General features: G+C 35.5%; 4 protein-coding genes and 1 long non-coding RNA gene across 5 annotated transcripts; 3 read left to right on the forward strand and 2 right to left on the reverse strand.

Moving 5' to 3' along the window:
* Positions 1-1711: 1711 nt before the first annotated feature.
* On the reverse strand, positions 1712-3093 carry LOC111213831 (peroxidase 65-like). The gene has a single exon (XM_048749273.1). It carries the CDS (start codon positions 2921-2923, stop codon positions 1928-1930), a length of 996 nt encoding a protein of 331 aa, XP_048605230.1. The 5' UTR covers positions 2924-3093; the 3' UTR covers positions 1712-1927.
* Positions 3094-13901: 10808 nt separating this feature from the next.
* Positions 13902-21405, forward strand: LOC106378491 (regulator of nonsense transcripts 1 homolog). Its single transcript, XM_048746367.1, has 29 exons — positions 13902-14663; positions 14786-15037; positions 15128-15298; positions 15447-15497; positions 15585-15677; positions 15750-15845; positions 15959-16009; positions 16093-16211; positions 16312-16420; positions 16588-16710; positions 16786-16857; positions 17036-17107; positions 17202-17268; positions 17413-17555; positions 17625-17696; positions 17771-17899; positions 17999-18154; positions 18234-18347; positions 18431-18529; positions 18614-18691; positions 18773-18907; positions 19066-19140; positions 19220-19313; positions 19462-19757; positions 19873-19917; positions 20010-20081; positions 20333-20455; positions 20540-20656; positions 20890-21405. The coding sequence occupies exons 1-29, from the start codon at positions 14166-14168 to the stop codon at positions 21016-21018; spliced, it is 3651 nt and encodes a 1216-aa protein (XP_048602324.1). The 5' UTR covers positions 13902-14165; the 3' UTR covers positions 21019-21405.
* Positions 21406-23115: 1710 nt separating this feature from the next.
* Positions 23116-24831, forward strand: LOC106381886 (ATP synthase subunit delta', mitochondrial-like). The gene is made up of 2 exons (XM_013821828.3): positions 23116-23495; positions 24335-24831. Exons 1-2 carry the CDS (start codon positions 23238-23240, stop codon positions 24677-24679), a joined length of 603 nt encoding a protein of 200 aa, XP_013677282.1. The 5' UTR covers positions 23116-23237; the 3' UTR covers positions 24680-24831.
* An 8821-nt stretch (positions 24832-33652) lies between these two features.
* LOC106379701 lies at positions 33653-34349 on the reverse strand. The gene is made up of 3 exons (XR_001276147.3): positions 34190-34349; positions 34026-34078; positions 33653-33946 (listed from the first exon to the last, which is right to left on the reverse strand). It is a non-coding gene; the product is annotated as an uncharacterized LOC106379701 (long non-coding RNA).
* Positions 34350-68690: 34341 nt separating this feature from the next.
* Positions 68691-70207, forward strand: LOC106381885 (BOI-related E3 ubiquitin-protein ligase 1). The gene is made up of 4 exons (XM_013821827.3): positions 68691-68982; positions 69059-69126; positions 69203-69474; positions 69573-70207. The coding sequence occupies exons 1-4, from the start codon at positions 68933-68935 to the stop codon at positions 70092-70094; spliced, it is 912 nt and encodes a 303-aa protein (XP_013677281.1). The 5' UTR covers positions 68691-68932; the 3' UTR covers positions 70095-70207.
* Positions 70208-71363: the final 1156 nt, after the last annotated feature.

The raw sequence follows: 71363 nt of genomic DNA on the forward strand, positions 1-71363 counted from the left end.
TCATCTTCTTCATATTTCTTTCACTTATTCTCTGTTATCACCTATCATCTCTTCGGTATCGACCGCCGATTGACTTTTCTGCTCTTGTAATGTGTGTTTCTGATTGGGGTCAAGCACACAAACTTACTTAGGGTCAAACCCTCGAACACTAAAGTCTTAGCTAAGTTTGTATTATTTGCTTTCTCTTATTTTTAAAATAGGTGATTTTCCGAGCACGTATATAAATATTTATAAAGTAAATATATTATAATAATTTATTTACATTATAATAATTTATTAATATTTTATTTTTAATTTATTCTATTATTTATATTGTAATCAATATACATGGTTTATTTTAAATAACATTATGTTATTTTAATTAGACGTATAATTGTGGATATATAATGTCTCGACTGTTTGATTATTATTTGGATATATTAGATAACATTTACTATTTCGATTCAACTAAGATATTTTTATTTCACATATTAAAATTTTGATTACTTTTGTTATTTTCATGTAGTTTGATTTTTGTCTTAGATTTGTATATATTTTAGTAAGATTATGTATAATTTAGTATATGTTGTTTTGAGAATCAAATAGTAAAAGTAAACTAAAGTGTTGATCGATTCAAAGTTTCATAAATAAAAAATGATACTTAATTATAATAGTTGGTTAATATATTTATAATATTATTTGAGAATTTCGTATTTATTTAGTAATATTTTGAGTCATCTATAATTTATATATAAAAATATTACTGTAAATGGAAATATATTATTTTTTATTTAATGTTTGACTTTGTATAAAAAATTGGATTGGTCTAGTTTCTCATTTCAGGATATATTGTGTTATATATATATTCCGTCAAATTCAGTATAACTATTTCTAATCTAATTCAACCAAATCATATTTATTGTGTTCATTGCATTAGTTTGGTTTTCATCTTAGATGTGTATATATATTTATGAATTGGCTATTTGTAAATAGCCCAAGGACTATGTTAGTTTTCTATGATTTAGTAGTTTGGTATATCTTAAATTTCAAAAATAAAATTATAAAAATAAAGAGATGATAGGTACCAAATTGCATAAAAACATAATTGATACATTCTAAAAAGGAAGATTAATTCTTTACTTTAATATCAAGATTATTTTTCTAGACTTTTTTTTATGAAATCACATTGAATATAAAAGATATTTTCTTTTTAAGTTTTATAAATATTTTCTTTATCATATATTTTATTTTAAAAATATAAAAGGGATCATAAAGAAAGAAAGATTATATTAAATTTTATTCATTAAAGATATCTTAGTTATGTTATTTAAATTATTTTGTAATAATTTGAAAATAGATTGATTTAAATAAAATGCTTAATAATTTTAAAATATATATTATGTTGTTTATGATTATTTTTTAAAAAGAAATATTAGTTCTTTACTTTAAAATCAAGATTAGTTTGTAAACTTTCCTTGTTATAAATTACACTATATATAAGAGATATTTTAGTTTTAAAATTTATTAAATTTCTTTATAATATAGGTTATTTTAAAAAAAGGAAACCTAAATAAAAGAGGAAAAATAAAATAAAATAAATATTAAATAATGATAATTAGATCTTTTGATTCATTAATGGTATCATAGTAATCAACCACCGTGGGAGTTGATGTGAGCGTGACACATAGGAAACTAACTTCTCAAATAATATTATAGAGATTTGAAAGAATAGTTTCAAAAAAAGACACAATACAGATCTTTTACTTGCACACTTCAAATATAACAATTTGCATTTTCATGAAAAATATAAACACCCAATCTTGAATTATGATTATAATACATATTTTAAACATAAATATATAAATGAAAGGTTTCTTCCCCTCAATTCCTCCTTTCTCCCCGCAAAAAAAAAAGAAGCAGAAATATAATTTTTGTGATTTTTTTTTTCTTATACGTTGAGATTGTTGAAGTGGTCGCACCTACGCCTCACTTCTCCTTCTCCATCTCCCTTAACGCCAACCGTGCCCATTTTCTCCATCGCACGAGCGAAATCTTCAAAGAATGCTTTCTCGTCAGTTGCGTAAAGCTCAACGAACGGTTTCGTGCTATTGTTTTTAATAAGGAGGTGGTCAGAAGCTAATAGCCCAAGTCCTCTTTTAAGGTTCTTAAAGTACATGTTGTCGAATTTTCCCGGAGTCATCACGTCATTAAACGCCGCGATTGTGTCGTCGACGGTGTGGTTTTTGCATAGTTCTTTAAGAGCGGTTGCAAATCGCGGGTTGATTTCTGGATCGGCTTTTGATCCGTAGAGGCGGTCACTAAATTCTTTGCAGTGAGAAAATCCGATTGTGTGAGCTCCACTTAATGCTACCATCTCACGTAGACTAAACCCATTTTTCTTGAACATCCCGTGGATGTCATGGACCGTCTGGTTAGGCATCGGGACGTTTCCTCGTACTTTATGGGCTTTGGATTCGAGTCCGTCTTTACGACCAAGCTTTACGTCGAAGTAAGGTCCTCCTACCATCGTGACAAGGTCACGCGTAGCCTGCGCTAAAATATCAGCGCATGATACCACACCGGGACAAGACAGCTCTAGAGCTGTTTTGATGCGATTAACAATGTCAAAAGCATCTCCTGGGAGGGAGTCGTTGAGATCATCGTCACGTTCCGCTTTGTTAAACGAGTTGGTCGCTATCAAAACAGACGCATCACAGCCTTCGAGGAAACAATCGTGAAAGAAGAGACGAAGTGTCCCGGCCGCAGTTGTCGGTTGTTGACCTTGCTTGGCTATAACGGCATCACGCACGATTTTGTTGAAATCGGGGCATGTCTTTTGGTAATAATCTGTTCTCAAGATAGCTACACCAGAAGATACGGCTGGTGCGACAAGGAAGAGAAAAAAGAGGAGAATGAAGGGTGTAAGACTACAAGAGAGACGCATATTTGACGTTGGCAACGAGAATAGGGAATCAAATTTGAGAGATTGGTCTACGAGGTAGACTTCTCTACGGTAGATCTTCGTCGAAGGCAATTAGAAACGTAGAGGAAGAAAAGGCTTTGCGAGCTATTTCATGGCTTAGTAAGTTACCAAGAAGAGGCTACGTAAATGGGTGGTTTTTATTTCCTTATACGTTGTTTTTAGTTTTTCTATTTTTGTAATTTATCTATTTTTTGTATGGTTTAAAGTTGCATTGAATATGGTTCTTGATTTGTTTTGGTATATATAACTGGCGTAAAAAAAAGGAATACATGAACGTTTTGGTTATTTGTTACTTACAAAATCTTGCAAGTTATTATAATTAGGGTGCAACTGGAATGCATTTTTTTGAAATAAAAACTTCCTGAATGCTTAATTCCTTTTCATTCCATAAAATATTCACCAGCTGCAATGAAAAGAAAGAATGGTTATTCCATCTCATTCCATATTATTCATTTCCATTCCAAAAAAAATATCAACATTCTTTTGAAAAACCATTCCACATCAAAATAGTTTTGGAACAAATGGAATATTAATTCCATTCCATTGAATTCCACTAATTATCATTCATGTAATTCCACTTATTCCTTTTATTAACATCCAGTTACAGCCTTAGTATAACATGACTGTCTCCAATCGTTTACTTTAATATTAGGTACATACAAATCTTGCAAGTTATTATAGTTACCAAACCGGTTCATGTACAAGGAATACATGAACTTGTTATAGTAAATTGATTATGTTGGATGAGTGTTGTATTAGCTTGGTGACATGTATTATTAAGGTTGAGTTACGATATGTTTTATAATTCGATGTAAATTTTAGTAGAAAATATGTAATAGAAACTATACATTTATGTGAAAAAATTGTAGTAAAAAATAAGAGTTATCATTTTACTCTTTATTAAAACTGACAACTGATCACTTTTTGATTTATAAGTTGTAGTATGTTCTTATAAAATACTTGAATATATAAACATAATAATAATATATTTATTAAAAACTATCAATCTATTAATTTTTAAAATACTTCTTAGTTGAATCAACAATACAATTGTTACATTTCTAATTTTACTACAATTTTGTAGTAGTACAATTGTATATAATAATTTTTCAGAAGTTTCAATTATTTTCTTATAAATAAATATAATCATTAGCTTACAGAATATAATTATTTTTCAAACAAAAAAATCTTGTTATATAGACTCAATTTATATCAAAACCTAGAGTTAAAATCTTCTATACGTGTAAAAAAATGTCAATATAGGTTTAATCTATTAGATATGCTAATGTTCTTTTAGCAGCTAGACATATTAATAAAAATTGGATATAAAAACTAATTATAAAACTGGTTAAAAAAAACTAATTATAAAATAATTTGATTTCTCAAATAAGTAACAGAACAAGAGTTATCCAGCTTAAAAAAAAACTTGCATGTCTCTTTCTCTAAAAAAAAAGTAGGGGAATTTGCCGAAATTAATTCACAATTTGATTTTAATCCCAAACCTATATCCAAACTTGAATCAAATGCAAAACTAACCTAAAAGTTTTGTGAAATTACAGCTCAGCCCCTTATGACCAAAAAAAAAAACAGAAGCTATTTTTACGTATATAGCCCCAGTAAGTCGTCTGAGATGTTGGAAGTAGTCTGGACGACTTACTTGTAAGTCGTCTAGTACCAGTTTATCTTAAAAATAGTTTAGAAATTTTGAAAAAAATATTTTGATGAGTGAAAAATAAAAAATATGTAATTATAAACAACTTTAAGTGATATAAATTAAGATATGATAAAATTGATTTGTTTTCAAGATAGATGAGTGGAAGTAGTGAATCATGATATTCTTTGGTTTAGGGATTTGGCAAAAATATGTTGTAGTATTGTATGTATTTTTAGGGTTAGATTTTGGAAAGCTGAAATGTTTTTTTTCAAATATATTAATTTTCACCTATATGTATTTATTTTTGTGCATAGTAAACACTTTTCAAGTTTGATTTGATTTTATGAAGTGTTTAATTAGATAATTAAGTTTAGAGGTCATGTTTAGGGTGTGGACGACTTATATTTCAGTCGTCTGGTGAATAATTTTACCCAGACGACTTATATTTTAGTCGTCCAAATATTCCCGCCTAAAATGTTTTAAAAAATAGTTTTCCCTCTTAAATAATTTAAACGAGACGACTTACTTGTAAGTCGTCTAGGAAGTCTTCTATTTTAGTTACCCGCTAAAAATATTTTAGTTTCCCGCTAAAAATATTAAAGTCTTCTGGGTGACTTACAAGTAAGTCGTCTGAATCAAAAATATTTAATCTAATTGGATTTTTTTGTCTCCCTATATAAAGAAAAATTACACATTCTCTTTCATTCTCTCAAATTCGTGCAACAAAAATGTAATGTTCATCATTCTAAAACTCTTCAACCTCTCTCTAATCTCTTTGAACTTATAAACACTAAGCTTTATATCAATTTATTGTTTTTTGTCTCATGTCTTTCTCAATAATTTATCTTGTTTTTAATCAGATGTTTCTCATCTTCCACTCATTTAAAGGTAGATCTATCAATTTTATATATGTATTTTTGTGTGTTCTATAATGGTAGATTTATCTAATCTTTCACTAATTTCTCTGTTTTAAGCCATTTGAACGTTTTTGGATATGCAGGTTTTTTAGATATGGATTTGGATATGTAGGTTTTTCAGATCTGGAAGACGTCTGGAACGACTTACCTGTTAGTCGTCTAAAATATAATGCGCTAGATGACTTCCAGGAAGTCTTCCAGACGACTTCCAGGAAGTCGTCTGACGGAGTCTTCTCTCATGTCTCTCCCTTTCATAACATATCTGAGCGTTTTGGTAAGTTTTTATGTCTGTTTTTTCTTCATTTGGTAACTTTATGTTGTATAAAGTTCTTACTTTTTTTTTCCAAACTAAAACTCTTCAAACCCACTCTAATCTCTTTGACTTGAAAACATCAAACTGTATATGAATTTTTCAGTTTTGTCTCATGTATTTCTCACTGATCTATCTTTTTTGCAGGTTTTTAATCAGATGGCTCTCATCTTCCACTCATTTAAAGGTAGATCTATTAATTTTAGATATGTATTTTTGTGTGTTCTATAAAGGTAGATTTATCTAATCTTTCACTCATTTTCTCTGTTTTTAAGCCATTTAAACATTTTTTGATATGCAGGTTTTTCAGATCTGGACTTGATATGCAGGTTTTTCAGATCTGGAAGACTTCTGGGATGACTTACCTGTTAGTCGTCTAAAATACAATGCGCTAGACGACTTCCAGGAGATCTTCCAGACGACTTCTAGGAAGTCTTCTTCTATATCAAGTGGAGTCCAAATTTGTCTTTGTAGATGAATGATCTATAATAGTTTTGTTTGTAGTCTGTTTTGTTATTTGCATGTCTACTCTTTTATTTGTGATTTATTTGTAAAATCAGTAATAATGTTTCCCAAGATGTAATATATGTGCTAACAATGTGTTTACACATTTACAAATCAATGAAATAATGTACTTCAATAGCCTTTTTCTTATCTTTGGATCTTTCATATGCAATAATAAACTCCAATGGCCTTCTTCTCATCTTAATAAACAAGAATGTTGGTAGCCTCATATTGATATAACATTTTAAGAAGCATTTTAACCATTCTTCCAACTCATAACAATAATCATCATTGGTGTCTATAACATAATACTTAAGAGATGGAAACAAACAATAGTAACTAGTCAAAGCATATCACATTTTTTACAAGTTTGTGCTGAAAAACTTAGTCAAATTTAGTAAAATTAGGTTACCCAAAACGTTTTAGTCCCATGTTTCACACTTGCTCTAACCTTCCATTGACAACCACTCACACGACATGTTGCCACAAAGAGAGTTTTCGTTGACTTGTATATTCCAACATCTATCTTTCAACAACCATTCTCCATACACTGCATGTAACTGACGCATCATCTGAAAAAGTCAAAATAAAACACATTAGCAAACATAGAACAAAGAAAACAAAAGTTTATTAAAGATCGACGCGGACGACTTCAATCTAATTCTTCCAGACGACTAAAATATAAGTCATCTGGTCAACGCAGAGGTTATTTTTACAATTGGCTTTGAAATCTGTTATCTGAGACGACTGAAAAATAAATCGTCTACTTTTGCTTGGCTAAAAAAACTCCAAAAAAGCTAGACGACTTACATGTCAGTCGTCATAGGTTAGTTTTGCATTTGACTGGATTATTTCAAAGTTTGACTATCCTGGACGACTTACATTTCAGTCGTCTGGTGAAAAATTGAAATCTCAATATTTTATTAAAACTCGACGACTTACAATTAAGTCGTCATAGGTTAGTTTTGTAATTGAAAAAAAACTTCAATATTTAATTATATATAGACGATTTACAATTCAGTCGTCCGTCCGACGACTTACATGTAAGTCGTCTATGATTTAAGAGGTTTGACCGGAATCTCGGAATAAAATTTTGGACGACTTACATGTAAGTCGTCGAGCGGACGACTGAATTGTAAGTTGGCTGGGTATAATTAAATATTGAAGTTTTTTTTCAATGGCAAAACTAACCTACGACGATTTACATGTAAGTCGTCAGGTTTTAATAAAATATTGATATTTCAATTTTTCACCAAACGACTGAAAATAGGTCGTCCAGGAAAGACGAAATTCCGACAAAATCCAGTCAAATGCAAAATTAATATATGACGACTCGTTTAGGTTCTTTGGAGATTTTTTTGTAACCAAACAAAAGCAGACGACTTAACTTTCAGTCGTCTCAGAAAATAGATTTCAAAGTCAATTGCAAAAATAACATCTGCATTGACCAGACGACTTACCTGTAGACAGATCTAATGACTTACCTGGAAGTCGTCTGGATGAACAGATATGAAAAAAATCGATTTCATACCTTAAATTGGTGTGATAACTTCGTTAGCACACATAAGGCTTCTCCAAGCACACAAAATCTCAAACGAAAGTGACCCACCCAGAATCGTTAGCTTCTATGACTTTATTAACCATAAAAAATGTAGAATCAAAATCTTGGGCTTTTTAGCTGGATGTGGAGAGAAAGTGAGAGGCATGTTGTGTTTAGTTCATAAGAATGGAGAAAGAAGAAGAGTAAATCGATTTTGGGAGCATTGAGAGCTTCAAATTGGTTGTTCATGGTGGTTGGGGTATTGATGACAATGACAATCTTGTAATTATTTGAAGATGATGAGGGTGAGAGAGTAAAAATGTCATTTTCGAAAGAAAAAAAAATTGATGGCATTTTCGTGAATTATATGAACTTGTGGGGGTGAATAGGGAAAAACTAATTTCCAAAAAAAAGAAGTTAGTTTTTTGTTTGACTTTGAGTTTTAGATCAATTTTGCAAAAAGCCCAAAAAGTAACCGCCCGAACAAGAGTTAGTGGACACAAATTTATCTTTTAACATTAAATTATTATTATATAATTAATTTTTATATCCAATTTTTATAAATGATACACTACGTTTGTCATTAGCTCTGACTGGTAACCATCAAAGGAACATTGAAAATAAATAAGAAAATAATGAACATAAATAATTTATTCTATATTTTTCTACAATAAAAAAATGTTATGAAAAAGAAACAGAAAAGAGAAACAATTATTTATGAATGATAAAAAATTTAGAAACATTTAGGAATACATTATTTCTTTTCATTTCTCGGTCACTATTTTAGTTTCTAATATAGTTTTAGCGTAAATTTTGTAAAAATAGGTCAAATCAATGGATCTATATAAGGTCAAACTCGTTTATTGTAACAGGGCATGTTAGATCATTATAATTTATAACTCACCATATTTTGATACACGTCGTTTTTTTAGAAATGTTCCTGGAGTAAAAAAAAACACGAGACTTTTTCTCTCTACTTGACTTGAAGAAACCCTAGCCGCCTCCACCTTCCGCTCCGGCTCGGTGCTCCTTGCCGGTGTCGGAGGCTCCGCCCCTCTCCCTTCTATTGTTTTCCATTTTGCTCTTCAACACCTCCATATCCCCATTCGATATGCTCTCTACTCTGTTTTCGCCGGGAAACCAAACGCCGGAGATATGCTCGCGAGGATCAATGGCCGACAGTTACTGACGGTTATGGAGAAGCGGCGAGGTGAAAGGAGTGGTGGATGTTCAAAGAGTCGGCTTTTAGGGCTGATAGCTTGTCGGATCTATTTTCCCCTTCAGATTTACGGCGGTGCTCTCATGGCGGCGGCGCGTGAATTGCTCAGGAGCTTCCTCCTTCTCAAACCCTCCAGATCCAAAAGCGATGAGGCGTTTTCTCGAAGGAGTGGAACTTAGGTCAGTGGTGTGTTGCTCCGACTGTAGTTTGGTAGGTGAATACTCTCTGGATCTTTGTTCGGGAAGGCCTCCGGTGGTCCTGCCTAAGGAGACGCGTGCAGGAGCTCTTGGTCGGCGCGTGTCAGTGAAGATCCCCTGAAGACAGTGCGTGCAGTTACAGTCGACTAAAGTTAGTGTCTGATTCGTCTATGGCTTGATTCTGTCAGGAGTTTGTTTCGCTCTCTCGAGCTCCTCCAGTCATGGTGTCCTCCATTTCACTCCTTGTCGTAAAACCAGGCATAGCAAACCGACAAGAGTGGGTTCCCTTTGTATCAACGTGTTTCAAGCTTGGATTCACCCTCGGGTGTTGGAGATAACAAGAGTTTTGTTTCTCAACATATGGAAGGTTTCCACATCTCAGGAAGTTGTCAGCCAGAGGAGTGGAGCTTTGGAAACCATATGGTAGAGTCTCAATATCCCGGAGCCGGTGTTGGCTTTAGAGCTAATTGGTGGTTGTGCTCTACACTCTTGTTTATTGGGGACCCGATTGAATTGTTGACACAGCACTCGCCAAAGTCCGGTTTTGGATCTGTTGCTCTCCTTTTGGGCCTCAGGTTCAGAGATGGCGAGTAACTTTTGAGGCAGCTTCCCTCGAGATGATGCACCTGGGTGTTGTTGCTGCTTGAGCCGTGCTCTCTAATCAAAAAATTTTGGTGCCCAAGAGCTAGGAGTTAATGATAGTCTCATTGGATGCTTGTCTTCGGGTTAAAATTCCACCTCTCGAAACCAGTGGTAATGAGCTTCAGATCTTTTTGCAAGACTTAAAGTTTGAGCCACTTGTGAATTTGATTGTCCTGTGTGAGCAAATGCACCAGTTTTGGTGTTATAGCGATTGGTCTTGCACTCCAATCTTATCTTTCTGGTGTAGCCCTGGATAGGACTGTATCTCCCTGGATCTCTTGTAGGAGGGGTAATACTCTGATAATCCTTGCAAACAGAGAATCAAAGACTCGATCTGTATCAAGGTGTGTGGGTAGATGATAGATGATGATGATGGACTCTGCTAAAGAGCTATGGATTGCTCAGAAGCTGTTTTGCTAGTCAAAGACACAGGATTACCCTGTATTGTCTAAGATGGTTTCACAAGGAATTCCTTCCTTAAAGTGAGATCAATGTTCCTTAAGCTGAACAGAGAAAGCAAGAGACAAAGCCAAGCAAAGCTGCTGGAAAATTCTTAGATTCAAAGTTGAAAAACAAAAGCGGCGTCCCCTTGTTTCTTAAAGAAATCGCAGACTCTAACCCTAGGAGTAAACCAGGATGGTTTAATTCTAATTCTAATCCTAATCCAATTGAAATTGGTTTATTTTAAAATCATAATTGTCTTTGGTTTAAATTAAATGAAAGCCCAATAACCTAAACCCATTACATTGCAATTAAATCAAACCAACAAACTGGTTCTTCTTTGGTTTATGATGGGCCACGACTTGAACTTGATTTTGAGTGTCTCCTAATGAGCTTTAGATCCTCCACGTCTTGTTAGGCCAGCTAGAAAGCAAGTGGATCAAGATTCTGGCTGCAACTCTCTTTTTGGACCGAAAAAAACTTATTTCGCCTAGATCCAAATATAGCCCAACCTAGAAACTTCCTAACATGTTTTCCTTGTTCTCCATACATATTTGGACGAGGTGAATGGTCTCCATAGCTCCTGTTAAGCTCAGTTGGTTGAATCCTCTTTGTTCAAGTCGTTTCAAGGCAGTACCAACAGTTCTTCTCTTCTCTCTATCCAGAACCTCATAGATCATGCCAATAAGAGTATGATACTGTCCATTAAACTGCACCATGATCAGTGGTATAGCTGACCCATACATTGGCTTCAATCCATTGATTCCAATCCTGATCAGGATCACACCATCCCCTCCTCCTTTAAAAGGATTTGTCCTCAAATCCAAGCTCTGTAGGATGATAGAATCTTGATAATTTAACTCCAAAGTTCCTGACCTGGCCATGAGATATATCATCACCTCTCTAGTCTCTCCAGGATGAAACACAAAGCTCTGCAGTCCTTCTTCATGTCTCAGCAACATCTTGGAACTTTCCTCACTGCATATGACTTCTAAGGCAGATGATTTCTCCACTTTGTTGAGTTTGCTGTTAAATGCTTCTCTCCAGGATGATCCTACCCACGTCCTTCTCATGAACATGAGACCATGTACTCTCAGTTTATAATCCTTCTGGTCAGGTGGTCGTGTGGTTTGGTCCCCATACTCATCCTCCAGTTCTGGCTTTTCTTTAACCACCACCAGTTCCTGTTTATCTCTTCTCAGCTTGTTCTGGTCAGTTATGAACCTGATAAAGAACGTGTTACCTCCTGACTCTCCTTCATTCTCTCTGCAAATAGTTTTTATCATACCATTCTCTCTCCCTTTAAAAAGATTTGACCACAAATCTTGCTTTTCAAGAGTGAATGAACCTTGCAAATTGAGCTTGTATGCAGTCGCTTTCTGATCCAGAATTTGTTTATTTCTTTTAACCATACACAAGCTTCCTCCTGGTTCAAAAACAACTTGTTGAAGGCCCTTAACAACTCTCAGATGTTCCACTAAGCTGAGCTGAAGACATACCAAAGGTCTGATTAGTAACTCACAAGCTAAAGACTTAAAGTTATCACCTTGCTCAACAGTAGGAAGCACCAATTCAAGAGCTTTAGATGACCCTCCAGGAACTTTTTCTTCTTGTTTTATTTGATCATGCACGTGGCCATACTCAGCTTCTGCAACTTCTGCCTCCTCCTCGAGTTTTAAACAAAGAGTTGTTGGTTCTGGTTCAGTTTTATGACTCTCCTCAATCTGTTTTATTGGAGAAGCTAATATAGAAGCTTGCAGCTTTTCCTCCTCTTGTTTCAATGATAAAACAGGAACCACAGATCTTCTCTCAGCCAGTTTTAATGGCAATTCAGACCAATAGGCAGGCTGATCTAAAGTAGTAAGCTTTGTTGCTGCTTCTGGTTTTAGTTTTGGAAGTTTCCACTGCGAGACAAACCTCTTCTTCATCAAGGTCTTCATCTCCACCCATGAAATAATTTGTGGTTTTTTTTCAAATCTCCTAGCCTGAGAAACTCTCTGCCACCATGAGAATGCACTTCCACAGAGTCCATTGACTGCTAGACATACCTTTTTCTTTTCAGTGTAGTATTGGAGTCTAAAGAGAAACTCCATCTTCTTTACCCAATCAAGGTATGCCTCTGTATCAATCTTTCCATAGAAGAATGGAATTGTAAGCTCTTGTTCATATCCAGACATAGAATACAGCTTGTTAACTGATAGGTTTCGTGCTCCCTTGTTAAAACTTCAAACCCTAACCCTCAAGAGGCTCTGATACCACTTGGTGTAGCCCTGGATAGGACTGTATCTCCCTGGATCTCTTGTAGGTGGGGTAATACTCTGATAATCCTTGCAAACAGAGAATCAAAGACTCGATCTGTATCAAGGTGTGTGGGTAGATGATAGATGATGATGATGGACTCTGCTAAAGAGCTATGGATTGCTCAGAAGCTGTTTTGCTAGTCAAAGACACAGGATTACCCTGTATTGTCTAAGATGGTTTCACAAGGAATTCCTTCCTTAAAGTGAGATCAATGTTCCTTAAGCTGAACAGAGAAAGCAAGAGACAAAGCCAAGCAAAGCTGCTGGAAAATTCTTAGATTCAAAGTTGAAAAACAAAAGCGGCGTCCCCTTGTTTCTTAAAGAAATCGCAGACTCTAACCCTAGGAGTAAACCAGGATGGTTTAATTCTAATTCTAATCCTAATCCAATTGAAATTGGTTTATTTTAAAATCATAATTGTCTTTGGTTTAAATTAAATGAAAGCCCAATAACCTAAACCCATTACATTGCAATTAAATCAAACCAACAAGCTGGTTCTTCTTTGGTTTATGATGGGCCACGACTTGAACTTGATTTGGAGTGTCTCCTAATGAGCTTTAGATCCTCCACGTCTTGTTAGGCCAGCTTGAAAGCAAGTGGATCAAGATTCTGGCTGCAACTCTCTTTTTGGACCGAAAAAGCCTTATTTCGCCTATATCCAAATATAGCCCAACCTAGAAACTTCCTGACATGTTTTCCTTGTTCTCCATACATATTTGGACGAGGTGAATGGTCTCCATAGCTCCTGTTAAGCTCAGTTGGTTGAATCCTCTTTGTTCAAGTCGTTTCAAGGCAGTACCAACAGTTCTTCTCTTCTCTCTATCCAGAACCTCATAGATCATGCCAATAAGAGTATGATACTGTCCATTAAACTGCACCATGATCAGTGGTATAGCTGACCCATACATTGGCTTCAATCCATTGATTCCAATCCTGATCAGGATCACACCACTTTCGATACCAACTTCTCCGGTCTTCATATAGTGCTCTTTGCTAGGATCTCTCAGAGGAATAGGATTGCTCATTATAGCTTTGTAATCTGGTCTATTAGTGGTAGAATTAGTTGATGTAAGGAATGGTTCATCTCAGGTCGTGGGATGAATTCATTTCGCTGTGGTGAAAAATACATCGACGTTTATGATTGGGTAGCGTAGGATCCTTTTAAATGTTAAAATCTTGTATTCAATCAATTGGTTAATGAAAGTTGAAGTTGAACCAGAAAAAAAAAATGTTGGTGGAGTTACAAGAGTAATACAACAAACCCAAGATCAGAAGTAAACGACGTGGGAAGGCCATTGGACAGGCCCATTAAGTTTAGAGGATGGAGCGTGTAGGAAACAAACAAATTTTCCACACGCGCGCCCCCTTTCTTCTTCGTTTATCACTAGCGCATAGCCCTAACCCTAGTACTTAAACCTAAAACCAATCGACCAAGAAATCGAAGAGCGAGACGATCGTAACCTAAGAAGCTTGATTCCCATGGATTCGCAACCGAGCGATCTCTTTGATACGGCATCTCAGCCCGATACGGCGGTGGACGCGTACACCTTCCTTGAATTCAATTCCCAAGGCGACTCGGAGTTCGATTTCCCAGAGTTCCGATCACCGAACGCATGGCCTACACCGTCTGATTCCATCTCCGTCGTGGAGCCTTCCGATCGCGGCGGCGGAGGAGTACCTGCCGCGGATCACCATTCCGAGGCCTCCTCGCCTTCTTCCCTGTCTGCCAAGGCCGGACGTGGTGGTAGCAGCAGTCAGGCGGATGCGTTGGCTGCGGGGATTGGAAATTTGAACTTCGAGGAGACTGGTGATGATGACGGTTTCGATTACGGAAAGAATGATTTCACGGAGCACGCTTGTAAGTATTGTGGTATCTCGAACCCGGCTTGCGTTGTTAGGTGTAATGTGGCCTCCTGTAGAAAGTGGTTCTGCAATTCAAGGGGAAACACCTCCGGCTCCCACATCGTCAATCATCTGGTTAGTATAATTATCTCTGAAAGTGTTGTACTTTCTTGTCTTGTGGTTATTATAATACATGTCTGGTTATTTTTACCTTTGAAGATTTCTAAATGGATTGCCTTCTGGCTGTTAATTTTAAGGTTCGAGCCAAACACAAGGAGGTTTGTCTCCATAGAGACAGTCCGTTGGGTGAAACAATTCTCGAATGCTACAACTGTGGATGTCGGAATGTCTTTCTTCTCGGTTTCATCTCAGCAACTACAGACAGTGTTGTCGTCCTTCTCTGTAGAGATCCTTGTTTGAATGTGAATGCTCTCAAGGATATGAACTGGGACCTAAGCCAGTGGTGTCCCTTGATTGACGATAGGTGTTTCCTCCCCTGGCTTGTTAAGGTTTGTTTCTGTCATTTTCTCTTTTATTTTATTTTATTTTAAAAAGATGTTCTGATGAAATTTATTGTTAATTTTTTTTTTTTATTGCAGGTTCCGTATGAGCAAGAGCAGCTGAGGGCACGACAAATTAGTGCACAGCAAATAAACAAAATAGAGGAATTATGGAAGACAAATCCGGATGCTACCCTTGAAGACCTTGAAAAACCTGGCGTAGACGATGAACCTCAGCCTGTTCAACCTAAGTATGAAGATGCTTATCAGGTATACGTTTTCTCAGCTTGTTATGAAATAAAAATAAGATATGCTGAAGAGAAACCCTTAATCAATTCTTCATGCCAGTTTATTGGACGAGGTCACTGTTAGTAGTATGATTGTGTATTTAATCTTTTTGGTGGTTTTCCTTCTGCAGTATCAAAACGTGTTTGCTCCTCTTATTAAACTCGAAGCAGATTATGACAAGGTGTGTATTTAGTTTCTGGTGGTTTATTTTCCATGTCCCTTCTATACTTGTAGTGTGTTGGTGCTTATCATTTTGATTGTAATGTAGATGATGAAAGAATCTCAGAGCAAGGAAAACCTCACAGTTCGGTGGGATATTGGTCTGAACAAGAAGCGTGTTGCCTACTTCGTCTTCCCAAAGGTGGTTGAGACCTAGTAGTCGTGTGATTATGACTGGATTAAAACATTGTCTGATTTTTAACATTTGGGACAGGAGGAAAATGAATTGCGATTGGTGCCGGGTGATGAACTACGTCTACGCTACTCAGGAGATGCTGCTCATCCAGCTTGGCAATCAGTTGGACATGTGGTATGACTCTTTCCTTGTGCTAATATCATTACAACAATCTATTCTGTTATCAGGATCGATCATGTAAGTGAGAGCGTTTAGGTCCTTACCGATATATCTTTAAATTTCTGTAGGTCAAGCTAACTGCCCAAGAGGAGGTTGCTCTTGAACTACGAGCTAATCAGGTGAGTTTAAAACATTTGTAAGCCTTGCTTTTGACATCCACTTGTAGAAATATGTTCAACGGTTCAATCTTACTTGTGTGTAGGGAGTTCCAATCGACGTGAACCATGGATTCTGTGTTGATTTTGTGTGGAAAAGTACAAGTTTTGATCGGATGCAGGGAGCAATGAAAAATTTTGCTGTAGATGAAACGAGTGTGAGTGGGTATGTCACTCAACTGAAAGCTTAGTTCCTTCTTGGCCTGTGCCCCTTTGGTACTGCACGTTGATTAACCACTGAATTACAACGTTTCTATTTTTTGAAGTTATATTTACCATCAGCTATTGGGACATGAAGTTGAGGCGCAGTTGGTCCGGAACCCACTTCCTCGACGTTTTGGGGTACCAGGTCTTCCAGAACTGAATGCATCTCAGGTAATTAATGGTTTTCAGCTTATTATGTTCACAAAGAATGCTTGTCGTAACTGCCTTCTAGGAACCTTCAGCATCGTTTTGATCTCATGTGCCTTGTTAACATAATGAGAAATTATATTATGAATATGCATAACAGATTTCTGACAGCTTATATCATCCTTGTTCAGATTAATGCGGTGAAGAGTGTCCTTCAGAAGCCCATCAGTTTGATCCAAGGTCCACCTGGCACAGGCAAAACTGTGACTTCTGCTGCAATTGTGTATCACATGGCAAAACAGGGCCAGGGACAGGTAAAGCTGATTATTGATCTTTCAGGATACTTTTTCTGAATTGACTACCAGAGATTTAAAATAATTGTCTGACAGGTTCTCGTTTGTGCCCCAAGTAATGTTGCGGTCGACCAGCTAGCAGAAAAAATTAGTGCTACTGGTTTAAAGGTAAACATTTGGACCCCCCTTACCTACTGTCTTGTGTTTAATTTTTATAAAAGGCTGGACACTCTTGTTTATTATTCATTTTGGGAAGTTACCACCATCCAATACTGTTGAAGATGCTGAAAATATTCTTGTCAAATTATATTGCTTCCTTTTTAACCTTTTCCTACTCTGATGTCAGGTTGTTCGACTTTGTGCAAAGTCAAGGGAAGCTGTAAGTTCGCCTGTTGAGCATTTGACCCTTCACTACCAGGTTAGTTCACATGGTGGCATACTTTAACTCCTTAATTCTGTCTGCCCCTTTATCTCTCTGTTTGAAGATTATTCATATAAATGGTTGCTTGCAGGTACGACATCTTGACACTTCTGAGAAGAGCGAGCTGCATAAGCTACAGCAATTGAAAGATGAACAAGGTCCTGGATTTTTAAGTTGTTATCTTTAATTGACATTTTATAATCTTCGTTTGCCTTTCTATTACCAGTTATCTGTAAGTAATTGATTTGTTGAAGTGAACTAACTTGTACCTATCTTTGCTTTTTCGTTTTTAATGTCACTAGGTGAGCTGTCAAGCAGTGATGAAAAGAAATACAAAAATTTGAAAAGAGCAACAGAACGCGAGATAACTCAGAGTGCTGATGTCATTTGCTCTACTTGTGTTGGTGCTGCGGATCTTCGGCTGTCAAATTTTAGATTTAGACAGGTTAAGATTAATTACAAAATTAATTATCTCTAGTTCTGTGGAAGCTAATATACCCTCCCTCTCTGATAGGTCCTTATTGATGAGTCTACTCAGTCTACAGAACCTGAGTGTCTTATTCCTTTGGTCCTCGGGGTAAAACAGGTATTAAGGTTCTCAAGGAGCTGACTTGTTGCTGTTTATTATTGTCGGTTGCTTACGGAATTTTTCTGCTCTAGGTTGTTCTTGTTGGTGATCATTGTCAGCTTGGCCCCGTAATTATGTGCAAGAAAGCAGCTCGTGCTGGCTTGGCACAGTCTCTCTTTGAACGCCTTGTGCTTCTTGGCATTAAACCAATTAGATTGCAGGTACTACTTTAGTTGCTTTGCTCTAACCTAGCAGATTTACCTCTCACAATTTCTATACGTCTCGCTGTCAATTAAATGTTGTCATATTCTTGATTTCAGGTTCAATATCGTATGCATCCAGCGTTGTCCGAGTTTCCATCCAATAGCTTCTATGAAGGAACACTACAGAATGGAGTCACGGTTAATGAAAGGCTAACAACAGGGATTGATTTCCCCTGGCCCGTACCTAATAGGCCCATGTTTTTCTATGTTCAGGTATCAATTTTTCACTTGGATTAGTTTAAAACCCATTCAAAGTAAACGTCTTCCATTTATCTTGTCTTTCAATTTACAGCTGGGGCAAGAGGAGATCAGTGCTAGTGGAACATCATACCTAAATAGAACCGAGGCTGCTAATGTGGAGAAACTTGTGACCGCTTTCTTAAAGAGTGGAGTTGTCCCCAGTCAGGTGAGTGTAGTAGGATTGTTTACCATGTCTAGTAAATTATTTTCCATGTGTTGACGTTTTCAAATTATGCTCGTTGTTACCAGATTGGAGTGATAACTCCGTACGAGGGACAGAGGGCATATATTGTTAATTACATGGCAAGAAATGGTTCTCTCCGACAGCAACTTTACAAGGAAATTGAGGTAAAATTGTTAAACTCTGTTTTAAAAAGGTTTATTTTGATCCTGTCACTTATTTAACAAGCTCTCGAATTTACACTTTTACAGGTTGCCAGTGTTGATTCTTTTCAAGGAAGAGAAAAAGATTACATCATATTGTCCTGTGTCAGAAGTAACGAGCATCAGGTTTGCGGGTGCTCTGTGGATCATTGCTTCTTACAAACATTGTAGGATTTGACTCGTAACTCCTGGTTTTATGGTTTCCAGGGCATTGGATTCCTTAATGATCCACGGAGGCTCAATGTTGCACTCACACGTGCTCGTTATGGAATTGTTATTCTTGGAAACCCGAAGGTTCTTAGTAAACAGCCTCTGTGGAATGGCTTGCTGACACATTACAAGGTACACCTATTTTTAAAGCAGAAGTGACGTCGTTTACCAGATCTTTGTCTTCAACTTCTGTTGCCACTCAGGAATCAGGAGTTGTTAATTGTGAACCTTTGGCATGTTATCCTTTTAGTCCAATTTGATCATTTTGTTTGTTTTCCTTATATGGGCAGGAACATGAGTGTTTAGTTGAGGGACCTCTTAATAATTTAAAGCAGAGCATGATACAATTCCAAAAACCAAGAAAGGTACCTAGACATCGATGCCCATCAACATAGATTACAAGGATAGAAGTATGAACGTTAATCATCTTTCCTACTTTTTTAGATGTATAATGATCGCAGACCATTTTATGGTGGTGGGGCTGGCATGATTGGAAATGATAATCCTAATGCTGACAGAAGAGGCAGCCGTGGAAGGGGTAAGTAAATGTCCAGTACCTTTTTGTATCTTCGGTGATTATATGTGTGTTTTTTTCATTCGATTGATTCAGCTGGTGGTTGTCATATGCCTTCTGGCCCCACCTAGTGTGGATCCCCATTTTAAAATCTTTTCTTCTATTGATTCAGCTGGTGGTTCTTATATGCCTTCTGGCCCACCTAGTGGTTCGAGATTACACCCAGCTGGCTACCCAATACCCAGGGTGCCATTTTCACCGTTTCCTGGTGGTCCTCCTTCTCAGCCATATGCTATTCCAACTCGTGGACCTGTTGGTACTGGTCGTGGAAGTTCAGTTGGGGGCCACCTTCCCCACCAACAAGCCACCCAGCATAATGTTGGAACTATTGGCCCTAATGTGAACTTCCCCCTTGATAGTCCAAATAGCCAGCCTTCACCTGGTGGTCCGCTATCCCAACCTGGATATGTAAGTATCGCCCTCATCTCTTTTAATTTTTTTCTTTCATCTAGTAGTTTCTGAAGCATTAGAGCTCGATTGTTTTTGGTTGACTTTAAATCATCATACGATGTTGCCTTTTCAGGGAAGCCAAGCATTCAGGGATGGTTTTATGGGCGGCATTTCTCAGGTTGTCTTCTCGTTTTATGTTACTTAGTGATCAGTGGCAGTGTTTTCTACTTTTTGTCTGTTATTTAATATCTTCTATGTCAATACCACCAGGATTTCTTAGGTGATGATTTCAAGAGCCAGGGATCTCATGTTCCTTACAACATGGGCGACTATTCTACACAGGTAGTTTCTCTTCTGCCTGCTTTAGTTATTAGACATGTAAATACTTTGGATATATGATAGTAGGACTACGATAAGATGTCTTTGGAAATGTAAAACCAAAATTCCGAGGTTGGGCCAGATATATATAACCATGTGTTGCAAAGTTGATAGTTCTTGAATTTCACATAGGAATTACTGACTGTTCATGTTTTTTGTATATGTTCTTCGTTTCTGAGCCATATTTGTATATAATTTCTTTGTATGCCTCACAGGGAGGATATGCGGTTGATTATGCCACACAAGGAGCCCATGGAGCTTTTCCTGGAAACTTTATGAACCAGAATTCTCAAGGGGGTTATTCTCGTTTCAGTGGGAGTAATGATTTCATGTCCCAGGTGTGTTTCACCTAGCCTTTCCTTTTAACACTTTTTTTTTCTTAATTCTTAGACCTTCGTCTGAGTCCTCTATTACCGACACAGGAGTATATGCCGCATGGAGCACAAGGTCTTTTCACCCAAGCTGGCTTTATCGACTCATCTCAGGATGATGGACAACAGAATCCTTTTGGTGTGAACAATCCTAATCTTCAGTCTCAGGTTTGTCCTTAATCCTAATCCTTGATAGTTCGTTTGCATTAACGTTTACAATTAACAAAAAAGGAGGATTCTTAAGATAGCGAAGGTTGTGTGTTTATATAGAGAGAATTACACACTAAACATTAACCCAAACTCATACAAACAATTGAGGCCTTTCGAGTTTGTGTTCACCATATTAATCTTTGGTACTCATGTTTCTTTTCAAAAGATGCTAACGACTCTTCGTCTCACAGGGTCTCCCGAATTCACTCTACTCGCAGCCTTTCTCACACTACACCCAGCCACTAAACCTTTCAGGCCCACAGCAATCTCAACCTCCTAACCAAGGCTCACAAAACCCAAAACCTCCTCACAACGGCTAAAGATGACACATGCAGAAGCTGAATGCAAACGGGTTTGTAAACCTTTTTTTTTGCAAATTCAGCAGTTTGGTATCATGCTATCACGGCTCCAAACAAACATCTGGTGGCTTCTCGGGGTGCTTGCAAGTTACGTGCCTTTCTGGCTCGCTTAGCAACAGGTAATGATGATGCAGAGAGACATGTACCTAAGTAACCCGAGGAGATTCTTGGTCCATACATCCTCTGGGCTTATATAAATGTTTGGTTTTGCCGTGTAATATTATAATATCATCCTCTTATTGTAGTTTATATCTGAAGCTACCCTTAGTTAAAAATCGGTGTTGGTGTCTGGTGATATTGATATGAGTACTGCAAACTCTCTTGCCTTTATTTATTTTTTTCTGGATATTTCGCTTAATGCGTGTCTGAATTATTGTTTCTGCTTCCGTGGTATTTATTATATGATCATCTATGAGATATGTGCAAGTTTTGGTTCCAGATAGTGTCCTATGGGGATTGTCCAATCGGTTTTGGGTATCGGACATATTAACACCGACTTTCTTAGGTTTGTTACGGTTTCAGGAAGTACCGCTCGTGGAACCATCCATACAAGCATCGGATTCTACCCCGGGTGTGATCCCACAAAGTTTGGTGTTACATTTTTTTTTTCTCTGTGTCTCGGAAGGAATATATCAAAATAAAATGTAAGTTTTCACAGAAAAAACGGTATATTATTTTCATCATATTGTGCGTATTTTTGGCTTTGGTGAAGGTTATTAGTCCAGAAAGGACAAAGCCCATTTGGGTTGGTTTTGGACACGAAAGGGATTGTGCAGCATTGGCAAATAGTGGTTAACGTTCGTCTATCTGGTCTGGTGTTCCTTGTGAGGACCGTAGTTGGGCCCAAATATCATAAAGAAACACACGAAACACTCTCCGTTTTTGGTTTTGATCCCAGACAGACAAGAACACTCTCTCATGTATGGCAAATGCCCTCCCTCTTTAAATCAAATAACGGACAGGAAGCAGTTGCGGCCCTGGGTATAAGCATTAGAAACATCTGATTCCGGCCGTTGATAATTAACAAAATTTTCAGCCTATTTATAAAATATGCCAGTAGGTTAGATGATCAAACTAGCTAACAAATCCCTCCATAATAAAATTTTGGGTTTCTAGTCTTTGTTTTTGTAGAGCTTTTTACTGCTGGGCCTGAGTAGAAATCAAGAAACATAAATAGATAGAAATGTGAGATGTCCAGGACTTTATGCCTGCTCTCTCTCTCTCTCTTTCTCGAGTCACTCTCAAAATCTGGTTCGGGTTAGGTTATAGACATTTTATGTGGAACTCAAAAACTGAGATAGGATCAATACTTTTAAAAATCTATGCATTTCTTATTTTCCAAAACCCAAACAAACAAACCAAACGAATATTTTAATTTTACTGAAAGTATTATTTGTATTTAATTTTAAAATAATTATATATAAATATAGTTTATAATTAAAACAAGTACATTTATATATTTTTTTCAGCTACTAGCCAATTCTCGATATTTTTAGCAAAATCGAACTGAATTCTGTAGAAACCCTGTCTAAACCTGAAAGCACCGACAGTGCCGGCTCAATAGGGAGTGCGGCCGGTGCGACCGCCCCGGGTCCGGTTCAAATCTTACAATATTAGGGGCCCTAATTATTTAATTAGCATATCTGATTTAGATTTAAACAGTATTAAAACGATGTATCACAATTTTTTCTAGTTAAATTATCAAAGAGAATATACATGTTTGATGCTCGAGTCGAAATTTCAGGAAATTTTTTTACCAACGTTAAAAAATTAACTTACTATAGGGGCTTTAAAATTCTTTTTGCCCAAGGGCCCTTCTATATATTAAGCCGGCCCTGAGCACCGAAAACCATAAACTCGAACTGGAACCAAACTATAATGCCCTCTGCCTAAATCAAACACTGAAAATCTGAAACTTTGTAACCCATTTGCTACTTGTGTTACAGGCTTCACGGTACACAGATATATCCTATTGATTAAATAGTGGGCTTTAAGACAAGGCCTTTCCAGTTTTTGTGGGCCGAAACTGAAAATAAAATGCTACACTTGCCCACCAGCGAACGTGAACATCAGAGTCACAGATAACAACACTTGAGAGAGTTATCAGAAAGAGTTCCCTATCGACACTCTCTCTCTCTCTCTCTTCCTCTCAGCATCATCATCACCACCAAATCGCCGCCATGTTCAGACAAGCTTCTCGCCTCGTCTCCCGATCTATCACCGCCAAATCGGCGACAAACCGTGCGTTTTCAACGGAAGTCCCGTCGACGATCGATTCGAGTTTCGTGGAGGCATGGAAGAAAGTCGCACCGAACATGGACCCGCCGCAGACTCCTTCTTCCTTCATGAAGCCTCGTCCATCGACTGCTTCCTCGATTCCGACGAAGCTCACCGTCAATTTCGTCCTCCCTTACGCATCTGAGCTTTCCGGGAAAGAGGTCGGCTTTCATTTTTCCTCGTTCGATGTTCGCATTTAGGTTTCTAGGGTTTGATCTATGACTCTGTGTGTTATGGTTACATATTTGATTGTTGTTTGATTTCATGATAAGGTGGTTAATTAGGTCTGAAGACTTTTGATTTTTGGTTAGATCTAACGGCGCTAAAGTTTAGGGTTTTGATAGGCCAAAGCTGAAACTGGCGCAGTTGATGTTTCGTTTAGTTTCTACATAATTGTTAATAACAAGATCAAGAACAAAAAAAAAAGCCTCACTTTTTAGTGATTAAGAATAACCTAAATCTCCCTAATTTCTCAGGTTTACCATTTGTTGTCTCTGCAAAATGTTGCTTGCTATAAATCCATTAAAATTTTATTAAGAGTTTTGTTATCTCTGCTCTGTTCATAACCAAATGATCCTGGTGTGTTTTTTACGGTTTCTAATACAATGTGATTGGCAAATAATGTTTGTTTCATATATCTTGAAACTTTGATGTTGACAAATTATAACTGCTGATTTCTAATGTGTTAATTGGTTTTGTGAAGGTTAATCTTTTCTCTTCTATTGATATATGATGTGGTATACATATAGACTGAATCTCCATGGCAAGTAGTAATTTCTCATTGGCTTATTCTCATATGTTGGTGGTGCATTCACTGTGATATCTCTTCTGTAGAATATACATTCAGTACTGAAAGTTCTTATCGTCCCTGACTTGCTTTCTGATGCATCCATTGCTTATATCCGAGAACGTAAACCTATTTCTTGATTGGTTTGTTTTCTTGTATATATTTAATTATAACTCAAAGCTTATTGGCTTTTTCTCTTTTGTCTACTTCAAGGTCGACATGGTCATCATTCCCGCGACAACAGGACAAATGGGTGTTTTGCCTGGACACGTTCCAACAATCGCTGAGCTCAAACCCGGTATCATGTCCGTCCACGAAGGTACTGACATCAAGAAATACTTTGTGAGCAGTGGATTTGCATTTCTCCACGCAAATTCCGTTGCTGACATTATCGCGGTTGAGGCCGTGCCGCTTGAGAACATCGACGCAAGCCAAGTCCAAAAGGGTTTAGCTGAGTTTACACAGAAACTTGCTTCTGCCACAACAGATCTTGAGAAAGCAGAAGCACAGATTGGTGTCGAAGTTCACAGTGCTATGAACGCAGCTCTCTCGGGCTGATGATGAGTGAAAGTCTCTTTTTTACTACTACAAATGATGGAATAAATTAGAAAATGATTTTATTTTTCCTTTTCGTAATTGTGTTGGACTTTTTGGAATAAATGATTTTGTTGAAGGCACAAACCAACAGAAAGTTATTATTCTTCTCGACTTATGTTTGTTTTGAGATTGAGAAACTAAGTTCCCGAATTGATTTATGGTTTTCATTTCCTAAAATTCTTTTTTTCTCACTTTGGGCCATTTTTGCAATGTCACTTCAGAACGATTAAAAATTGTTGGTTTTTCTTGTTGATTTTGAAACTCTCTCGAAGTGACAATATTAGTGTTTTACAGTGACCTAGAAATAATATGATTTTTAAAATATCGAACAACTCATATCATGATTAACATATCATACTGTACGTAGGCTGGGACGGATCCAGATATTCGGAAAATTTAATATCCGGATTTCGGATATCCGTCTCGATATTTTATTACCCGCGGATATCCGGATCCGTAAAAATAATTAAAAATAATATTTTTTTTTAAAACTAAAATTTTAATATAATACATAAATTAAATATTTATATAAGATTTATAAATATATTTATATATATCTATAATATTGTAATAACTAATATTATAAGATTAATTCATGTATAAATATTAATATATCAAATATAATTATTAATGAAATTTAAAAATTTAATGTGTTTTAAAAATACGGATCCGGATCCGGATATTCCGGACCTAAAAATTAAAATATCCGGATCCGGATTCTGTTTGGACGGATCCAAGATTTTACTATCCGAATATCCTATTTTCGGAGGACCCGGAGCGGATTTCAAATCGAATTCGGATCTCGAATAATAAGTCTCATGCTTAACTGTAAGAATACTGAATTTGTAAGAGAAAATAATTAAATTAGATTGTCATTACGTACACAAACTTACAATATAGATGAGATGTGAGTGAGAGTGAAACAATGAAAGGAGATACAGACTGTCTGTGGGTCTCAGACCATCTCCAACCTCACTCTATAATTTACTGTAAAATTGAGTGAGAAATGAAATAATAAAGAAACAAAAAAATGACTACTCCATGAATAGAGTGATTTTTCATTTTTGGTTCATACTATATTTTCTACTCCATTTTTGGAGTAAATTACGGAGTGGGGACGGAGATGCCCTTAGAAACACAAGAGCTTTGGGAGGGGTTACACCATGGACAGACTCCTTCAAATGCATTCTCCAGAACGTCTTCCATTCTCTTTGCCAATATCACCCGTTCATTCAATACCAATTTACATGAAAGTCTAGTTTCAAGGTATTTCATAGAAAAGCACATGTTTTTTCTTGTTTTGGTGGTTGACCACATACTAATCCGCAGAACCACCAAGCTTAGACTCTAGAAAACGAAGGCCAACCCAGAGCTGGCCTTAATATTGACCGGCCTGAGCTGAATTAGACTAGCTCAAAGATACTAACTCCAAATACAATACCAAGCAGAAGACTAAAGGTTGAAGTTCTGCACCAGTTAGCTCTTACATGGGTAAACACATTCACTTGACTGCACCAACTATTCAGAACATAGAAAGTAGTAGTTGATCATGTATTGATTAGATCCTTGATGCAGCGCATCCTGATCGGTTTAGCATCTCGTTTACACACTAAACCGAGTTCGTATAGTCCTTATCTATTTAGGAGTTTGAGCTTTATCTTTTAGTATTAGTGGCTTTAATCATATGTTTAGATCATTCTTCTTCACGTGTTTTCTTTAGGGTTAACAATGATCTCATTATATAAGAGACTCATTTCCACTTAAAAAGGGCACGACTTATTTTGATTAATAATATTAAGAGCTTTTCAACTCTAAACCCTTGTTCTTGGATAGAGCTAGACTCTCTACGATCTCAAGAAGGCAACGTCTTCTAGGTATTCTCAGAATCAATAAGTTACTTGCAGTATCCGTAGCTTCCGCATCAGTTGGTATCAGAGACAGCAGGTTTGATTTTCTCGGTCAAACCACGATCCTCGGTATCAATTTTATTTTGTTCTTTTCTAAGGATGCTCGTGGTGAGTCATGGATACATGACGGTGACGGCGTCGATTGGAGTCTTTTTATCGTGTATGGTGAGAATTATTCTCAAGTTCAAGATTTCTACGACGAGATCTATGGACCTCCAATATACGACGTTTATGATGACGATTATCAGGTTGAATATGGAGTTTACAATGGTCAGGTTCAAGACAACGTTTCTGAAGTTGGTCTTCACGCGGTGGAAGATGTGCAACTTGAACATGGTGAAGAAGTTGCCAAGATCATAAACTTTGTCTTTGGTGACAAAGCTTTTGACACGTTTTTGAACATTACGTGTTCTTATGGGTTGACAAGAGCATTATGTGGAGAGTCTTTATCAACCAAATAGTTATTGAAGTCTGGTGTGACTTGTCCATTCTTTCGAGAAAGTCAACTTCTATCTTGTGTCAAATATAGTAATGCACGTCAACAGGTTTTGAAAAATTTCAAGCTTGCTATGAAGTTTGATGTTTAAAATCGTAAGTGGGCACTTTTTTCTCATGGATGCATCAAGATTCGATGACGAATTTTCTTCTATCCCGAGAGACCTGATGCAATGCATCCTCATCGGTTTAGCATCTCGCTTACACACTAAACCGAGTTCGTGTAGTCCTTATCTGTTTAGGAGTTTGAGCTTTATCTTTTAGTATTAGTGGCTTTAATTATATGTTTAATTCACTACAAGAAAACACATGCTTAACGACGAAAATTAACGAGGAAAATAATTATATGTTTAGATAATTCGGGTTTGGGCTTTCGGGTTTCAGGTTTGGGGGTTGGGGTTTGGGGTTTCGGGTATGAGGTTTCGGGTTTCGGGTTTCGGGGTTGGGGTTTCGGGTTTCGGGTTTGGTTAATTCCACGTAGGATGAAATCGTCGTAAATACCACGTAAGCATAAATCGTCGTAAAGACCACGTAAGCAGAAATCGTCGTGAAGACCACGTAAGCAGAAATCGTCGTAAAGACCACGTAAAAAGATTTAAACATAAAACACGTTAATTCCACGTAAGCATAAATCGTCGTAAATACCTCGTAGTGTAAAAACTAGAAAAAAAGGGAAAATGATCAAAATACCAGAATAACATGTGGCAAGGCTTCCAGCAATTATAATACGTAAGTCTCGCCCACATGAATTCTAATATCTTATCCTTTTCCTATTTTTTCAAATATTTATAATTTGAATATGATTTTGCTGAGGAATGTGATTTCAGATAGGTGTGTGATTTGGGAGTTTATGTGTGGTTTGAGAATGAGAGTTGTGGGTATATTTATAGGAAAGCAAGCCTCGTTAATTCCACGTAGGCAAAATCGTCGTTAATACCTCGTAAACAAAAACACGGGCCTTTGTGATTCCTCGCAATTTCCTCGTTAAAAAAACACGGGCCTATGTAACTGCTCGCTATTTTGTCGTAAACTTACGACGAATTTGCGACGATATGTAATCTTATATATACACCCGAGCGCTCACTCTTTCTTTCCTCTCTACTTCCTCTCTACTTCCTCTCCATTTCGTAGCAATGGTAAGCCTCTCTGATTCCTCTCTAATTTGGTTAGTTTAGGATAGATTAGGTGGTTAGTATAGGGAATTTAGATAGGTTTGCGGATTTTATGTTATTTAGTGTTGATTCGGTGGATAATGTTGGGAAATATATTGTTGATGTTAATTTTAAAAATTTCATTTTTTCCCAGGTTCGAAAAGGAAGACTTACTGCCCATTACAGAGAGATCTTCGGTGAGCCGGGTAGTCGTTTAGACCCGGCCTCTTCTTCCGCTCCCAGTTCTTCGGGCCAGGAGACTGTCCCCGAGACTCAGTACACTCAGAGAGTCTCTGGGTCTACTTCTTCTAGTGCACCATCGGCTCCTCATGTGCCTCCTCCGATGCCTCCTCCTGTGCCTCCTCCGATGGCACCTCCGATGGTCGCCGATATTCATCCTGATCTGATGGTGCCTCCGAGTGCTCCTTACTCGCAGTACACTGTAGAGGACATTCTCAGTCTGCCAGGCAGAGAAGGTTTACCAGTCATCGACCCAGACCGACCGGACGGAACATTGTGGTATGTTGCATTAATTTTTTTTTAATTCATTTAAATTTTTTTTATAACATTAAAAAATAATTTATATTTTAAATTTGTATTTTCCAGGTGGGGGGTTGACGGATGTCTTGCATCGGACGTAACCGACACGATCAAGGGTTACTTCTCCATGGCACATCCAAACTGGAGTAAGACGCCTCACTACGTCAGAAAGACGTGGTTCAAAATTTACGATGTAAGTTTCTATTAATTAATTATATATATTTTAATTTTTTCATTATTTATATATATACTTTCTAAAAAACTAATTGTTAATTTATTTTTTCCAACAGCAAAAATATAATTGGGCCTTAGGGATCACTGAGAAGGTGAGGAAGAAGTTTAACGCGAAAGCGAAAGTTCGCTTGTTGGACACGGTCTCCAACTGGAAGGGTGACTGGATCGTGAAGGGGTATGAGCGTGGCAAACCCGCTGAGCTCACCACAGATGTGTGGGATGGCCTCATCCGTTATTGGTGCCTTCCTGATTCCATTAGAATCGCCCAGTCTTGCTCTAACTCCCGTAACACGGTCGATGAGCACGGGAACGGGCCGATGCTTCACACTACGGGCCAAAAACCCCACGCCGGTGTCCGTTTGGAAATGGTAGTTAAATATTTTATTAAATAATTTTTTTAATACATATATTAATTTATTCTAACTTTCTTAACTGTTTTTTAGGCCAAAGAGACGGGACATCTCCCGTCTCTTATGGAACTTTACGAGAGGACCCACAAGAACAAGGCGGACGTATTTGTAGATGGCAAGTCCGAGCAAATCTACAACGACGTAGTTGCTCGGGTTGAAGACCGCCAGACTCAGCTGACCCAGCAGTCTACCGACGGATTACCCGTCACCTTATCCACACTTGAAGTGGATAAGATTTACGAGGAGGTAAATTTTCAAAAAAATTAATTTTTAATTATTCATTTAATTTAACTTTAAATTTTTACTTACAATATTTATTTTTTGTTTTTAAGGTTGTCCCTAAAAAAAAGGGACGGACGTTGGGTATTGGTTCCGTCAACGATGTTCCGAGAGCGACATCGTCTTATGGTCAGCGACGGGATGATGAAGTCACGGAGCTGCGTAGAGAGTCCGCTCAGCTGCGTAACGAGTTGACCGCGACAAAATCTCGTATGGGTGGAGTCGAGGGCTTCTTGGACGTTATTGCGGCCAGAAATCCGGAATGGGAGTCCATGTTGAGGAACATGCGACAACAACATCCCATTCAAGGCGAGTCATCCGACGTACATAACGAGGCGGATGTTACGAGGAGGAGTGATGAATTCTACCGGGCGATGAACGACCCTTAGTTTTTTTTTTTGGTTGTTGTATTATATAAATTCAAAACTTATTTATATATAAAATATTTTCATATTGATTTATTTTTATTTTGAATTTTAATTTATTATTAAATTAAATAATTTTAATTATTTTTTAGTTATATTTTTAAATTCTGTAAAATAATAAAAACGAAGTAAATTCGTAGCCAATGTACGACCTCTTTACGTGGAAACCTTACGAGGAAATGACGAGATACATTTAACGAGCATTTTACGAGGAATCATTTACGAGGAAATAACGAGGAAAAGTTTACGACCATTTTACGAGGAAATCATTTCGTGGTTGTTACGTGTATTTTGCGAAGAAACTCTTTCAAGATATTTACGTTTAGGTTACGAGGAACTATTTTCGAGGTATTTACGAGGAATTATAGCGACGTCCTTACGTGGAATATTGACGTGGTCTTTACGACGAATCGTCCTACTTCGTCTTTACGACGAAATATATTCATTGCTAAGTTACGACGAATTAGCGAGGAAATATGTGTTACGACAGACGTATGACGAGCAAACGCATTTCCTCGCTAATTCGTCGTAAAGCCTCTTTTACGACGAATTAGCGAGGAAAACCGTCCTCGTTAAGATTATGTTTTCTTGTAGTGATTCTTCTTCATGTGTTTTCTTTACGGTTATCAATGATCTCATTATATAAGAGACTCATCTCCACTTGTAAAGGGCACAGCTTATTTTGATTTATAATATTAAAAGCTTTTCAACTCTAAACTCTTGTTTTCGGATAGAGCTAGACTCTCAACGATTTCAAGAAGACAATGTCTACTAGATATTCTCATAATCAATAAATCCCACTACAAAAAAAACTGGAAATGGCCGCAAAATATTTTGTGGCTATCTATTGATTTTTGTAGCTATTTGACTTCTAGCTACGTATACCCACAAATATATTTTGCTGACTATGAACTTGTGGCTATTTGCAAAACGTTGCTATCCGTGGCCGTAATTCTACGACCTATCCACAAACTATATTTGTAGCTAATATCTACAAATAACAACAAACCATATTTGTAGCTATTATAACCACAACTAGATCCGAGTCCGCGCTACGCGCGGATTTTGTGGTTATATAATTTTCTTTTAAGATTTAGTATAAATATATGATATCGTTTGACAATTTTGTTCGAAAAAACCTACAGAATATGAGCTTAGAATGTATCTGATTTTGTTGTCTTCTTTATTAATGGTTAGAGTTAAGCATTTTAAATTTAATTGGAAAGAGTAAGAAATAAACCATACATAATCTGAGGGTTTTATGGTTTTATTTGGATAATTAGTAAAACAAAAATAATAAGAAAGCATGTTAGCAGTGTAACTTTAAGAAGTAACATTCATTATGAGATGAAATAATGTTATAGAAATCTTGAAACCATTGAGCTTAATACTACACCCAACGATCGAGCATCTTGTTTGTTTTTTTAAGTTGAAGGTAATACATCCGAAAGTATGTCCGTTTGTTCTAGTAGACAGTCGTAATAGAAAGTGCACTTCTTTCTTTCTTTGGGGCTGATTGATATATCATTGGAGGATGTGCGGTGCAAATTAAGAACGAAATGAGCTATACTCAGTTTTGTTGAGAGAGAAACATTGCATAATTACTTAAGGCAAACATTGAAAGTACGTGACAGGTTCTCAATAAGTATACGAAATGTTGACTCATTTTATATGCAGCCACTTGGATAATGTTTTAGAAGGTTAATTAAAAAGTGTAGCTTACGTCTTGTGAAGATAGTTTTGTGTGTTTCTCTCTTAAAATCAGAAACATAGGACTGTGCAACCGGAATATACTCTGTTGTTCTTCTCCCTCCCCCGGAAGGCCGGAAGTAAAATCCTCTCTTCTCAGAAGCAACATAAAACGTAGCATTCAAAACACCTTTATTTATCAGTGTTTTTTTTTGTTTATCTCTGTCGAGTGTTAAAGATTAATTTTCTTACTATTTTGCTATGACAAAAAGTATTGTCGTAAAAATGTTTAAGAATTTTAGTGATCCAAAACAATTATATATTCCAAAAATTAAAATTAAAATTTTCAATTATTATTATTTTTATCTTCGTCAGATGTTAGTTATTAATTTTCTAACTATTTTGATATGAAAATTTTTTTATCATAAATGTGTTTGGAATTTTAGTGATCCAAAACATTTATATAACATATATAAAAATAAACAACTAATAACATAGTTTTATTTGTCCATTATACTTAAACCTCTTAAACCGATAAATAAACTGTTATAGTTTAATACTTTGATTTGTTTTTCAAAAATATTCAATAGCTATATTATTAACTACTGTGTTTATTCTGGTCATCAAACAAAATACTATATTTTCTTATTCCTCTGCCTCTTTTTTTTTGTAACACAGACCTCTGTCTCTTTAAGCCAATTCAAAAATGGTCCGTAAGATAAATAACCAAGATAAGTGGATCAGTGAATTAAACATATGATAATCAACCAAAACTTTAACCAAAAACAAAAAAAAAATATAGTCAACCCAAAAGATATACAGATTCTTATAAACCTTTTGTACAAAAATGTCTAACTCACACAGAAGTGTATCTTCTTCAGGGGACCAACCTCTTCTCCTCATCTCATTGAGAAATAATGCATACCATGAAACACAAAGAAACAATGGAGGAACCTTAGTAACTGAATATCAATCGATTCAGACCTGTTATCCGAAATATCATCTGTAATAAGAAGAGATCATCACCACTTAAGAAGATAAATACAGAAAGACGCTTAAATTACAATAATTTCAGATGCTTAGAAAGTGATGTATACTATATATATGGAATAGCAGCCCATCCTTCTTTTTAAGACACGTATGAGAACCTCTCCATCCCATCGCCACCAGTCTCTGCGTTTGATTCTCCATCTTCGTCTCCAAATCCAACAGATACACGAACAAAACGATCTACCACTGATTGATACTGTGGGAAAGTCTATTCGGCTATCAGCCCTTCAAAAGGTGATCCAGGCTTCGTTGCTTTGGACCGAGTTTGAGGCCGCGTAGCTGGTGGTTCTCTCACATGTGGCCCATGAGTAGCGCAAGAAGAAAATTGAAACCATAATTTCATTCCTCAAAAATCAAAAAATAAAGCTGTATAAATTTAGCTGCACCCGAGGAACAATGGCTTAATGGAAATCAGAGGCCATGAAGATTAGGGTTGTGAAGATTCTATATGTATTGAACCTAGACACTGTTATATAGCGAGGTTGTGGAGAGTAGGAAAGATAGAGAGGTGTCGATAAACCGGCGAAGATTTGTTGTTGGAGAGGGAGAAGAAGTGTAAGAAAAAGAAAGAGAGATTGGATTGGTGACATGGCAGTTTAATTTGGTTCTGGATATTTTTGCTGATGTGTCATGCGTAGAAATACTTCGATTTAGTTCCTTTTATATAGGTAGCCACGTATATAATTGTAGCATTCTTAAAATTTAATTAATTTTTTTTTTGTTTAATCAATTAACAAAAAAAAAAACAATACCAGAAAGTAAATGAAATTATTTTATTTATAATAATACGTTTCAAAATGGTTTACAAATTAAAATGGTTTATAAATAATAAACTGGTTAACCAAACCAAAAGGCTAAACCTAACGAACAAGAAAACCAAAGCAAACCGGTTGACCGTGTCTCTTTGCTCCTGGTGTCTGTTGGTCATCGCAAGCTTGACTGTAGGCATCGAGTTGTCTTTGTAACACAGATCGATCACCTTCAAGACTTATTTCTTCTGCGTCGTTGCTTTCAATCAGAAACAAGTCTGGCCCCTCCTACGGTAGCTCTGTAAATCGGAACCGCATAAATAATCAGAAACTAATCAGTAGCCTAAAGATTACATGCAGAGCGGAGAGTATACTAACTTTTAGCATTACTTTGTGTTTGAACAGATCCACAAGCTCCTCGGTCATTATCTCTACAATCATAATGACATTGAAAAAAGTACCAAGCTTTAGAGTCATCGAAAATAAAATGAGCATCAAGTAATCAATAACTAGTTATTGCAAATTTTGTAGATAGATCTTACCAAATGCAGAGCTATTCCGAAAATCAAATGGTCACGGCCAACCATTTTTCCTGTATAGCTTTAACAAGCTCATCGTAAAGGTCTGATCCCTCCTAAAAGCATATACCCAAAATAGCATAAATATAAATATACATATGCAAAAAACATTAGTACATGAAAGAATCACATTTTGGCTAGATGCAAGGTTGTCAGACTCAACATTAGCCACATAGTTTGCCTCATATAGGTTTCAGGGATCAGTTAGAACTTAGAACCTCAGCTCTCCCATCCTCTGTTTTGTGCTGCTATGCTTAATTCACCGAGATTATTTTTATTTGACCTACTCAATATTAAGACACTATTATCAAAGGACAAACCTTTCTCTTAACAGGGAAAGAGAGAAACTTTTGTAGTGGAAAAGAAAAACAAAATATCAAAACTTCCTCAAAAGCCTAAGGAACTTCACCTTTGAGAAGAAGATTGCAAAGATACAGAAAGAGGCTGCGGAAGAAGGGAAACGGCAGATGTAACTGGCCTCGTCGCTTCAGGAGGAATCCGAGTTTGACGCCTCCGATTAGCTATCTCTGATTAATTAAAAGGACGAGTGAATCGATAGTAAGGAGGAGAGGAAGAGAGAACATATCTTTTTTTTGGGTAGTAATATGGGAGAATGAATCTCAATTTATTTAAAAAAGAAACTCGAGTTTGTCGTGGCCGCAATGGTCCAGCAACATTCTCATGAACTAAAACAGCGACCTCAATCGGTGCCACAACAAAACTATGAAAACTAAACGGAAGAGAAAATGCAAGGTTAGCCAAACCATCAGCTAAGCGGTTTGCTTCCCTATACACATGAACGAATCGGATCAGCCAGTCCCTTGTCAAGAAGCCATGGCACAAGCGTACCAGGAAAGACAGCGGATGAGTATCCCCAATCCCTATCGTAAGAAACTCCATCACCATCATAGAATCGACCTCTACCTCCAGCTTTCTCACCCCTTTCTCCCAAGCAACCACTAAACCATAGTACACACCCCATAACTCCGCTAATGGTGCCGTACAACTACCTATATTAATCGCAAAACCACCACACCACTCGCCTTCTCCGTTTCGCAGTGCTCCCCCTGCAGACGCCGGCCCCGGGTTCCCATGTGATGCCCCGTCCGTGTTCTGTTTCATCCACCCCACACAAAGTGGCTTCCATCCCACCATTATCTCAACCATATGTCTCTCCTTAATGTGAGCAATATCTGCTCTATTCGCTGCTATAACTCCCTTAGCCAAGTCACTTAAGAACTTGACTCTATCTCTCCACAGTCGGGTATCACCAAATACATTTCCACATCTCCACTTCCATCCCCACCACAGAGTTAAAGCGAATATAATAGCCCACAGAATACCACCACCTGCATTGTTGTCACATAGGTTCTTATATAACCATTCCAGTAACTGCATTCTGAAGAAAGCATCCCTTCTTGTTCTCGGAACAAATCTCTCCCATATACCTTTTATCGCAGGAAAATCACGTAACACATGTATTATAGTCTCAATTCCTCCTCTGCAGACCTAGCATAAGTCAATCCCACTCAGGTGCCTTCTACGTCTCTCTGCATTCGTCATGATTGCTTGATTTGCCACTAGCCAGAGGAACATTCGAACTCTCTCAGGTGCTACAACGCGCCACATAGATCGAAAGAAACTCCCCATCTGCGGTCTTGGATTCTCATCTCTTGTAAGCAAGGCGTATGCAGACTTCACCGTAAACTGCCCATTCGGAGTCTGCCCCCATGCCAAACAGTCCTTTGCTCCAGTAACAATATCCACTACTACTGCCATAAGCTCTAGTCTTCTCTCAGCTGTTACCAACGGGGTAATTCTATCAAAATCCCAACCTCCACCTTCCCCCCACATATCTCTAACTGTTATATCTTCATATCCTTCTGGAAGCCCTGCAATCACTTCAGTCATGAGTGGTTGGCCTGCTATCCAACTATCCGTCCAGAACCAGATATTTCTCCCATTACCAGTGACCCAGCTATGGCCCATAAGAACCACTTCTCTTATCCCCATTACCACACTTTTCCATGTTGACGAGCTAGAGATACTCCTTACCATCCAATTTGTGTCATGTATGTCCCCACACCGTACTTACTTCGTAAAACTTTGGCCCATAAGCTCTCAGTATCGTGTAACAGACGCCATCCCACTTTCGCTAACAAGGCTTTGTTCATATCTCTCGACACCCTGATCCCCAAACCTCCGGCCGCCTTCGGTTTGCATATTTTATCCCAGGAGACTAAGTGTTGTCCACTTCCCCACACCAAGCTCCTCGCTAGACTATCAAGCTTCTCCAGTATAGCCACTGGCATGCTAATCGTACTCATCATATGCACCGGGATTGATGACAGAACCGACTTTGTCAATGTTATCCTTCCTGCAAGGCTTAATGTTTGTTTCTTCCATCCTGCTAGCCGTGAAGCTACTTTCTCCGGTACCTCCCCAAAAGTATCTTTATTAATTCTTTTTTGTAGTATTGGCATCCCCAAGTATTTTCCTAGCTCCTTTGTTGATGCAATACCATTTTCTCTGCTTATTCTCTCTTCTCTTCCTCTAGAGACATTATTAGAAAAGAAAATCTTCGATTTCTGGAGGCTTACTTTCTGACCAGAGGCTTTACAACAATGTTATCCGCACTCAATCTACCCGGGATGAAACTAGACTGAGCAGGACCAATCAGTTTAGGCATAATACTCTTCAGTCTCCCTACCATGGCCTTCGTGATAGTTTTAAACAACACGTTGCAGAGACTTATCTGTCGAAACTGAGTAATATACTCAGGTTTCGTCACTTTCGGAACTATCACCACGAGTGCATCATTAGTATTCTCCGGCAACTTCCCCGTCTCAAAGAAAAAAAGGACAAACCTGATCACAGATGCACCAACTGTCTCCCAGCACCTCTAATAGAAAACTGGTTGAAACCCATCTGGACCTGGTCCCTTGAAGCTGCCCATAGCTCTCACCGCTTTCTCTACTTCCTCCGCAGAAAACGTTTTGTCAAGATCCATTTTCTCTTGTCTTGTAAGCCCCACAAATCTCCTCTCCAATAGCATTTGTATGTCTGTATCCATGTTTTCCAGAGAATATAGTTTTCTGAAATAATCCACCGCTAGCTTCTCAAGTTCTTTTGCATCTGATACCCACTAAGTTTCATCTTTCTTTAGCATCTCCACTCGATTTCCCTTTCTCCTAATGATTGTCGACATATGAAAGAACTTGGTATTTCTATCTCCATGCACACACCACTTCTCCCGCGACTTTTGGAACCAGAGCACTTCTTCTTGCTCGAGGACAATCTCAAGTTATTTTAATAGCCCTCCGTCCTTTACCAAGATCTCATCAGAGGGGTCTTGCTCAATTTTTTTCCTGTATCTCTGTAATCTCCATCAACAAGTCCTCTTTCCTTCTTTGGACATTTTCGAAAACTTCTCTGTTCCACTTTCGGAGTGTCATTTCCAACCTCTGCAAAGCCTCTCTTGTATCAATATCACGATCCCATGAAGCTGTTAGCAAGTCTTGAAACTCATTATGTTGTAGCCATGCCGCCTCAAAACGAAATGGACGTCGACGTGCATCACCCTTAACCTCCGGTGTGAGCTGTAGATACAAAGGAGCGTGGTCTGATGCTAAGAAAGGTAAATGCCTCACACTTGCCTCCTGCCACCTGAGTCTAGATTGGGCACAGCATAATATTCTATCCAGCCTCTTCGCTACAAATGTGCTTTCAGTTTTCCCTCTTTTCCATGTGAATTGATTGCCATGAAATCCCATATCAATCAGTGACATATCATTTATCCAATCACCAAACTTTAGAAAATCCTCAGACAATCTCTCATTCCCACTACTCCTTTCATCTATCCAAGAGAGAAGATATCTTAGCGAACAAGGTGGAAGAAATAAGAATTAGGTTTAGTATTTTTTTAATGATAAATTATGTGACTGCGAATTAAGCCGCGTGTTTGTAATTTTTTTTATCAAGGATGGGAAACACTTAGCCAGGAAAATAACCCGGGAACTCGAATTATGTGGTTACTTTCTAAATTTTGCAAATCCATAAATTTATAGTTGTGTCGTTCATATATTGAAAATATATTATTAAATAGACTATGGTAAAACTATACAAATTGTCGTAAAAGTAATGAAAAAATTTATCTTTATTCATAACATAGAGGTTCCTTATATAGAAGATTACACCGTCATAGATAAATGGAAAGATTACAAATCATAATCTCTAGGTTATGAGCTATCCACAATATGGTTCATAACACTCCCCCTTGGATGCCATAACCATTTAGAGCTTGTAATGTGCTTTAATGTTGCCTCATTAAAACTTTACCAGGAAAACCCAATTGGGACAAAACCATGGTGAATAAAAAAGAGTACAACACACATTACTCCCCATTATTTGGACATTAGTGAAGGTCCCTTGGACCTCTCCAATTTTCTGCAATCTGTGGGTGATGAAGATCTTGGGCAGAATATGCTTCGTCCTCGAACATGATAGTTGGTTCTTCTTTACCATCGGTCATGCCACAATCTGATCAAACATATTGAGTCATCGACCTCAAATACACACACACGAAATCTTGGATGATGTTGCTGTGATATGCGTGTAGCACCATGTGTAAAACATAACCTGTCTGAAAACAAATCACCAAAACCAAATAACTCCTCTTTGGACTGGTTAGTATAAAATAAACCAAAATCAAAGGATTCTTCATCGTCTTTCTTATGGACCAATCAGATCAGTGTCTAAAACAAGACTTCTGTATCGTCCATCTCAGGATTAAATGGATTTCTTTATCGTCCACCTTTGGACTGAATGGATCAGTGTCCAAAACAAGTGATCTTACTCCCATGTACTAGATAATGGGTGAGACTGGTCCATATTAATTCTCTTGAGTACCCTTTTCTGTATATACTATTTGATGCACAAGGATTTCATTGTTAATGTACTCAACCTGTAATCCCAAACAAAACTTTGTTTTCCAAGATCTTTCATCTCAAACTCTTTCTTGAGATATTCAACTGTTTGAGAAATTGTATCCAGAGGTTCCTAGGATATTCAAATCATATACTTTGATGATTATCAATATTGTTCTTGAGAACTTGCTGTACTTTCAACTCAATACCCTCTAGTATTTTCATTATCCAGTGGACCATATAAATATGCAGTCACTACATCAACTTGCTACAAGTCTAATTTTCTCTCTTATATAGACAGACTTATGAGAAATCTAAAAGTAGTTGCATCCACCACATAGGAGTATGTCTCCTCATAATCTATTACTGGTCTTTGTGAGAATTCTTGTGCAACATCAACTTTATATCTCACGATTTCTATTCCTCACAATACCCATTTATATCCACTAGTTTTAACATCATATGGCGTCTTAATCATATGGCCAAATACGCCTTTCTTCTTTAAACTATTTAACCCCACGTTTCCATTCAATCCAATCTGTTCTACGAGTGCGCACTCTTATACTGACGTGGGTTCATGATCCTTGCTTATATTCATAAATTCAAGTGCTACCTTGTATGCAAATAAATCATCTTATGTCGACATTTCTTATTGGTTCCATTATGTTCCAGACATGATATAATCGATTGAGATTCATTATTATCAGGACCTTTAATACTTTGCAGCTTGGCGTCCCAAGCTACATTGTTTGGTACCTGTACCTTAGAGTCGGCCGACCTTATCTCCATGTCTGGGATGGTTTCCTTAGTAACCTCGGATTTGGATTTTGATTATCATTCTCTGCACCTTTCTTTTATTTTCGAGGATTCTTATCTTTTGGAACCTATTGGTCTACCACGTTTCATACGTTGTCTAGACTCTGTAGCAACTTGACTGTGTCTCTTCTTGGACATCAAATTCGTTGGTGCTTTACAAGCTGGTTTATATATGACTTAGTCATTTTTTTCGGGTCAGCAAATGTGTCTGGCATTTGATTAGCTAGCTTTGTAAATGTATAATCTTTGGACGTCTATTTCACATTCTTTAGTCCGAGGAACTTGCCAAGATATTGATAGTTGATTCCATTCTATTTCTTTTACAATTCTTTTACCAGCTTTATTATTTTTTCTCCTCTTGGTCTTAAAATAATCTGTGTACCTGGCCTCAAATATAATCACCTATAATTGGCTCAAAGTACTTTATTATTGTGGGAGAATCATATCCAACATATATCTCCATCCTTCTTTTGAGGTCCCATCTTAGTTCTCTGTGGTGGAACAATTAGTACATAGACAGCACATCTAAATGTCTTATGATGGGGTATGTCTGGCTCTTGACCCGTTAATAATTGTGATAGGGGATATCTATGCTCACTAAATGGCCTGATGCGTATTAACTTAGGTGTATGTAAATTTCGTGTAGCCCAAGCTGTGAATGGGAGTTTTGACCTCATAAGTTATGGTCTATTAATCAGCTATTTACGTTTTAAAAGATTTCGGCCAAGCCGTTCTTGGTATGGACATGTATCATAGAATTGTCCACACTTACCCCCATGGATATACCATAATCATTTAAACGCTTGGGACAAGTATTCACCAGTATTATCTAGACTGATAGTCTTTATTATGAAAAAGGGGTTCGCAGCCGTTTTACTCGTGATGACCTAATGAGTTTCCCTTGTGTACATGCTAAACACGTGAGATTCTTTGGGATAACTCTTCTTATCTTTTAATGTGTGCCTTTTGAATATCAATTTTCGCATCATGTTTGGACCAGGATGGCCAATCCGGTCTTGCCATAAAGTGTATATTTTCGCAGGTTTTTAGCCTCTATCATACTGATCTATGCATAGTCTAGGTCAGTAGAGAATGCATGTATAGTCTTTAGGACTTATTATGGCCTTGGGCGATTTTATACATATATCTGAAGGAACTCTTTGTTTCCTTCGCCCATTTTTTCAATATGGAAACCATTATTTCTTATATCTTTAAAACTCAATAGGTTGCTCTTGCTCTTAGAGCTGGGTTAATATAAGGCATCACTGATTTCTAGATGCATACCCTTAGGCAATAATATATTAGCCTAGCCATAGTCTTCTTTCAGACTGGCGATACCTGTTTTATTACTTATATTGGCGTTTTTCAGTGTACTCATATAGAAAAATCATTCATTCATTTAATCTAAGAAGACAATGTAATAGAAATAAATTCAAAGAGATAAAAATCAGAGAAAGCATACAAGCAAAGCGATCACACAAGTTTGATGTCGAAATCAGATTATCAACTTGATTCTTTTAGGCAATCATAAGTCTCATATTCCATAAGATCATCTTGATCATGTTCGAAATTATTTTCACCATCTTTATAGACCAAGTGGATTTCACGATTCTTCCCTTTTAGACTCTCTTTGATAGATGTCACAAAAATGTTTGGGAGTCCTTCATATCTTAGCCCAATGGTTCCTCATTCCACATCTATGGCACACTGATTTGGTCGAGTTTTGTGGTTTAAAGGATATACCACGGCCACTGCCTTGACCATGGATCAAATTGGGTTGATACCCACAGCCTCTGCCATAGTGATTCCCACGGCCAAATGTGTTATAGTGGCCATGGCCACGTCCTTCCACCCTACACGGCTATGACCGTGTGGTCTATCATTCTGGACGTGGTTACCTTTTTTTTTTTCTGTGGCCTTATTGGTGTCAGGTAATGGGGTTAATCCAGGAGGTCTCAATTCACTGTTTCTCATCAGTAATCCATTATTTTGTCCAGCTAGTAATAGACTCATCCACGGACTTATAGTCCTGAATTCTAGGATTCCTCCAATCAAATAGGGCCTTTGGTAATAACATCGTTCTTTGGTGATCATATCTCGATTTTTAACTATGTCCAAAAGTCTAGGGGATTCTCTATAGTCAGATACTGATCTTTGGGACTCTTAATAAGATGATGGCTAATAATTAATATTTGCCCTGTATCAATCTTTCTCATTGGCATTATTGACTTCTATGATACATTCACCAAGTCTTTTTGACTTTAGGATAATCTTTGTATCCAATGCCCACCGTAAATAATTATCTCTAGAGAGATTTAGGGCAGCAAAATCCAGGTTGATTTTTGACATCTCAAATCATATATCACTCAATTCGGATTTCAATCTTGTGAGGACAATGAAACTATCAATCTTAAAGGCATTTAATCAATCAGTCAATTTCTAGCAAGTCTCAGCAATACTATTTCTATGTGCTCATAATATTATGGTTTATCAAGACTAGCAAAAACGGATTCAATTAATCATGCAATTAGGGTTTAACAATCAATGGATTTTAGCAAGACTAGTAAAAAGATTTATTAATCATTCAATCAGTTTCAAGGCTGATTTTAGCAATACTAGAATATAGATTTCAAGCATGAATTTCAATGAATCAGTTTCAAGGCCGATTGGTATTTAGCATAAACTGTGTGTAAATAATCTATCTAGTATCCGAATTTATCAAATCTTAAAAACATATAATCAGATCAATCAATTTAATAGAACTCATAGCATAATGAATTTAGGGTTTCAAGTTTCAGATATGCGGATTAAGGTTAGGACTAGAATTAGGGTTTCATGATTTCTAATCAGATCAATCAATAAAATCGAACTTAGCATACAATCTTAAACCTCAAGACATTAGATTTTATCATGAATCTATTAACCTAGCATACAGATTCTCGATTCTCAACGACATCCAAATCAGATCAATATAACCTATCATACGGATTATTTAGGGTTTTCATTTAAAACAGATCAGATTACAAAACTATCAATTCTAGCAGATGATATTAAACCTCAAGAATCATGCAATCAGATCATTCGGATTTTAAACAAGTAAACCTCAATCAATCTATCAACCTATCGGAACCAAGCTAGCAACCTATCGGATTCAATCAATGTTTTAACAGGCTGGTCGGTTTAAACAATTTTAAATCAGATGAACAATTAACCAAGCAGGATGAGAAAATAAATCTGTCAATCTTAACTGTGATTAAAGCATTAATAAAAACAAGGAGGTCGGATTTAATCAAGACTTAAACATATCAGAATTATTAAACTAGCAAAATGAGAATAATAAATCTAGCAACTTAACGGTCAAACAATTCTAGCAACATAGCATCAGATTCAATCAGATTTAAAACCTCAATGATCAAAGCCGAAAACATTTTTGATTTCAAAATATTCGATTAGGGTTTTAATATGTGATTTGATAATTATAGTATAATTAATTCTGATACTTATATTATTTAGGGTTTATAGATATAAGGTTAGGGTTAATCGGATTTTAACTTGTAAAAACTGATTTGGGGTTTTAATCATGTATGAACATGATTTAGGATTTGGGGTATCGAACTTTTAGAGCTTCGATTTACTCAATTAGGATTTTTGATCTATTACCCTATGGTTTTGATTCATAAAGATTAGGGTTTTAGGGTTTCATTCTTTATCAATCAATCCATGTTCGATTATGGGTTCTTAGGTTTTAAATTTCCTTTTAACCTTAGATGATTGTTGAATCGGACCACCAAAGGAGTTGAGCCGCGAGCTGGACACGAACGGGACGCGAGCTGGAATGGATTGAGTCGCTTCTATCGGGTCGCAGACGTCCTTTGTTGCTTGATCGGGAACGCCTTGATCGTCGGATGCGAGCTGTCTGATGCTGTCGCGAACGAGGAAGAGGTCACGTACTGGAGCTGCTCTCGGGTCGCGAACGTCTGAGCTAGGATCATGAACGTTTTAGGCTGAAGCTGATCGGGGACGCGAGCTGGAACAGATGCAGGAACAAGAGACGCGATCGGGGTTTAGGGTTCGTCGGATCGCTGGCTAAAGTTAGGGTTTTAGGGTTTTTCGATATGGGTATTAGATTAGGGATTTAGAGTTTCGTGCTGATAACATGTTGTAAAAGTAATGGAAAAGTCTATTTTTATTCATAACATAGAGGTTCCTTATATAGGAGATTACACCGTCATAGATAAATGGAAAGATTACAAATCATAATCTTTTGGTCACAATCTGGTTCATAACACAAATTATAATATACATCACTATTTTTAAAGCTATAGGGTTTGAAAGTAAGGTTGGAGATAGAGTTTGAAAGTGGGTTTTGGATTTTAAGGTAAGAGATTAAAGTTTGAAAATATGTTGAAAATTGAAATCTTTTAAAAGTGTTATTTTTTGTGGGTTATAAATGTTCAATTTTGAAATTTGTTATAAGTGTTAGATGTTGGAATTTAGGGTATGTTTAATAAGGGTTTATAATTTGGGGTCAAATATATTTTTTTCAAAAAACTTGTTATTAGTGTTTTTTTTTGGTCATATTAGTTGTTTTATCTTCAGATTTTTATTAGATTATGGAAATTTAGGGTTTAGGGTATGGTCAGGGTTAAAATTTTCTATCAATAACCGCAAAATACATTATGTCTATGTATTTCTACTATTGTTTTAGTGGCTAATAGTGAATATTGATTTCCACAAAATCTTTTTGTGGTTAATTATGGTTTACTTTCTACCAATACAAAGCATAGTTTGTGGCAATTTAGCCACAAAAATCTATAAGATAGCTACTAATCCTAGTATTTAAAATTTGTTGCTGTTTTTGTGGTTATTTGTAACTTTTATATTATAGCCACAAAACTTTTGTTGCTAATTTGTGGCTATGGACAATTTTTCTTGTAGTGCGCTACACCAGTCCTGAACATTAAACCTACTGAGACCTTCAAGGAAAAACCACATATGTAACTCTTCCACTTGGTTTCTCCATCCCTCTTGCAAGATGCAGAGAACGAGCTGGTACTCCCCTGAAGATTGAAAAAACAACATCATCACTCAACATAAGCTGAGAATCAAATCAAAATAGAAATCAGATCACATGTAATACTGAGTCACTTCATCAACTCTCTTGAATCACAGCATTCACATTACTTTTACTAAAATCACAATCAAATTAGTACAAAGGTAAAACGAACCTGCTATGCCAATGAACTTCCTTCTGAACTTTAACATCGGACTTTTGAGCATCTGTTGTGCCAAAAAACTGTTTAAAACAACAATGTCACAGCTATTGTACAAATGTATTTTGATTCAAATACTATTTAAAATTTATTTTAAATAAAAAATCATTGTACGATTTTCTTGGACTTCTTTGTAGCATTGAACTACTTCACATAATCTGACATGAATACTCTACTTGGAAAGATTCAGTTAACATTTTCGGCCTGCACGATGTAGGAATTGTCTACAGCCCTCGACCCAACTTAGACCGTGTATGCAACAACAAAATTTTCTAAAAGGGACGGTTAACTATGTGTATGTTGAATTCTTGTTCCAACACCTTATGCACTTACATTACATTCTAAATCAAATCATCCACAAGAATAGGAAATCTTCATATATGTATGCGTATCTCTATATATTAATATTAAAAATTCAATACGTTAAAAAATCTTACAACTACACTTATAATGAAACAAAAGTAGTAGATTTCTAATTTAATTGAATTATCTTTCAGCATTTGTTCATTGGAATTACTAGGTCATGTTTGTGTTTGTTATTTCGCATAAAAGGTGATTAAGTTATTGTATTTTGATGTTTTTTAAGTAACAAAAAAAAACATATATCGGTGGTTGATAATTTCTTCGAAATTATTAGAACATGTTACATGCGTCTCTTGTCCACCATCACGTTACGAATTCATGATTTTGAATTTCTAATACACCAATTCTGGCTATAGATATATAGGTTGGATTACTTTGATCTTTCTTGTTTGATTCACCCATAACATTTTCGTTAAAGCTTGTTGGATTAAAATTAGTTTGGCCATGTAGAATCCGAATGTATAGAACTCAAACAAACTTAATAAGAATTTGCTCTCTTATTAATCTCTCAATGCTTTAGAAAATCACTCAAAACTAAAGCTCTCACACAATCACAAAACTCTCTTATTTTATGCCACACTTTGACATCTCCATATATAAGCATATAAAGTCCTAAACTCACTAGACATATGGTATTTAGATAACTCCTAAGTATCTAGGACTTTCCTATTTCCTAATTTCATATCTCGGTAGGAAATAGATAACTTATTTCTCAAGTTATCCAAGCTTAAACCAACATTCTCCCCCTTAAGCTTGAAGTCGGTTTTCAACACATCTTTTACTCCTAGGAGCTCTCTCATTTCTTTAAACTTTGTTCTTGCCAGAGGCTTGGTTAGTATGTCAGCTCTTTTCAAGACTCCGGCTACATGATGAACTTCGATCAACCCATTGTCGACACATTCTCGAATAAAGTGATAGCAACGATGAATATGTTTGTTGCGACCGTGAAACACATGGTTCTTTGTCAAAGCTATGGCCGATTTATTGTCAATCACGATTGACACCTTCTTGCTCTCGATCCCTGTTATCTCCTCCAAAAGATCTTGAAGCCAAATAGCTTGCTTAGCTGCATCATTCCGCCATGAACTCGGCTTCGCAAGAGGATAACGCCACTGTCTCTTGTTTATGTGAACTCCATGTGATTGGACTGTTTGCAAAGTAGAAAACGTTCCCTGATGTGCTTCTACCATCATCCTCATCTATATTATGAGAGTTGTCACTGTATCCTTCCACTTTCGCATTACTTGATCGACAGAAACTAAGACCATATGATAACGTTCCTTGCAAGTACCGCAACATAACCTTCAAAGCTGCTTCATGAGATACCTTCGGTGTTTGCATGTATCTACTGATTTGTCTCCAAACCGTACCTTTCCTGTGATTGACTCGTTCAGGGTCTTGAAATAGCTTCGACTTCCAGTCATGTGATTACTTGCACCATTATCTAAGTACCAAACATTTTCATTGTTTGTCTCAAACTCTCGGGGGTTGACATTCTTCTCATTCAAGTACACAACCTCATGCATCATGAGCTGTTCCACCTCTATCGTCTCGGCCTCCTTCTCCTTAGCCTCTATGGTTTCTTGTAGCTTAAGCAAGCGATCCGGACAAGTGGATGCATAATGACCGTTTTTGTCGCAGCGGAAACACGTGATCTTTGACAGATCAATTTCACCATAGTATCGATCATTGTATCGTCCCATCCCTCTGCCTCTGTTATAATACCTTCCTCCACGTCCCCTACCACGATATTTTCCATTGGAGTCGTGATTCAAAGAAGCAGAGTGAGAATCCAAATTCGCATACATAAGCTTTTGAGTATCTTGTGTTTATTCTTCTTCATCCATAGCAACACGTTCTTCATATGCCTTCAGACGTCCGATAATATCCTCAAAGGTTGTAGTCTTTTAGATCAAGAACTTGTTCCAACGAGGCCACGATATGTATATATTTTCTTCGAGGAAGACTTGAGAGAAACTTTTTGACCAGTTTTCTTCAATGGTTTCCCCTAGAGAATTTCAGATAATTTTCCCACAAAATCATCAATCTTATCATCATCCTTCATTCTCAATCTGTCAAACTCCGACATAAGAGTTTGTAAGCGAGCCTCTCGAACCCTATCTGCCCCCATGTGTCTTGATTTTATTGCTTCCCAAATCTTCTTTGCAGTTTCTAATTCTCCTATCTGCAAGATAAGTGTCTCAGGTATAGATTGGAATAGCAATGCAATCGCGACATTGTTCTTTTCTCAATCGGTGGATTCTTCTTCGACAACCTCCCATACTTTATGCACCTTAAGTATGATCTTTACCCTTATTAACCACACAATATAGTTGGTTGAGTTTAACATAGGACAGCTGATAGAAGATGATTTCCCCTCCTTGGCCTTTAACGAGAACATTATTATATCTCTCATTGTTTCTTTGCCTTGCTTCAAACGGATCGAATCCTAGAAGCTCTGATACCACGTGTAAAATCCGAATGTATAGAACTCAAACAAACTTAATAAGAATTTGCTCTCTTATTAATCTCTCAATGCTTTAGAAAATCATTCAAAAATAAAGCTCTCACACAATCACAAAACTCTCTTATGTTATGCCACACTTTGACATCTCCATATATAAGCATATAAAGTCATAAACTCACTAGACATATGATATTTAGATAACTCCTAAATATCTAGGACTTTCCTATTTTCTAATTTCATATCTTGGTAGGAAATAGATAACTTATTTCAAGTCATTCCAAGCTTAAACCAACAGGCCATACCCTAAAACATGGTTGGTCCTTGGTCCCCCTCACAAAGAGTTACAAAAATTTAAAGAGAAGTAAGAGATGGATTGATGGTTGCGGAAATCTAATAATAACAACAACAGATGGTGTTCTTATTTAATGGTTTTCCTTCATTGTCTTATCAAACCCAATCTTCAAACTTCTCTTTTCATTCCTCCACCAATGCCCCTATTCTATTTTGTTGCATGATGTTTTCTTATATGGAATATAAGAAAGTATATATGTATCCTAGTGGTTTTATTGGGTCTTGGATTATTGAGGTAGAGATAGATGATCAATTTTCATTGGATATATTATTTAACTATGTTTATTTATGATTTTTAAACCAATATTGCAATACAAAAATGATGTGGTATAAGATTTATATTATATTGTCATGATAAATAAGTAAAAAAAAAAATGCAATGCATATTTTTTTTTTGTTATCAAACTCTAAAGTAATTACTCATCATACTTGTACTGCTTATACAAACTTGTACAATAACATATATTTTAGACTCGTATACTAGTAATTTCAAAATGGATCAAAATGGACCGTAGATTAGATCGAATCTTATCTATATTTTAGAACAAAGTTTCTGGCGTAGTTTAGGTTTTGGTACCATACACGTTGCTAAGAAAAGTACGAATTTGGGTGTTGGATTTGATTTTGGATTAGTACCAAACGAATATGAAAAGTTGGTTCGTATATGCATATAAAATTTGGTACTGTCATTCATCAAATGAAAGATGTGCCTTGTTTTTCTCATTTCTGACCGTCCTACCGGAATCATTAGTCTTCGAAATTCAAAAAAGTGGGTCCAAAAGATCACGTTATAAAACCAATTGGCATCACAAGTAGAGAAACTAGATACGCACGTATTTAAAGTTGATCAAAATTTTCGGATCAACTTGATGATGATGCTTTTATCAAAAAAAAAAAAAACTTGATGATGATGATGATGATGCTGATGAAGAGAAATCTGTTCACATGCAATGACTTGATCGTACTGAATGAATATAACAGTATAAGAATCCATAACAACCCATATATATATAAATGATTTACCAAAAATATATATATATAAATGATACACAGAGTTACTGTTGATTAATTAGTTTGGTTTTTTTTTGAAAGCTACAATTAGAATCCAAACCCCTTTGATAAAATAAATATATAAATAAATAAAGAGATAGAAGGAAAAGAACAAACTAGAATAAAGGGAGTGTATTCAATCTAAAATTTGAGATGATTTGATTTTTAATGAGATTTTAGATGAGTTTAAGGAATTGCAGAAAATAAAATGATTTTGTTAAACCACTCTAAAATATCACCTAAAACCATGAGACTTGAGTTTTAATTTTTTTTAACTAAGAAACTCTACCTAAACGCTCTAAAATGAATTGAAAACTTTAAAACTCCACAACTTAAAATATTTTCAATAACAGTGGATTTCAGTGTATTTTATAAAATGTCAAGTTCAATAACACTGGATTTTAAATGAGTTTTTCTAATTCATGTTTCAATAATAGTGAATTTGTCATTTTGACACAAATCACCTAAAACTCTTAATTGAATACACCCCCTAAAGTGCGTACAAATCTCTAATTTTTGTTTTAGTACAACAAAATAGTAATTTCTATATTAACAGCAATATGTGTACATACTTTTGGCTAGCTAAGTGACCAAACTAAAGATGGTTTTGTTGTTGATCTTACTTTCACCCTTATGCATTAAACTGGGGGAACTGGACTTTTAATTTTGTCTTCGAGTATTGCAATATATTTCGTATTTTGTTAGGTTCTTACATGAGGCCATGACCCATGGCACAAGCCACACCTATTGGAAAAATATGGAACAAACAGCCATATTTCTGAAATATACTGACTATTTTTTTTTAACAAGAATACAAATCTTATTTTGTCTACTTTTCATTTTTCAGTTTCAACAAACAAATCTTATTTTGTCTACTTTTCAGTCACAAAATAAAAACTAACGAGTAACTTGACCTACTAGCTAAAACTTTTGGATCACCTAGCAAGAGTGTAAGTGGTCGAAGGTTCGATTCTTTATAGGAGAGCTATGAACTCCTAAAGAAAGTTAACATAGTTTGGACCTTGTTCTATAGAGATGTAGATCTTCGGATCCAGAACTTCATAATTATTAACAAAAAAGAAAATAAAAAGTAATAAATTGATAAGCTCAACGATTCAAGTCAATTTTATGGCGTGGTTTTTTTTTTGTCATCTGTTGTTATATTGATCTCAAACTACATTAGTCAAAAAACATGTTACAACGGCCGTCGCGATGAAACAACACTATGATCTAAAACCTGACGATTTAAAAATACAACTCTGAAAACATAAGCCGGTGATTGTACAATTACAATCCTAAAGACAAAATTGCACTTGGACACACTTAAACTAACAAACAAAGACTATAAAGACAGCCAATAACATAAAAGACCAACGACTACAACACTCTAGATAAGACTCAAACCCAACCACAGAGAAAACAAACCGAGCCGATAGTTTATGGATAACCGTTGCTGATTGTGCCTTATGGCGTGGTTCTTTAGTAGACAGCAAAATAAACAAACATAATTAAATTAATTAATTCCATATGGAAACTTGACTTAGGCCAAATCATGTATTGGCTCCAGAGATGCCATTCCCTTACATCGATGTTTTTGCCCACCTGTCTAGCTCTTGCCACCGCATTGTCTACTCCTACACCTTTTGTCAATATAAAAAGATTATTTATACATAATACTATATATATGTGTATGGTCCATTCTCATATTATTATCTTAGTTGCGGAGTTTATTAATTAGACTCTAATATTATCACATCTACCATTCGTTCTCACTACTATTTTTACAAATATAACGAAAACAAATCGTCGTCTTCGTTCCCAAATAGTAAAATGCAAAATATAAAGATATATATAAGTGTGTTTTCCAAAAATTTAAGTGTCTAGTAGTTTAAATATAAAACTGATGTTTACCACATTTTAAATTTATAATTGCAACTCAACTTAAAGGGTGTAAATAGAGATCGAATTGAACGGAACCTAATTTGAAAGAGACCAAATTAATGTACAAAAAACATCATAAACTGAGTAATTCAAATATGATTGGTATGTTACATTTATAAATCCAATAACAAAATTTTAGTAAGGGGACCCAAGCAGGCATTTAAAATAGAGAATACGAATAACGATCGAGACAAGTAAAATAAAAATGAAAACGAAGAACGGAAACAATAGAGATACGTGATGGGTTAAATAATGAAAATGTTTAGTTTGATGACCAATGCTAGAATTCAAAGCAACTTACTTTCAAAGATAAGTATATATATTAACAATAATTTAACTTAATTTCTTGAAGTTGATTTTTTTTCTTATCAACCTATTAGGCTAAATTTTCATTTTCAGTAAGAAGATTAATAAAATTACAAGCAAGTTTAGCTAACCTACTAGCATTTCTGTCAATAAGTTCTATCCGCAAACAGTGACAAGCTAAAATTTCACGAACACGTTCGGATGGAAAATAACTATGCTATCTATATTTGATGGCTGCTTATCACTCCTTGGTTTCTTTTTATCATCATCATTTTTAAAAACCAGTTTTTACTTCAATTTTTTACTTAAATTGAAGTATTCTTTATGAGATCATGTAGTACCTGTTATCCACAAAGGAATAATCATAAAATGATCACATACATTATATATATTCATATGAAACGCAATCATGCATTAAACTACACAAAATGTTCATAAACAGCATAAACTCATGGAAATGAGTTGTAATTAATGCAAATTTTATGAGTATAAAAAAATTGAGAACTTTGCTTTTATTTATTTTATTATTTATATACTATATATAAAATATGTGATATACATAAAATAAAACGAGATTACATGTATGATTTTATCTTACAATGTCACGGTTAATTAATGACCATATGACTCGCGCGTATGTTCATATATCCTTCGTTTTGAAGAAGACGATAGCGACGTTTTTGGTTGAGAATGTGACATTGTATCGTGTGAAGCATTATTATTGTTACTTATGAGGAAACGTGACGGTAGACAAAAGTGATACTTTTAAGAACCCTACTAAAAGAAAAACAATGATGTCCAATTGTGTAATTTGCTTCTAATCAAATCTACAACTTTGAATATTAGACTCTTCTTCTTTCCACTTTTTATTTCTTAATTTATTTATTTATTTTTTTAGGTAAAAATGTTATTTTTAATTTCTTAATTTATTTTGCGGAAAAATAATTTCCATCTTTTTATTCTCAATTCATTCCCCATTTTTCATCGTGGCCAACACACAAATCCAACTACGGGCTAAATTTACACCTACATAGATATGCTGTATAAAGTTAGACCTACATATATATGCATGTATAAAATTAGACCTACATAGATATGCATGTATATATATGTACGAGAATTAACTAAAAAATCCCTTAAAGTGCACATATGTTTTACCTTCACCAAATTAATTTAACCCTAGACATACACTCAATGCATATTCTTTAAGATATTTTGTCACAGGCTCCTATCATTTAAGATATCTTGCCACAGGCTCCAACCAATGATACATATATCTTTCGTTTTTTTAACATATTCTTTATCTTCTTTGTTTAGCATCAGCTAGGTATCTGAGTTTCGCTGAATCGTCCAGCTAATCTGGATGTGAGACAGCTTTCGTAAGGAATATCTCAAACCCACCACATGTAAAGCACTCACACCAAAATCTAAGTAACTCACTGTGTTGTTTTGTATACTTCGTGAAACATATATAAATACTTATGATATACGTGTATATGAATATTAAAGAGAATATGAAGGAAAATGGAACATGAAATTTTCCGGTGAGAAATAAGACCATCTCTAATATATTTTTTATTTTTCATCTAAAATAGAAAAAAAATATTATAGAAGTGGAGTTTACTCTACTGTATTTTCTAAAATAGAAAATTTTCAGATTATAAATTATTCAAGGAGTTTTGCCCAAAAATTCACAGTTTGGTGTGGAAGGCTCTTTTAAAGGGCAAAGAACAAAAGTGTGTTATGTTTCCATGACTATTATTATATTTATAAAAAACTATTATTATTATTTTTATTATTATTATTATTATTATTATCCAATCTTTAATTTTATAACAATCGCTATCAAGAAATAACAATACAATGGTCATCGTTCAATTCACTACAAGAAAACACATCGAATTCCGACGGAGGTTCCGACGGACACCAAGGTCGTCGGACATTTGTGACGGAATACTGACAAATTTCTGACCAAATCCCAAAAAATTAAGTCGTCGGAATTCCGTCAGCCATTTCCGACGGAATTCCGACGAAATATGGTTCGTTGGAAAATTCCGACGACTTTTCGACGACATTCCGATAAAAAATGTAACCGTTGTAGTCGTCGGAAGTTCGTCGGTATATTCCGACGAATTTCCGACGACATTCCGATTAAGAGCAATGTCGTCGGAATTCCGTCGGAAAATACCGACGGAATTCCGACGAACTATGTGACCGTTGCCGACAAATATATATGACCGTTGTATAGCCGTTTGAGATTGGACAATTCCGACGGAATTCCGACGGACTGCTTTACATCCGTCGGAATTTCGTCGGAAAGTCGTCGGAGGTCCGTAAGCAATTTCCTATAAATACAACCCCTCCTCATTCAACTCATTCACACTTCATTCTCTCTTCATTCTCTTTAGTCATAACAATTCCGTGAAAATCATGTCTTTAGAAGTTTATTATCGTTCGTGGATGGATAAACCTCATTTGGATCCGAACACCAATTTGCTTACGGAAGAATACGTTCAAGGGATTGGAGAATTCATGAGGCTTGTTCAACAGCAACCGGATGCAAAAAGTGGTATGTTAAGATGTCCCTGCTCTTCTTGCAATAATAATAAGGTTATAAAAGAATTTGATGTTTGGACTCATTTGTATATGAAAGGGTTTTCACGTAATTATAAAGTTTGGTACCTTCATGGGGAAACTGGTTATGAATATGGTAGTACTAGCGAACCTCAGCCTGTTAGTGAATCTCAGCCTGATATTATGTTAGAAGAATCTAGAACGGATATAGATTATGGTGTAGGTACTGAGCAGATGGTACATGATCATTATAGAGGGGAAGAACCAAACCCCGAGTCTAGGAGTTTTTTTGACATGTTGGATGCAGGAAAACAACCTTTGTATCAAAATTGTAGAGATGGTCATTCAGTCTTATCATCTGCAACTAGATTAATGGGTATTAAGACAGACTATAATTTGGCTGAAGAATGTATGGATGCGATTACTGATTTTGTCAAAGGTATTCTACCTGAGGATAACCTTGCACCGGGTTCATACTACGAGGTTCAGAAACTTGTTGCAGGTCTTCAACTACCGTATGAAGTGATAGATGTATGTATTGACAACTGCATGATCTACTGGAGAGCGGATGAGACACGGAATGTATGCAAATTTTGTGGGAAACCTCGTTATCAGGAGACGAGGGGAAGAGTTCCGATCCCATTCAAAAGAATGTGGTATTTGCCTTTGACGGAAAGATTGAAGAGGTTGTATCAGTGTGAGCGCACATCAAAAGCAATGAGATGGCATGCAGAGCATTCCACAAATGGTGAGATTCGACATCCTTCAGATGCAAAGGCTTGGAAACATTTCCAGTCAACATATCCAGAATTTGCGGAAGAGAGAAGAAATGTTTATCTTGGATTATCTACTGATGGTTTCAGCCCATTTGGAAAGCATGGAAGGCAGTATTCTCTATGGCCAGTTATTGTGACACCGTACAACTTACGGCCGAGCTTGTGCATGCGACGAGAGTTTTTGTTTCTCTCAATTCTCGTCCCCGGGCCAGATCATCCTAAAAGATCACTAGATGTGTTTCTTCAACCACTAATATATGAGTTGCAACAACTATGGGCGCATGTTTTTGATACATACGATGTTTCGCGCAAAGAAAACTTTCAAATGCGGGCAGTACTTATGTGGACAATAAGTGACTTTCCAGCATATGGTATGTTATCTGGATGGACAACACATGGGAAGCTATCATGTCCATATTGTCAAGATGACACAGATGCTTTCCAACTAAAGAACGGAAGGAAAACGTGTTGGTTTGACTGTCACAGACGATTTCTACCACCTGATCATCCATACCGCAGGAGTAAGACTTCGTTTACGAAGAACAAACAGGTGTTTGATGGTCCACCTGAGGAAGTTAGTGGGAAAGATTTGTTGAAGCAGTTTAGGTATTTTGATGCAGAAAGGACGCCAGATGTAGGTGGACATGAAAACATTCGAGTCAATGCGGTTGGAGAGCTACATAACTGGCACAAAAAGAGTATTTTCTGGGATCTGCCATATTGGGAGAGTCATCTATTGCGGCATAATTTAGATGTCATGCATATTGAGAAGAACTTCTTCGATAATCTGATGAACACAGTCCTTAACATCCAAGGTAAAACGAAGGATAATTTGAAGTCAATGTTGGATTTAGTCGATATTTGTGATCGTTCTGAACTTCACGTTGATGAGAACGGTACTGCCCCTTTTCCCATTTATCGGCTAGATGGTGCTAGAAAAGAAGAGTTCTTTGATTGGATTACAGATAAAGTGAAATTTCCTGACGGATATGCATCAAATTTGGGGAACTGCGTTGATAGAAGCGAAAGAAAGTTTACTGGCTTGAAGAGTCATGATTGTCATGTAATTATGCAGCGCCTCCTTCCGTTTGCTTTTTCAGCATTACTGCCACGTAATGTTCATGAAGCAATTGCAGGTATATTATATTTTTACAATTTAATTTATTTTTATATTTAACAATTATGCTTATAAAAACTTAATACTTACGAAAATTATGTCTTTTATCTATGTATGGATTAGTGTTTTCTTCCGCGACTTATGCAGCAGAGTAGTGACTGAAGAGGGTATTAATAATTTGAAGACAAACGCACCAGTCAGCATGTGCAACCTTGAGAAGATATTTTCTCCATCATTCTTTGATGTAATGGAACATCTTGCTATTCATCTCGCAAGAGAATTGGAACTTGGTGGTCTTGTGCAGTACAGATGGATGTATATTTTTGAGCGTTATATGCATCATCTGAAGAAGATGGTCAAAAATCAAAGCAGGGTGGAAGGATCTATAGTGGCACAGGTGATCAATGAAGAAACTGCAATCTTTGCTGAAAATTATTTTCCACCAGAAGTGCATACAAAACACCGAAGACCTGCTCGGCATGATGATAGAGGGGAGAGAGCAACATATCATGTTACTGTCCCAAGCATGTTCAAGGAAATAGGACGACTTAGTGGAAAATTCACGAAGCGGAGACTTACGGACACTGAGCACGCTCATTTGCAAACATATTTGCTCACCAACTGTGAAGATGTTCTACAATATGAGAGGTAAAAATATTTATTCATTTATTGTTAGATTAATATTCAATAATTTTATTTCATATTGATAATATTTTTGTATATAGTGTATATATGGCGGAGTTGCGTATGACTCACAGGCATGCAACAGAAGATGAGCTTCGACAACTTAGAGATAAAGGATTTGCTGCATGGCTTCGTAGTTATGTGAGTCATATATCATATATTACCCTATGCAAATGATTAGTTTAAATTTAATATATATAAACTAATTAATTTTGCAATCATAAATGTTTTTAATTTATAGGTGAATGATGGTTTGGCCAGAGGTCTTGTGTTCGATGATTGGATACGCGAATCTGTGCAGGGACCAAACTATGTGGTCAAATCATATCCTAAATTTTGTACGCGAGGATATGCATTCACAAGGAAAGGTCATTCTAAGACAACATATGATGCTGGTGTTTCATCTTCTTCTGGTGACGATGTCTACTACGGCAACATAAAAGAAATATTGGAAATCCAATTTCCTGGAATGGTTGGATTGCGTTGTGTAGTATTCTATTGTGATTGGTATGACACCACCCCAGATAGAGGAGTGAAGATTGATGAGTTTGGTGTTACATCAGTTCATTCGCGGCGGAAACTTCAATATTATGATCCCTTCATTCTTGGTTCGCAAGCTGATCAGGTATGTCAATCTATTCATAATTTTTTACCAATATAATTAATTAATGTTATATATTTTACTAATACTTGTATAATTGATATGTATAGGTGTGCTACATCAGTTACCCTCGGGTGACGTACAGAGACGATCCATGGGTTACTGTAACGCAAATCAACCCAAGAGGACGAGTGGCTGGAACTTCTGATGATGATGAACCATTGCAACCAGAGTCTACCAGCAACGCCCAGGCAGTTGAAGATTTGGAAAATGTTCAACTCGTTGAGAATTTGACTGTGTTTGGAGATGATGCTGTCGTACATTCAGAGCCGGAAGCCGAGGTTGGGGAGTTTGATGAAGATTCAGAAGATTCTGATTAGTTTTTTTTTTTTTTTTTTTAATGGTCCGTCGGAAATCCCTCGCAATATACCGACGACAACGGGTTTCATTGAAAATTGGAAAGGTCGTCGGTATTTCGTCGGAAAATACCGACGACATTCCGACGAACTTGTCCAGTTCGTCGGAATGTCGTCGGTATTTTCCGACGAAATACCGACGACCTTTTTTCTATAAAGTTTCAATCATAAAAATCTATAAATTTAGATGCCAAAACTATGAAAATAACACATAATAAGTGTTTAGTATAGTATTAGATCGCAACCGTTCAAATATAACAACTCATTAAAATATTTATGTATGCATATCATTGTTTTCATAACATCTCATCTTAACATTATATACTTATACAATCATATTTATATAAGCTTACACTACAAAAAAATGTTGTTGTGTAAAATCGTGTTATAAAACATTTTTTGATTTTAAATCTTTATGCAAATACTATATATATTATCAAAGATTTGGATTTTGCATTTAGAAACTTGAAATCAACACCCTAAACACTAAGTCGTCGGAATTCCGTCGGAATATACCGACGACATGTGTCCGTCGGAAAATACTGACGGACACATTCCGTCGGAATTTCAATTAGCCCGGGAGAACCAAACCGGTTGAAAATTTTCGCGAATCGGCATTTGGTATATTTTAATTATACCGACGGAATACCGACGAACCCGTGTCCGTCGGAATCCTCGGAAATAAAAACCCTTCTTCTTCATTCTTCCTTATCTCTGCGGCCTCTCTCTCTCACGAAACCCTCCGGCGATTTCTCCCCCTCTCCGGCGATTCCGGCCTTTCTCCGCCTCTCTTCACCGGCGATTCCTCTCCCCACCCTCATATCTCTTCCCCAAACCCCAAATCATGTAAGAATCATCTCAAACCTTCTTTTTTATCAATTGTTTAGGGTTTTGGAAGTTGATCTCGGATTTTAGGTTGTTTGATTGAAAATTTTAGGATTGAATGGATAGTTTAGGATATATAAGTTAGGAATGTTGTTTGGATTGTTGTTTTAGTTTTTTTTGGAACATTTTTTGATTTTTAAAAACGTTTTTTGATTTTTAAAAACGTTTTTTGATTTTTTAAAAACGTTTTTTGATTTTTAAAAACGTTTTTTGATTTTTTTAAACGTTTTTTGATTTTTAAAAACGTTTTTTGATTTTTTAAAACGTTTTTTGATTTTTTAAAACGTTTTTTTTTATTTTTAAACGTTTTTAATATTTTTTAAAAATATTTAACAACATTTTTCTATATTTATAAATTTTTTATAATTTTGTATACATATATATATATATATATATATGTAAATCATGTATAATAAAAATTTTAAATTTTTTTATAATTTTTTATAAGTTTCCACTAATAAACTATGTATAATAAAATGTTTTTAAAAAAAAAAATATAAATATTTAACAACATTTTTCTTCATTTATAAATTTTTAACAACATTTTTCTATATTTCTAATTTTTTTATAATTTTGTATACATATATATATATATATATATATATATATATATAAAGTTTAATAGTTTTTTTTTAAACGTTTATAAAACCTTTTGTAAATATATAAATGAAAACATTAAAAATATAAATGATTTGAAAATATGTTTGATGGGTTAATTTTTTTTTTTTAGGGCCGAGGATGAAGCCCGCCCTGCAGCCCGTCTTCGACGTAGTTCTGTGAGCAGTTCCCGTGCATCGGGATCGTCTCATGACTCGGTTCCCGCATATATTCCCGCTCCAGCTCCCTCAGCCCCTCACGCTGCCCCTCACGCTGCTGCTCAACAGGATCCGGGGGTCATGCCGGTTCATCTATTGGTTCAACAACCAGGTCGAGAGCATCTCCCGTTTCTCCAACCCAACCCACAACGAGGCCATAGCACTTGGTTAGTATTTTTTTAATTTGCACCGTTATATTTTTTCCTTTAATTAACTTGCTAACTTGTATTTTTTTTAAAGGTTCACCAAGTCGAAAAATGGCATTAGCCGGAGCATCAACCAGATGATGTACTCCATGCTCCGTTTTGGATATCCAAAGTGGAGTGTGATCTCTTCACCGGCGATTCCTCTCCCCACCCTCATATCTCTTCCCCAAACCCCAAATCATGTAAGAATCATCTCAAACCTTCTTTTTTATCAATTGTTTAGGGTTTTGGAAGTTGATCTCGGATTTTAGGTTGTTTGATTGAAAATTTTAGGATTGAATGGATAGTTTAGGATATATAAGTTAGGAATGTTGTTTGGATTGTTGTTTTAGTTTTTTTTGGAACATTTTTTGATTTTTAAAAACGTTTTTTGATTTTTAAAAACGTTTTTTGATTTTTTAAAAACGTTTTTTGATTTTTAAAAACGTTTTTTGATTTTTTTAAACGTTTTTTGATTTTTAAAAACGTTTTTTGATTTTTTAAAACGTTTTTTGATTTTTTAAAACGTTTTTTTTATTTTTAAACGTTTTTAATATTTTTTAAAAATATTTAACAACATTTTTCTATATTTATAAATTTTTTATAATTTTGTATACATATATATATATATATATATGTAAATCATGTATAATAAAAATTTTAAATTTTTTTATAATTTTTTATAAGTTTCCACTAATAAACTATGTATAATAAAATGTTTTTAAAAAAAAAATATAAATATTTAACAACATTTTTCTTCATTTATAAATTTTTAACAACGTTTTTCTATATTTCTAATTTTTTTATAATTTTGTATACATATATATATATATATATATATATATATAAAGTTTAATAGTTTTTTTTTAAACGTTTATAAAACCTTTTGTAAATATATAAATGAAAACATTAAAAATATAAATGATTTGAAAATATGTTTGATGGGTTAATTTTTTTTTTTTAGGGCCGAGGATGAAGCCCGCCCTGCAGCCCGTCTTCGACGTAGTTCTGTGAGCAGTTCCCGTGCATCGGGATCGTCTCATGACTCGGTTCCCGCATATATTCCCGCTCCAGCTCCCTCAGCCCCTCACGCTGCCCCTCACGCTGCTGCTCAACAGGATCCGGGGGTCATGCCGGTTCATCTATTGGTTCAACAACCAGGTCGAGAGCATCTCCCGTTTCTCCAACCCAACCCACAACGAGGCCATAGCACTTGGTTAGTATTTTTTTAATTTGCACCGTTATATTTTTTCCTTTAATTAACTTGCTAACTTGTATTTTTTTTAAAGGTTCACCAAGTCGAAAAATGGCATTAGCCGGAGCATCAACCAGATGATGTACTCCATGCTCCGTTTTGGATATCCAAAGTGGAGTGTGATCCCTTCCGACGAACGAGAGTTGTGGTTTCGTCAGTTCGCGGTATAGTAACTCTTCATTTTTTTAAAGTTTGAACATTTTTTTAAATATATTTACTTATTAAATTGTGTTTGTTTTTTGTAGCAAGAGTTCAACTGGCACTCCGATCTTACGGAAACAGTCCGTAAGAAATTCAACGAAAAGGCCATGGACTCTTACACAAAGCAGATAAACTCGTGGAAGACAGTTTGGCAGAAGAACAAGAAGCCACGGTTCATCAGCGGGTCGGTGTGGGAGCAGTTGATAGCTCATTGGGAGAAGGAAGAAACTGCAGAGACGTCTTCTAGGAACTCCAGGAACCGGAAGAGCGATCGTGGCGGGAAAGGTATGTATGTGCACAACCTCGGCGCTTGCTCTATGTCTACTAAGGAGGATGAACTTGTAAGTTTTTTATTATTATTTATCTTTATATTTTTTAAATAAATATTTTATATATTTCTTGGCTAATAATGACGGTTTTTTTAGATCGAAGCAAATGACGGTAATCCCGTTGATCGTCTACAACTCATTAAGGTGGCTCACACTAACAAGACAACGGGTCAAATTCAGGACCCCGTGATCAGAGGTGTAGTTGATTTGGTGGAAGCTGAAATAGTTTCCCAATCTCAGCCTCTCTCTGATGACGGCGACTCCACGGGAGCTTCAACCAACCTGTCTCTATTGCAAATAAATGAGATGGTTGAAAAGGTAATTTTTTTTATCAGTATATTTTTTTAATAATGTCGATTACTTACTTGTCCCTATTTACTTACTTTAAATATTTTTGTAGGCGGTTCCTAAAAGGAAAGGAGGCCGTTTAGTTGGGTTGGCCCGTCGTGCTTCTTCGTATCCGGCATCTTCTTCACAAGCTCCGTATGCCGATCCCATGATTCTCGAGGAGCTACATGACAAAGATGAACGGATTGGGGCATTGGAGGAGCAGAACACCACTATCCTTTCCGAGAATGCCACTATCCGTTCGGAGAATGCCACTATCCTTGCTGAGTTGGCATCCCAGAAGAAGTTCAACACCGAGATTATGCAGAAGCTAGATCGTTTGATGTCTTCGAGTTCATCTTAGTTTATTTCGGCTTTTTAAAACTTTCGGAATGTTTTTTTTTTCGGTTTGTATGAATTTTAAACTTTATGAATGTTTTTTTCCTATTTCGGTTTTTATGAATTGAAATTTTATAATATTATTACTTTTAAATTATTAATATCAAAAAATATATAAAAATGCAAAATTAATTTGAAAAAAAAAATGGGTATATACCGACGGAGTGGTCGTCGGAATTTACCGACGGACATATCCGTCGGAATTTACCGACGAACCTTGTTCGTCGGAATTTACCGACGGACAACGGTCGTCGGAATATACCGACGACCGTTAGCCGTCGGTAAATTCCGACGAACAAGGTTCGTCGGAATGTACCGAGGAACACTCTGCGTCGGAAGTGTCCGAGGAATGTTCTCCGTCGGTTCGTAGTTTTTCCGATGAACTCTGGTCTCGTGTATCCGCATCGTAATATCGTCGGAAGTTCGTCAGAATGACGTTTCTCGGTATTCGTCAGAAAGTCGTCGGAAGTTCTGACGAAATTCCGACGAAATTTTTTTTTCCGACGAAACGATACCGACGGACGGGTTCGTCAGAAATTCGTCGGAATCGGTCTATTCCGACGAATTTTCGACGATTTCGGCCATCAGAATCCCCCTGTTTTCTTGTAGTGATTAAGCTATATCAGAATTTGAGTTTATATTAATCAAATTCTTATTAGCATAAAAAAATTATATGGCAGCTGTGTATATATATATATACACATTCTTAAGATTAGTTCAAACTTGAACCAAAATTCCTCCTATCATGGTATATATGTTTCTTCATCGCCTAATGTTCAAAACTAGTTAGAAATTTGAAAGTTTATTAGGTTAAACCAGGAGCAACAACCCACCTAATGTCTATGTAATACTCTTAAAATCTATATAATACTGCATGCATGCTCATAACTTGCAGTTTCTTTTTATAAAGCATGTTGATTATCTTTGTTTAGTTAGATGTCTGTTCCATCATGAATTCATGATAATAATTTACTAAAACCAACAATTTATAAAAATATATTGTGTGTGTTCGTTTGCATTATATATATCATGTCTTTATCATGGACGAAGTCACCTGCAACATCAATACCATAGTTTCTAAACTTCAGTCACAAGCAGCAGTAAATTTAATTTGAATCTACCTGTTTTACAGTTACCTGCAATACCATAATTTTTAAACTTCAATCACATGTAACATAACAGTAAATAATTTGAATCTACCTATTTTCGAATCGCCAACAATATGAAGTGTGAACAGTAATTTGTAGTAATACAAAAATATGATATAATGACTAAATCAATTAATAATGCGACCAGTGAATCATCAATCATGCATATATTTAGGACATTTTCTAATTTCGAATGATTTCACAAGTTTTCCATTATACTGGGATTTAAACAAACTTAACATAAAGTTCAAAAAACAAAAAACAAAAACAAACTTAACATGGTAATTCGAAATAAATAATTTAAGGGAAAAAGGTCACAAGAAGCAGAGAGCAACACTACAGATAATTCAAGACTTCAAGAGAGAAAAAAAAAACAAGAAAACACCAAAAGGAATAAAAATTTAGAAGAGCATTGTTTTACCATAATTTACGATTAAAATGAATAAAAAAAATCGTGATAATAAGTAGGACATCTATAATTTAGAAAAATTGTGCAATGCTTGCAAATATGCTTTAATTATTTTTACATATGTGATGACTAAGGAATAATAATTTTATTTTATTTTAAGAAGATTTTATCCATACAAAAGGAAACAAAACATGCCGAAATTAAATTTCAATATGATGTACGGAGCACAGTACTAAATACGTATAAGTCACCAAATATGCCAGTATTTATACAAAAACGATATACAATATTAGCTAAAAATACTTATAGCCAATGAACCATAAATATGCTAAAGAAAACATAAATATGCTAGTTAAAGATTTATAATATTAATGAGAAATACCTAGTAGAAATTTAAGTTAATTATTTCGATTTACATCTGCCGTTTTGCTTCACATAGCTATAGGAATATTTTACTGAACAAAGTTGAAAACGAGCTTAGAACTAGAGTCTAACCTGCGCTAAACGCGAATATTTTTATTTTTAAATTTGATAAAAAAAATTAGAATTTTTATTTTAAACATTTTAAGTTTTATTTTTTATTAATATGTTTATACACAATTGTGCAATTTGGTTTTTGTATAATATTTACATGCGATTAAAGTGGGTTGCTAAATATTGTATATTTAACAGTTCTATTTATATACATTATCATATTTATTTATTTTGGATTGAAATTATTAGCACATAAGATAAAAATTTCATTTTGTAAATTTTGTTTGTGTTTATTTTTGGTTTTTTTTTTCCAACAAAATAAATTACTATGATTTGAATTTGCTGTGTTAGTTTTAAATGGCTTTAGATCTTTTAGGAATGTTATTCTTTTAAGAAGTTGTATGAAAACAAACTTTTCGGTATGTAGAATAATGGTTTTAAAATGTTGTAATCTAGTATTGAAAGTGTGTATATTAATAGCGTGGAGTTTAAGTGTTACTAAAATATTGTTTTTGAAAAAAATTAGTTATACTCAAATATTAATGTGGATATAAATCAATTGGATTTTTTAATATATTCAATTTTAATATATTTAGATTAGAAATAAATTTTAGGTTTTAATAAATATGACTTGGTGTATGTAAATATATTTATATGATACTAGGGGGTGCGCGGAATATTGTTTTATTATTGTTAAGAGCATGATTTTTTTTGAATAATGTAATTATGTTATCGTTTTTATTTGTTAAGATCATTATTTGATGTTTTTAGTTTGTTATGTAGTAGGTGATAAGTTAATATATTTTGCGTTTGTTTTTTTTTTAATAATGTGCTGTTGTGTGTATAGTACTTCTTAGTAGTCAAATGAGCCTCTAACGTAAACTAATATTGAATTTCAATAACTTTGCATCTACGCATTTGTTGATTCTAAGATTAACGGTTTCATCGTCAAAATTGTATTATATTTTTTCATATTTTTGAAAATTATAATTTTTAAGATGTTTTTTGCCCTCTCTCCATATTTTAAACTTGAGCCCTCACCGTCTATGTATTTCGTTACATTTCTGGTGTGCGGTGCTTCTCACAATCACCGGAAAAAAACTCACATTTTACTCTTGTTCTTCTTGCCTTCTTCACCTATGAGATTATATTGTATTTGTTGCAGATCGGGTTTATGAGTTTTCAGTTGTTCGGTTGCTTCCCACGGTATTGTAGGCTGTTCTAGTCTATATTGATTGCTCATCTTCTTCCTTAGATTTCAGCTGATGTTAGGAACTGCATTGTTGGGGTCGAAAACGGTTACGACGAAGTTAACGTCCAAATCCCCGAAGAAGAAAACGTAGAAACCTTCTTCGACAAACACTTTTTCGAAATAGATTCTTCTTTACGAAAAGCTTTGCGGAGGAAACGCGAGTCATCGGACAAGAGCTCGAAAAGGATCGCTACGCAGCAACCGAATGCGTGTTCTGCTCGGTCGCTGCAGCGACCGAGCTCGAGCCAAAAAATATGAAAACTATGGAGCCGTCCTCGAGCTATGAAAGAGAGCATAGAAGTCAGAACACCAAAAACTACATTTCACCATGTTTGCCACTCGAGATTTGGATAATGTTTTCGTTCGTGTATGCTATGTGGGTTTGGACGGTTATTTCTGGTCTCAAGTTTAGTCTCTGATTTTTTGGTGGTTGTCTTCCATTCTCCCTCTCTCAAGTTGTTTCTTTTCTTTCCATGTTTTCCTTGGTATAGGTGTGCGGAGTTAGTCTCTTGGAGCTTTGGTCCCTTCTATCCAGAGCTTTGTGGTTTTTCAGTTGCATGTCGTATTGTATGTTCTTGTTTAGTCTGTGAGGTGTTTCTTACTTTTTAGCTACTGGTTGTGATTCCGGTGTTTTAGGCATATATTTTCCTTCTTTTTGGTGGCTTTGGCCTTTCGATTATTATTCTCCCTTTGGCCCGCTTTCTTATTTTATGTGTTGGTTGTCTAGTTTCTTATTCTTAATTTGATTATTTTATGATACTAATAGTGAAATAAATATAATTTGTAAATGAAATAATAAAAATTAGTAAAAATAATAAAATGATGAAAAGTCTTGCTATTTTTAGGTGTGAATAAATTAAAATTTTAAAATATATTTATATTATTTTATTTATTTTTTGAATTTTAGAAACCAATAAGTGTGAGAAGGATTAAATAATACACAATTAGAAATTGATGGAGAAAATTGCAATAATTTAAAAGAAAAAGAATTTAAATGCAAAAAAAAAACATGAGGACACATGTCAACAAACCCCCCTTCCACATGTCAACAAACCCCCCTTCCACATGTCATAAGAAGGGAAAAAACCAATTTTATATATATAGATTAACCTATTAATCACTCTCACCGATAATTAAAGATGATTAGTATATATATAGTATCTTAATAAAATTCTGAAAACATTTCTAGATTTTAATGAATTAATATATGATAATTGATATCTTAATAAATTTGAGCAAATACAGTAAAACCTCTATAAATTAATAATGCTGAGACTTTGAAATTTTATTAATTTATAGAGATATTAATTTACAAAAAATTTCTTATTTAGATTTTTTATTTTAAGATATATTTATTCTATTTATTTTACAAAAAAATATATTTATTCTATGATAAGAAAAATATTTAATTTTAGTGTATAGAAATTGACTGTTATTTTTTAAATTTTAATATTTATATTAATTTTATTATATTATTTGGTGTTTATAATATATATCACATAGAACTTAAATGTGATTTTAAATATAATATTATTAAATTTTATCAAAAATATATTAAGTGTTTAAAAAATATAAATATAATTTCGTCGAGAATATAAAAAACAATATAATAATAGGTTCTTACTTATATAAAATATGTATGCATATAAATTATTAATTTATAATTTTAATGGGACTATTATATTTACATAGAATTTTCTAAAAAAATATTATCTTATTATTTTATCGATCTGTGTCAAATTTTGAAGCGGCCCAAGTTGAGACCAGCAAAATTTATTAATTTATATAGAGATTATTAATTTATCGAGTATTAATTTATAGAGGTTCTACTGTATAGGTTAGTTAAATGAATATCAAAACAATAAATAGTTTGTTACAATTTCAAATTGTGGAACTTGGATTTTGTTTTTATATTTGAAACTTAATTAGTAAATAAATTAGGAATATTTAAAATATATATTTAATTAAAATTGATTTAAATATATTATAATATTTTGGTTCAGAAACCTATATATATTATATACTTTGTTTGACATATGCATGATGTATTATCAGATTATAAATTTTCATTATAACATATGAAAACTTTTTTTAAAATATATGAAAACTTGATTCTTATTTATACAAATCTGACATAGTATAGATATATGACAGCAAAATTATACATTAATGGAATACGTAAATATGTGTTTACTCATGTTCAAAAACAATTATATGCATACACATAAAAGAAGTTGTGGATATCATACATTGTCAATGAAAATACACTATGTGCATGGTTAATTTTGTTTTTTTTTTTTGCAACAAACGATTATTCTATTATTCAAACATGAGGTGGTTTGGGTAACCAGACTAGAATAAAACATAGAGATCTATGAAAAGAGCGAGTATTCCTAACTAGAGCATCAATTTCATTCTGGTTTCTTGGCACATAGCAGATCTTGAAATCAGAATAGCACATCATTGTGCAAATCGTTTTAATGGCCCACCAGAGTATGTGATTACTTATCACTGTGCAAATCGTTTTACATTAATCCTAAGCAATATTTGGTATTGTAGATATAATAGAAAGTGGGTTAGACGAATCACAAATGTCAAAGTATGGAAACGGTTTAGTCTTAGAATTATTAATCAGTTTTTATTAAAAAAATACATTGAATTATCAATCAGTTTGAATTGTTTATAATGCTTCAGATATTATTAAATCTCTTGTCAGACCATTTAAAATTTAATTTACAACTTTTGTATAGTAGATAAAAAAATAAGATTCTAAATTAATAGATTAGATATGACCGTGAATTTAATTATATATATATATATATATATATATATTTCTCTTTTCCAGCATATATATATAATATATATATATACATTTAACATACATAAAACAAAAATTTAAACTACGTGCAACTAGTTACCTTATTATCAGTAGAAACTTTTGTTTTAAAACTGCTAATATTGTTTGAACAAAAAAAAAAAAACTGCTAATATTGACGAATCTATTGGAGTAATATAACAGACCTAAAAGAACGAATTATCCGTTTCTTTTGAAAAGAAAAGTAAATGTAGATGCGATTCAAGTATTCAATATTTGGTTCATAATAAATGAGAATCATGCTGACTATGTGCATATACAGAGACTTTAAAGACTCCCCTTAAAAACTTCCATCCCATTACATTCCTTCTCTTCACCATTTATTTCTCCAATTCATTTTTGTAAATATCTCTTTAACAATACAAAGTCCGAATCTTCTCAACTTTCATCACCATGCCCGATACAACCGTAGACACATACATACCCTTTGTGTGATTTATACATATTAAAGCTTCTCAACTATCTTCTTCTTTTTTTTAATCTTTACTTGTTCATGGCGGTTCAAACTCACGACCATCTTTCCACTATGCTCTTCCTCAACAGGTGCTGTCTCTCTACCCTCTCCCTCTCTCTATATATGTGTGTATGTATTCATATGTTTGATGTTTCGATTTCTCAGAAACGGACAAGAAGGGAAAGCTTTTTCGCCGGAGCTACAGAAATCTCAGTTTCCTTCCATCACCGCCGGTTTGACTTCTGTTTCCAAATCAATTGGTTGTATTAAGAAAATAATCGGTTTAACTTTTGGTCGGACAAAAAACAGGGGTTGGTTCAAGAAAGCGAGCCAGAGAAGTATCCTCGGTGATTGATTTAGATATCACGGCGTCTCTGATGAATCCTACGCCGTCTACTCCGCCGCAGTTTATCGGCCGCCGTGGTCAAACTGCTAATGTAGTCTCCACTGGTCTTCGTTTGTCTCAAGTGCAATGCCAGAATCGAGAACATGGGTTAACAACTTTCCCGATGATAACCAGAGATATCGCCGGAGAAATCAAAGGTCAAACGGATGAATTAGATATATTACTACAGACCCAGGTGAACTACTTTTAATGATAATATTTGAAGTTTTAATTTGTTAGGATATTTTTTTTACGACGTGTTACGAATCTGAATCTGAATTAAAAATTGTAAAGGGAGCGGAGCTGAGGCGCATGTTAACGGAAAACAATGAGAGGCACTATCGTGAACTTCTGAGAACGACGGAAGAATCAGTGAGGCGGAGATTAAGAGAGAAAGAGGCGGAGATCGTGAAAGCCACGCGTCGTTATGCGGAGCTTGAAGCACGTGCAGCGCAGATGGAGACGGAGTCACGTGCTTGGCAGGTGAGAGCGGCAGCGAGAGAAGCCGAAGCGACTTCGTTACAAGTTCGACTGCAGCAAGCGTTCGCCAACGGCGGGGGAGTGACGGCGACGGATCCAAAATCGGGAAGCGATGACTGTGTGGATGAAGCTGAAGACGCCGAATCGGCTTACGTTGATCCTGACCGGTTCGAATTGATCGGCCCGAGTTGTAGGATTTGCCGACGGAGATCGGCGACAGTGCTGGCTTTGCCGTGTCGCCATTTGATACTCTGTAAAGGATGCGACGGTTCTGTTCGAGTTTGTCCGGTTTGCCTTAGCTCGAAGAATTCAAGTGTGGAGGTTTTATTTTCGTGATGGGCTTTATATAATGGGCCTACCAGGCCTTTCGTTAGCATTTCATAAAGTAAAACAAAATCTATGTATAATAAAATTCATCATATACGCTATTATTTTTTTTTTTGCTAAAATGCAAATATCATAGCAATGATAAAAAGGTTACATAAGTGAAAACCTAGAAAATACTCTACTAAGGCAAACAAAAAAGGAAAAACAGAGCAGAGCAACAAAAGAAACTTGAGATTACATACATTGGTGATGATTGGTTCAACTGTGGCTCTAAAAATTTAGCTGTAGGTAAATTGGTTATAGTTGTAAAGTTGTTACTGTAGATTTTTTTGCAGAGACTTTTGCTGTAATTAAATTTGTTGTAGCTGTAAATTATAAGCTGTAGATATTTTAAAATAAAATATGTGAAATCTGTAATGTATATATAAAATAATTATTTTTTATCAATTAAATAATTTATATTAATATTATTTATAAATTCTCAAAGTTTGTTGTTATTTAAAATGTGATATGTAAATAATATATATTTTATTTAAAATATTTCAATAATTTTTACAACACCCAAAATTGAATTAAATATTTATAGATGTTTTTAACTATGATTATCTAATTTATTTGATATTAGAGATATTTTTTTTTATTTTACAGATTCTACAGCCTATAAAAAAAAGCTTTAGGTTTTTTTACCTAAAATATATTTAAAAAAATTTTGCTTTGGTTTTTTTTGTTGTACCTTTAAAAATAAATCTAAAGCATGATTGGTAAAAGTTTATAGATACTTGATTTAGGCTTTAACTATTAAAAATAAAGCTACAACACGATGGATAAAGTTCAGTGATTTAAAAGTAAATAAAGCTAAAGTAAGGAGATAAAGCACAACCAATCACCCCCAATATTTGCGAAATATTATGGAAGAGTTTGTAATGCCTCATGTGTCTTCTGCTTAGAATTGTGTTCTGGACTTCCCGATCAATTCCTTGAAACACAGCTGCAGGGGAAATAGAGTGGCTGTGGATGAGGTTATTCCTCTGTTTCCATAAGTGGAAAACAAATAGCTTATACTGCCACCTTACAGAGAATGGATAACCCCCCTAGTAACCGGTGTTCGAAGCCAAGAGAGGAGCTCCGACCAGGTTAGCAGAGAACATGTTGGTGGTGAAAGCGTTGCACATACATCATTCCAAACCACTAAACTGAACTCGCAAGACCGAAGTAGATGTCACGTGTTTCGTCATGACAATGATACAAAGAAGGAACGGTTCTATACCTAAAATTCGT

Source organism: Brassica napus, chromosome C2, assembly GCF_020379485.1.
Source record: "Brassica napus cultivar Da-Ae chromosome C2, Da-Ae, whole genome shotgun sequence".
NCBI lineage: Eukaryota > Viridiplantae > Streptophyta > Magnoliopsida > Brassicales > Brassicaceae > Brassica > Brassica napus.

Excerpts from the sequence above, each read along its gene's own strand:
- LOC106381885 (XM_013821827.3), top strand. The coding sequence starts at position 68,933 with ATGGCGGTTCAAACTCACGACCATCTTTCCACTATGCTCTTCCTCAAC. Across the intron at positions 68,983-69,058 it reads ACTATGCTCTTCCTCAACAG|AAACGGACAAGAAGGGAAAG; the intron begins GTGCTGTCTCTC and ends TCGATTTCTCAG. Across the intron at positions 69,475-69,572 it reads ATATATTACTACAGACCCAG|GGAGCGGAGCTGAGGCGCAT; the intron begins GTGAACTACTTT and ends AAAATTGTAAAG.
- LOC111213831 (XM_048749273.1), bottom strand. The coding sequence starts at position 2,923 with ATGCGTCTCTCTTGTAGTCTTACACCCTTCATTCTCCTCTTTTTTCTC.
- LOC106378491 (XM_048746367.1), top strand. The coding sequence starts at position 14,166 with ATGGATTCGCAACCGAGCGATCTCTTTGATACGGCATCTCAGCCCGAT. Across the intron at positions 17,900-17,998 it reads TTAAACCAATTAGATTGCAG|GTTCAATATCGTATGCATCC; the intron begins GTACTACTTTAG and ends TCTTGATTTCAG. Across the intron at positions 20,082-20,332 it reads TGGGCGACTATTCTACACAG|GGAGGATATGCGGTTGATTA; the intron begins GTAGTTTCTCTT and ends TATGCCTCACAG.
- LOC106381886 (XM_013821828.3), top strand. The coding sequence starts at position 23,238 with ATGTTCAGACAAGCTTCTCGCCTCGTCTCCCGATCTATCACCGCCAAA. Across the intron at positions 23,496-24,334 it reads CTGAGCTTTCCGGGAAAGAG|GTCGACATGGTCATCATTCC; the intron begins GTCGGCTTTCAT and ends GTCTACTTCAAG.